We start from the raw sequence: 56,906 nt of genomic DNA, 5'->3' as shown, positions 1-56,906 counted from the left end.
CACATTGCTTTCATGTCCGACCCTTGGGATGAAGCCCTGTTTGCTCAGAGAACAATAATTACATTTGTTTCTATTCAGCCTGAGCAAGCAGAATACATGAGGAAAAGGTCATTTCCCAAATGATGCTGTCCTTTTAAGCTAGCATTACTCAGTTTCCCTTTATATAAAGTACCTGCTGCATTCCAGATTTTCATTTTAAGCACTTAGATCATATGAACAGAATAGGAAACTACATCAAAGCTATTTTATGTCTGTAATAAGTCTTCATAGTTATTTCTGCCATTCATCAGCTGACCACCCTGCTCCTGGCACAGAGCTGACATGAGTTTCTGCTGTGACTCTGCACCCAGTCTGTCAGATTCGCCTTTCTGCGACTAAAGCTTTATTAAAGGGATACTGACACATTTTTTCAACAATAATGGGGTGTTGTGTTGTATGGTTGGCCCTACAGTAGAGGCCTGCTGTACTTGAAGATTAGTATAAGTCTGCTGTATTTGAGAATGGGTATATCATATATGTCTGTAGTACCTAAGGCTAAGTCTCCCCAAGCAAACACAAATTAATTTGCTGCAACAAATAGGGTGGAGGTATTTTACAAAAGGTTGGCACTGCTTTTATCCAGTCATGTTTCAGGGATAATTATAAATAAAATTGACATTCTAGGTGTCATCTACTTACCCACAAGGTGCAAATGCTGAAGAGCTTAGGGTGCAAGTGTATGCCTCTTAGAGCTCATTTAGGAAGCTGCATCATGGGGTGAGGGCCAGGAAGCTTCAGGAGGCATCTGAATGACATGCAAGTTAGGGGGTATGAGAGGGGGCGACTATGTGCCTTCTGCCTCTCACCAATACAGAGCTAACTAAGGCAGCACAGTCCTGCAGGCATTTTTTAATGCATGATAAAAATGAGAAAAAATGGCTGATACAGCCTTTTTTGTACTTTGCATACTTCATGGTGCATTGCAAATGACCCCATTTATGTGATGCTGCACTATTATGCATGATCTGGCACAACATTTAACTTATGTTTTGGGGCATTATACATTACATTAATATTTTATTTTATTATTTTCTACTACTATGTGTTCTGTTGCATACATTTATTATAATGAAGCTGTATTTAGCCTGCCATGTGTTGGGATGTATGAAATTGGCACCATATTTATCTTGTCATGTGTTCTTGGTTTTTTTTTACATGAACCTGACACTACATTGATTCATAAAGTGTTTGGGAAGTGTTATAAATGAAATTGGCACTAAATTTACCCTGCTGTGTCTTCTGGCATATTAGATGTGGAATTTACCCTGAGATATTATAATGTCACAAAATGTCTTTTGTGTATGAGGCTGGGTATATGGCTGCTGTGCATGGGGGATGCATGTAAGTCTGTTGTACATAGGTAGTTCCCACTAACTAGTGAAAAGCAAATACATGATAGTTCTCAGATAACTCCCTACTTAATTTCCCCACAGATATTGTCATAATGCTTCAGTGCAGAATTCATTCTAGCCCAATAAATGGGGCATTATTAAGACTGGGAATGAAAATAACCTGTCCATTCATAGCCTAGGCCCAAGAGATTCCCAGTGGGTTCCCTATCAGCCATACCACACAAGTGTTTCTATACATGTGTATCCCTCAGGCTTTTATTCTGAGTCTATCCCAGATGCACAAGCCTTTGAAGCAAACATAGGGTGAGCCAGTATTGCATATGAATCCAGACAATTCCCTTTGAGCAGCGTCCAGCACTTTATCCTCACAGCTGCTTTCTTACGGAGCTCCAGACGGCCTGTTAACAAGAAAGTTCTGTTCATGTTCTACTTGCACCGATCTCCCACTCTCAGGGTCAAGTTCCAGCATGAGCAGCGCAGAACATGTGTGTGAGAGAGAGAATAATATGTATAAAACAGCCTGCACTTATTATAGCGCAAGTAGATATTTCATGGTACTGAGCAGCTCATGGTAACCTGAAGGTCTGCCATGGAGTTATAAACACATCTGCAGTATACAGAGCTCTTTGCATTGGCCCAGAGACACACATTCCCAGGTTCCATCATGTGCTCTCTGGACCTGCCACGCACTGATCATTTGGAGCCAGCTCTTCTTAATGTCTATAACAGTCGCTAAAGTGTTCTCCTGCAGTAGGGCCAGCTCAGTAGATCTAAAGGGTATATTTGGTGCAACTATTGTAAATGCTAACCTAACCCCACTGCATGCATGGCCCTCATAATGCCCCTTGGATACCCCCTAGCATCCAGGTCTCTGTGTTCTAAAAAAAAGAGAGTAGAGACCTGCATTTTAAGCATGAGTACAGTGCTGCCTGCATATGGTAGCACTGTATTTATGAGGGGCAGGTGGGGGAAGGCATATAGATGCCCCTTAAACATCCCATTACCTGTGTGTTATTTAGACTATAGTCATACATGGGCCAATCCCCTACACTCAGGGCTGGAACTAGGGGATAGGCAGAAGAGGCACATGCCTAGGGTGCAACAGATGTGGGGTGTGTGTTAGGCATATACTTTTTCTGCCTACCCCTAGTTTGGGGTTCTATAACTAAACCTGCCTCATGCATTGTGCGATGGTGATGAAGGTTTCTGTGTGAGACCGAAATGTAGAGTAATAAACCTTTATATTTTTACATTTTACATTTTGCTTACAATTCTTAAAATCCTAGGAGTGCTGTCCTTGTTCCAGTGCATTTTTTGTTGGTACTAGCACCCAGTTTTGTTGCAACAAATGGTGATGGACTATTTTATATATATATATAGCCAAGCAAAAGTGTTTTTTGAAATTTATTTCCAACGTTTCAGTCCTTACCTAGGAAAGTCCTAGGTAAGGACTGAAACGTTGGAAATAAATTTCACCGCTTGCATTTGAATAAGCCTTTATTGTTTTTTGTGCTTTGATGATCAAATCCTATGAGTGCCGACACTTTTGCTTGGCTAGAAGATTTCCCTGCTCTGGCACCGAGGTTTAGTACAATTATGTGGTGTGCTCCCCATTTTGGATTCTATATATATATATATATATATAATAGAACAGCCTAAGTGCATGCCATCAAAACTGTTTATGGAATCCTATTCTGTATTTTGCAGTTTTGTCACCAGTGCTAAAATTCTGCTATTATGGTTACAACATCTTTCAACATTTTATGAGCATTTGCAGAAAATACTGAGAAAAATGAATTCATCTTGTTACCCAGATTACCGGAATACCATATGTGTAGACGTGTATCATGTGCTTTGGCAGCTATTGGTCCAAAACTGAAAGGTGTGAATTCTGGTTTTCAAACTGGATTTTTCCTTAAACTGCAGCGCTAGGATTTCTCTTATGGTCTGTATAACAAACAGTACAGGCAAGGAGCAGACAATATTATGCATTCTACTTGTCACAGAACTGCAACTCCTAGCAACCCCCTCCAGCCCTATGAGAAGCACAAGTGCAAAGGGCATAACCTCAAAGAGAATGTGACAGAGAAATTTAATAATGAGGGAAAGTTTGCCCAGATCTTGTATCCAACAGCAACCAATTAGAAGGCTTGTTTCCTTGTTCTAATTGCAATTGGCCAGTAGGTGCAAACCACTTCTTTAAATGATACCTTGCCTGTTACTTACCCCAGTGAGTCAAAAAATGTCACCTGATACAAAAATGAATCGTACCAAAATGGTCCAATATTTTTAAAAAGAATAGGTTATATGATGTTTCTATCATATCCAGGAGTGCCTTCCACTTCACTTTTATCATGGGAAACATTCAGAAATATGAAAATAAAGTGACGTAGAAGAGGAAGGGAACATAAAGACAGGTAATTTGAATGAGTTATCTCAATTAGAGGGCTCATACATTAGTGTATGCATCTCATGTTCATAGGTAAAAATACAATTTTGGGTTAATATAGCTAACCATATCAGGTTAATAAGCAGAGCTAGTGGTGGAGATATCTGAGAAGAGCACAAATTAATGCACACAGGTTATAACAGTAAGTTTGGGGACTGGTGACCAAATGAGCATAAAATAGATGTTGATATTTATCCAAATTCTGAACTGAATTTTGGATTTGGCATGCCCCTAAATACCAGTAGTGATGGTATAATCTTATCTGGTAAATTTGCAGAAAAGAGCCAGAACAAACATTCCAGGAAATCAGTTCTAGAATGAATTGGCCCATGAAAGAGTAAGAAAACATAGTAAATCAAGGTGCTATTTCCCATTTCTTAGATCCTTGGTTATCAAAGCCCCTTTGACTGGGAGGCACACTCTGCTCCTTTCTAATAGATATGTGCAGAACTTTCAGATTTCCCATTCTAGATCTTTTCTGGAACACTTTTCTGGGAAACAGTCTACACACTTTGTCTTAGTAGTGAGTCCAACATGAGGTTATACAGCAAATAGCACTAGTGTACAGTGGCTAATGTAGAATAAAAGTAGAATCAATAGCTTCTGCATTTAGTGTCTCATACCCAACGATACTGGTATAAACCTTGTTGTTTACCTTAAAGCCATTCTAGTCCAGCCCCAATATTCAGCCCCATTTGACCAGAGCAAGTGAAACCATTAAGGGTAATAGGTTGCTTGATAGTTTCTAAGATATTTGTTATTGCTCCCTCAACCAAATATCTGGCACTGGAACATGAAGCCAGTAAATTATTATTAGCTCAATGATGGGATGAATTTGGCCATACACTGTCTTTCCAGTTATCTGAGTGGCCTGTGACTTGTTGGATACTATGTGATTTGGCAAAATTTGCCAAAGTGCCATTTTCTGTTCAATCGGACTAATGGCAGTGGAGGGACTGCCATTAGGGGGTACACAGTACACCTGTTGGGGGCCTAATAATTGCTGAAGTCCAGAAAAGTGAAATTTATTGCATTTAGTAAGGCGCATTTGTACATATTTGTATTTTTGAGTGCACGCCCCATCTACCAGTTAAAAGGGACATGAGCAGACACGATTTTCAGTTTGGACAGAGCAACTCAAATAGAATCAGAAGATGCTCTATTGAACTGCCACCCAAGACGTCCAGATGGTGAGGCAGTATAGTCAAAACTGACAAAACCATCATCTGCGCAGGTTTCAATGCAGAAATATGTCAGGTCCAGGTAGCATGAGTAAGTAGATCACACCCAGGATAATATGTTAGGCTAAGGGAGCACAAAAAATTGCAGAAACTGTTGGAAAAAAACTTTATACTATTGTTTAAACCTTAATGCCAACTCCATTACAAACTGTGGGTTGTATTTATTTGTATTTTACTCCTTTTTAAACCCTTTAATGCCAAGGAGATTGCACATGCAATGCCTGAATTGACTTTATGTTAATTACTCAGTTCCCAACAGTGCCCTTTGACAGCCCTTAAGCACTTAGTTTGGTGACCATTAATTCACACAGCCGCTAAATAATTGCCTTTATTGTTAACTTAATAAGGTTATTTACTCTATCCAGTTTTGTCCCATACAAGTCTGTTCATCATTAATGTCCCCCCATGTGCCAAGGTCAAGCAGGAGATGGCTTCTGTGAATGGTCTAGTCTCTCACAGGAATCTCTAGCAGCAGAAAGTTCATTTACATTCTAATAATATTTACACTATAACCAATATATTCTCTCTGTGGGCACAAGGTAGTTAGTTGGAGCCTTTGTTAAAAATTGTTAGTCTCAATGACTGCTCCAGCACTGGCTTTGCGCTTCCGGTTGCTCAGGGGGTTAACAGGCAGCCTACAAATATGAATAAACCTGCACAGATTGTGGCAATGATCATGCTCAGTCTAATCCCCTCATGGTTAGCAGGAAGTTTCTATGAAATGGCAGTGAAAGGGCTAGAACATTCTGTATAAAAGTGTTTCAGTTTTTCCATGCTTGAGCGAGCTGGCAGAATGGTTAGTGAGTAATAGTTATACAGTACATTGGGATACCCTTTCATTAACGTGTTCCACTACTGCCCGCTCTCAAGCGACCCAATGCCCGGACTGACTGGGCTCCACACAGTTACTTAAGGTCTATTGTGTGTGACAGAGAAGTATGTCAATTTGCATATATATATCCTGGGCATTCAACCAACAGCAGAGATGTCAAGCTTATGAACCAATGGTTATTGGGAACTAGGACCCCAGCATCCTATAGGGACATCCCAGTCCTGCAGTGCAGTCAGTCCCCAGCACCGCATACAAGAAGCTGAACTGTTGAATTATTATTGGAAGCAATCTAATCAAAATATTTGTGAACCTGCTTTAGAATATTATGCTAGTGTATATGATAATAGCTTGTAGGGCTGTCTAGTTGGAGGACACAGGCCAGATATGGCCCGTCATCTTATTTTTATGGCCCCAGCATGCCCAAGATTTCCATCAGTTTTTTTATATAACATTGTTTTAATAACAATCAGGCCTTTAAAAGCATGAAATAGTGGCTAATTGGTCCATGGTATAATTGATCTCTGTATCACTGTTCTCTATGACTCCCTAGTATTCTCTCCTGTACCCTGTGGCTATAACATTTTAGATACAGGGCCAAAGTACAATATTATTTTATACTCACAAAAGAATGGGTGTTTCACTCAAAGAAGAACTAAAGCTTAACTAATGAAGTAGGGCAGAAATGTTGTACCTTTGCCCAAGGCAACTACAGCCCAACAGCAGGGAAGATCTGTGCCCCCAAAGATGCCCCCAGTAGCCCCCCATCTTCTTTTCTGCTGATTCCCTGCACATGCTCTGTGCTGCGGGCACTTACCAGGGCTTAGAATATAAAAGTCACAGTACAAGGCTCATTATTAATTAATTCAGGTTCTCATTATATGTCAGCACACAAACCAGTGCATTCAGCATCAGAATGTAATAATCAGCCCTGTAGCATCAGTTATTATGACAGATCAACTTCTTTTCTGCCTGGTAATTTGTGATGACAGCTGCTCAGAGCACACTGAGCATGTTCAATGTCACTGACACTTCTAACAAAATCCAAGATGGTGACCTCCTGTGCACAACTGTGACTGTCTGGATCTGAAGCTTTAGGTTGGTGCAATAAATTAAGCATAAAAATATGGTATTTCTAGCCATATACATTTTTAGGGTTTAGTTCTCCTTTAAAATGATACTGACTCCACTTTTTGTGTAACTTTGTATTATCTCTGTTTATGCTATCCACAAGTTTTAAGCACATTTTCCCTATATGCATAGTTGTTATTTTCTAAAAATGGTTTAATTAATGTCTGGAAGTGTTGCCAGGCATATTCCCATCCATTAACTCCTTGACGGCCATGCTGCACTCTAGTTAAAGGCTATAGAATGGCAATGCTTTGCTGTGTGCCTTTATTACTTTTAAGTCTTTTAAAATGAAAAAGCACACTAGGAAAGAATGTGCCCAGTACACATGAATAATGCTGGCAGAGATGTAGCAGGACTGAAGTTATTTGGATGCAGTTATTTGCTTTTGTACATTCTGGATTTTGTGAATTTTTTTGCTGATTTAATCAGGTTCCGGGTATTAAACCAAATGAAGGAAATCCCTAGCTTTTCGCATACCATTCACGCTTACCAATGCCAGAGCTGAAGTCCATATAGAAGCAGAGCCTGGCAACACCTGCCCTTTATACCCTGTGTGCTGTATGCAAAAAAAGGAGTGTTACCCCTTTAAGATAGGGGCATGTATAAATATAAAAAGGAGTTCAGAATATTGTGCAAGGGAGAGAGGCTTTAGACTTTTTTGCTTATTAGCTGTCGTCCTAGTTGGTATGTGAAAAAGCAGGTCATTGTCCATCTTTGGCAGAGGTTGATAGAGCAATACTCCGCAAACACATTGTTCTCCAACAGACTTTAAATTAGTGGGTGCATCAGTACCTCTCAAATGTCAGTCGCTTCAAGCCCCCTCCCTCTCTTTACCACACAGAAGGTCTATTTCTCCTTTAGAGCCTAGCTTGGGGCACTTCTGGGACCACGTTCAGCCCGGCTAAGCTGCTCATGCGTCCGGCGGCTCCGCACCTTCCTCTTATCCTCTAAGTGCTTCCACTTTTGAGCTTTGGTTTTAATATTGAGGGGTGGCACAGCTGGGAGACTTCGTCCTTGGGAACCTGGAACATGAGGGGCCCCCTGGGGTCCAGGTGGATGTGAGGTTCGGCCCTTGCGGGTCCATATCTCCTCGCACATTTGCTCCACAGAGCCTGGCTGCTGTACTAGACGCATGAAATCCTGGTACCATCGATTGTGCGGAACACGCTGGAGCCCTAAGTGTTCTTCAGTCCTGGAGGAAGGAATAACCTCTAAGTGAAGGCGGAGAAGGGTTTGTGTAAATCCATGTTCTGAAGAGTAACATATGAAGGTGCCTGCATCACGGCGTAATACATTGCGTACAACAATACCACGGTCTGTCTGAAGCACACGCTCATCAAACTGAACCTATTGATAGAGGAAAAGAACCAGAGCTGACACTGAGCAGAGAATGGAAGGAATACATATAAACAACTGAAGTACTTGTTGGGGAGAACCTTTATAACTGGGTAACTGGGTCTGATATTTACCTCTGTTCTTGAAGATTCTGGTGCCTTCTGATATGTCCAAGTGACTTGAGCACGTAGAGATTTTGGAAGACACTCAAGGAATATGCTGCTCCCTTCAACCCCCAACAGACGTTTCTCCTGCACGCTAAATCTCTGCTGCTCTGCAGGGCAAGCAAATATCAGTTGTATTGCATTACAACAAGGCAGTCTAATACTACCTTTGTGATTAGCAGAGATATTAATTCAATTGAGCCTAAGTACAAGTACATCTGTTCTTATCTCATAAACCCATTATTTACAGGCAACTTATGGATAAAGGAAACACTAAGTAAATATGGAATACAAAGTAAACAGAATGGTGTCTCCAACCTAAAGCTGGCCATACACATTTATATCCATTTACTGATCATATGTTTTTATGCAACAATCTAAAACCAACATTCAGATTGAAATTGACAGATTAAAGTGCTAAAAATAACAAATCCGAGCATATTCTGACCATTAATAATTGCCAGACAACAATCATAAGAAAGTTTTGTCCCAGAAGTACATTGTAGATCACCCAAGGATATTGTCAAATACACAGGTATACAAGCACAGGTATTATCGTCTGTCCAACCAAATGACCAATCACTATGGTACAAAAATTGTCGGGACAATAATGCGGAGATCACACACAGTCTGGAAATTGTATGTTTTGTACAATTATATTGGTGCGTGTATGGCCAACTGTAGTAATTAAGATTCCATGATGCTTAAGGACATGTATAGTCATGGGTGTCCGCAGAAAATTTTCCAAGGGGGGGCAAGTAAGCTAGCATCATCCTGCAACAGATAAATATATATATTTTTTTTTTTTTTTTGCAGGATGATACTAGGGGAGGCTAAATATGGCCCATACACAGACTGACCTACAGCTAATGTGACACTTAGTGGATTCACTGCTGACGTAAAAAGTTAACCTCCCAACTACCTCTTGCCGTTCCCACTGACTCCCAGGGATACTGTACAAAAGTGCGGGTGGGGGTGCTTTTTTTTTTTACCCTAAAATGTTTAGTATTAGTAGTAAAAGTATTCATACGCGCACTTCTGTTAGGGGATCTGCAAACATTTGTGTTTGGGATCAGTTAGCTTAAAGGGGTAGTTCGCATTCTAATTCACTTTTATTTTTAATGGTTTTTCAGTTATTTAGCTTTTTGTTCAGCAGCTCTCCATTTGGTATTTCAGCAGCTATCTGGTTGCTAGGGTCTTATTTACCCTAGCAACCAGGTAGTGATTTAAACAAGAGATGGGAATATGAATAGTTAAGGGGCCTACTTGGAAAAATAAGTAATACAAAATTATAATAATAATAAAATTGTAGCCTCGCAGAGCAATATTTTTTGGCCCCCATTTGAAATCTGTATAGAGGCAGAAGAGAAAGGCAAATTATTCAAAAAAATTAATTAGGAAGACCAATTGCAAAGTTGCTAGGAATAGGCCATTTTATAACATACTAAAGGTTAACTTAAAAGTGAACCACCCCTTTAGATGTGTTTAGGTTAGTTTTATAGCAAGAAAGGCAGTGGGTACTGACTCCCCATTATATACAGTGAGATGCAGTCCGTATTTACAAACCCAGCACATTATATACAGTGAGATGCAGTCCGTAGTTACAAACCCAGCACATTATATGCCATGAGGAGCAGTGGGTACTGATGGCAGATATTCAGGCCCTGGCACTATAACACTGGCACTGATACACAACATTGGCCCCACTGTAACTTACTATAAATGAACAAAACAATGACAAAAAAAAAAAAAATAGTAAGTGCAAAAAACAACAACACATATATAAACACACAATGAGCTTTTTCAGAGGGAAAGAGTTAACTTACCCTCCATGTGTTAGGGTAGGGGATAGATTATAAATTAAACAATTTAATGTCAGCTAGTGATTCTTTAGAACTGTATAGTACCTGTGGGATGAAAACTGCAGCAAAAGTTGAGAGTTGGTTCTCAGGTAAAGTTACAGCTGCAGATTCATCTTTTCAGTCTTTATTTCTGTTTCCAGTTTGCAAAATCTCCCGATCCCTGTGTGCATCTGTGCTCTGATTGGTCAATTTTACTGTCTGTCAAGGAAGCTGTGCTCTGATTGGTGAATCCACAAGAAGAAAGATCCAATCGGAGCACAGCAAAAACGGGCTTGAGGGGAAAGTGCAGAAACGGAGTAAGGTTTTTGGTTTTTTTGCTACTTTTCCAGGGGGGGGCAAGTGCCCCCTCTTGCCCCCTTCTGTGGACGCCCATGTGTATAGTAATAGTAGTAAAAATACAGTATATTTAAGGCACACAAGTAGGTGCAACATGATTCTTTGAAGCAAGAGGGCTGATGGCACAGTATAGATACAGGCATACATTTAAATGTCCTTAAATTGCATGCCATTGAGTGGTGCCTAAGGCAGGTGTAAACAACAGGCACATAAGTGTGAAATGTCTTGCGCCTCACGTATGAAAAGAGATATATTGAAAGGACTGACACTCACCTCCTGAACAAAGGGTGTTGGGGTCTCCATTCCTCACATCTTGGCGACGAGATCTCCTTCAAAACATCAATTGGAAAATCATAAGGAAAAGAGTAGTAGTTGGTGGGAAGAAATAGAAGTAGAAATGCTCAGAGACTGTGGTAAATGATGAGTCTTACTCCTGTTTGCTGGTGAAGATAGTTCCTTACCTCTTAGTGTTGGGCAGAAAACGTGTACAGCTGGCACCATCCCAAGCACAATAGGGATCCCTGGCCAAGCAACACTCTGCACATGCCTTGCCATAGATGCCACAGCGGTGCAGGGGCAGCTGGGAGATGCCACTTGCAGATCCCACGTATATCTGTTGCTGTAGGAAAAGTGAAACAGAGGGCAGTCTCACACATACAAGTCCATCCCATTTACCAACATTTTCAAAACATGACGTAAAGACTACGACTTACCCGCTTGGAGGAGATCTGCATGGTAGTTATAGGAGATGCATTCTGCAATGGGAAACCATGATCAGATGGTTAATAGAAGCACAAGAAGCAAAGCAAAAGGTGGGGCAGAAAAGAAAAGACAGATAGGACAAGAGTATATTGAGATTGAGTTAAAACAGTACTTCCTGGGTACTATTAATTATTTATTCATTTATTTTACTGCATTTTAATTGGTAGACTTTTATAATAAAGCCCTCCGCCACGTATTACAATTAACATTCTCAGCTATATTTCACAAGTCTCCCCTTTTTTTACTTCAGAAAGGTTTTTCTTTTCAATTTCCTGTGTTTCTTCCCCCATTCAGTTAGACGCCAAGCCTTGATGTGGGGTGGGGCAGCCTAAAAGCAGTTAGGCACATATTCTCTTCTAGATACTTCTGGATGCTCATCTTGAAGGGTCAATTAAAGCAGGACTTGGGATGAACACATCTTTGATATCTAAGATGCTTGTACTTGAATGACTGATGCAACAATGCTTTCATATGTATGCATTGTTATGAGCTAATGGGGACCCTGGCCACATGCAATTTAAATATTTCTAGTTTAAGAACCTTCAAAGCTTTGAGGAGAAAACATATTTGATACCTTGAAGACTTGTAGCTCCTCCAGTACAACTTGTTCCACGTGATGCCAGCTTTGCTTGGGCACTGATATCACTTTCAGCACTGAACCAACATCTGAAGGCAAAGAGAATGTTGTTTTGATGTTAACAGTGTTTTCAGAATTCTGCACATCCTTTGCCCAATCCCAGCCCAGCCCTGCTATCCTCTACTCTCTGTTAATATGCAATGTAGCAGAAAACTTCTATGCTTGCTATTTCCATTAGCGTTATTTGCTGGGGCTATATAAATAAATGCTGAGGATTCTCTGGCTGTAATATTTCTGTTGTAAGTTATGTGTCTCCCACTGACAATAATGGAAATGATCCTGACAATATTGACAATAATGAACTGCCAAAGTGTAGAATTATACCAGAAGGGTTTGTTTCCTCAGAGGAACAGCATCTTGAAAGGGTTTATCATACTTAAGGCTTTTAGCCATATTGAGGGGATCTATCCCTCTGTAGAGCCTACCAACTCTGCCAAAATTGGAAGGGTGGCACTCTTGCTGATGAGGAAATCCTTCATGTAATATATACCAAGTGTACCAAGTATTATAACAGGAAGTGTAGGAACGCTCTTCTGCCCCTGGACTTGGGAGTCTTTTATACTATTGTTTATTGACCCATTTAAAAGGGGTCAATTTGGCAAAATGACTGGATGGATAGGAAGCAGAATTGTGCAAAAGGTAAAGTAGCTTTGTGAGAGTTACCATTTTAATTCTTCACAATCATTTAAGAGGAAGCTCTAACCAATTCCCAAACTAGTGCTCAGCCTCCAAACCAGTGCCTATACATACAGTTACTTAAATCTACTGCTGTGAGCCTGGACCACAAGGGGGAATCACTTTTAATCCCTGCTTAAAACTTTCATTCATTTATTATACATTTGTGGGACATTTTGGTTTCAAAAGATGATTAATCAGCATCATTTATTTATATAATGCCATCAAATTACGCATTGTCTTAATGTCTTCATGTCATGTGGAAACTTTAATGCTCTTTTGCTGTCGAGTTTATGTTCTTCATAAATCATATACATTTACATAAGCTGTACAACTATCCAATGACTTCATTTACCTGTCCCAATAAACATGACATCATACTCTCCATCAGCAGCAGCCACTCTGTCCACAGCCAGCTGCGTGAAACTGAGGTCTCCATGACTGCGCAAGAAGACAGGCCTGCCCGACCCAGGTACCACAGGGTTGAACATGAGTGGGTGATTCCGAGCAAACTGAAGGACATCATCTGGGAAACTCTTTGTGGACTCAAAGCTTCCAAATGTCTTACTGGGACACTGTAGAGTTTACAAGAAAATCACATGTTATCTGTGTAGGAGGTTATTCAACTCACTTCCTGTATTCCACTATAGCCCTTTTTATTCTTTGGAACTGTACACAGACATGGAATTGGCCACTTCCTCTTTATTAGTCATCATATGTCCGCAATCTCCCCCAGTTCTCATTGTTCATCTATGAAATTCCCCCAGTCAGTTTTTTTATTTATATATATATATATATCTTATTTGTGGTTACTTACCATCCCGGGACGAGGATATGGCACCTTGCCCTGATATGACACCCACTGATAGTTAGGTCCTTCCTTATGAGCAAAGGGTCCCAGGAAAGCTCTACGCACATCATTCATGGTGTAGACACATATGGCAGAGCCACGGAAGACAGAGCTGAAATAGACAGATTGACTTATTGAGAGTGCTACAGTTGTATGATCTTAACAAGAGCATTTTATTTCACTGCATATAAAATGTTTCTTTCCTCCATATACAGACCATGCACTCAGACTCCTAGAATATAGTAATATATAATGAAGGTTAAACTGTAGTCCAATCACAGTTGTATTCTTAAAGCAATATTGCTCAATAAAACTTTTTCCATAAAATGCAAAAAATCCTCCAAATCCTCCAGCTGATCTGTGTGAACCTGGCTCCTTGTCCTTTGTCCCTGCAACTGAACTTGAAAGCAATAAGTACAGTTTCTCAGCACTAAACAAATCTTGGCCTTTATCCCCATGTTTGATTCCAGTGTAATATAAAAAACTGAAACAACTGAAACAAAAAAGAAGCCTGACATGCCTGACATAGTGCTGGGAATCATTGGTGAATACATGTATAAGTAGGCTTTTGGTCAATAGAATTCTCATTGGTGAATTTTATTGCATCTATAATTACATTTTTCAGCAAATTCTAAAAATAACTAAGGGGCGCAGTGCGACAGTGTTATGATTGAGTTTACAAACCCTTTTACCGCAGTATCACAAATACAGACTGAGGCCTTACCTTGATGTGGAAAACAAAGCATAAATGAGAGGATTTCTTCTGTCCCGAGTTTGTAAAAGGAAGACATCCCCTATTAGATGAAAGCGGGAATAAGGTTACTATGTATAATCAACATTAGGGCCACACGAACTCCTACTGTATAATTAAAAAAAAATATATATGTTCCCTCTCTATATTTTATTTCCAGTCACAAACCAGATATTCTGAGCTAACCAACTAAAGGCCCAAATTATTTTATGGCTCTAATAGTCATAGAGCTCATTGTGACATTATCAGATTCAGCCAATTATTCAGATCTAACTTCCAGAGGATTCAGTGTAATTTCTAAAAAATCCAAAACCTAACTGTTCATACCCACATTAAAGTGGGTGTGTAGTGGCAATATGGAAACTTACGGAGCTCATCAAAATGTGTGTCCCCTCCTATTTCATTCCCAGGTACGCTACACACAAGTCGGGCCTTCAGGAAAGTTGTCCATTTGTTCACCAGGCTCCTCTGACCTCCCAAGTCATTCTGTTGAAAAAGGACAACATTATTACCAAGGGATGAATGAGGTATATGGAATTAAATCTGAAGTTCCAGAACATGGTATGTGTAGGAAATGTTACCACAGCCTTCTACATATACATGAATGCTTTGGGCAAGGAGCAGTATTGAGCTTTGAAGCATTGGCAGCATGGACAAGACTGATAGGAGGGTGGGTTTCCTCCTTCCACTAAGAATGGCCATATGCTGGTAAGGTTAACATGTTTTGAAAACTATGGAATATAAGGGATGTAAAAATACTAAATTAATACAATTTTGAGATCCTAGCAGGAAACAAAAGCTATGTAATCTCATTCCCCCAGTCTATGTGAAAATAGCACATGTAAAATCATAGCCCTCTCTTTCCATTATGGTCACTATGACAATTATTTGCTGGGTTTGTTGCCACCAGGCCTGAAGTGGCAATCTGTGGGTTCTGGCAAATGCCAGAGGGGCTGCTGTAAGATCCCATAGACACTCACTATTTATGGGGCTGGTGGGGGGTGTTTGGGTCTTTGTGTAATTTAAATACTAGGGCCTATTTTGAACCCCAGTCTAGTCCTGGTTGCCACTGACTTCCTTTTCCTTCACAACTAAAAATTTATTTCTGAATACAGTCTGATAAATTGTAAGGGATATTTTAAGTAAGAACAGGTAGTGCTATTTGGTTTGTGTCTCATTTACCCTGCAGATTTGCCCAATGCGAGCGTACGACTGCTTCACTCCACCGGCTCCTTCCACTGGTGTCTCCTTGAAGAAGAAGTAGATTTTATCGTCATCTGGATTTTCACTCTCAGGAATCCAGAAAACTTTCACAAACTTGGGTTCTGGGAATAAAAAACAAACTGATTGTTCATGCTTTTCTAGCATTGGTGCGGTGTCAAATAATGTACTTACAGCCTATGAGAAAACCACAATATAATTAATTATAAAGAAAATTAAGTGGAAACCAGAGCACATCTGAACACATTAAGGCCAGTTTCTGATGTAGAGGGCTGAGATTTCAGAAGTCAGAGCAACAGAGAGAAAGATTGAAGCTGGTAGAGTTTTGATAAATGGCTAATGTGGAGATGAGGAGATATCCAGGAACATTTAATGGGATCAGTATTGGAAAAGCAAGAAACTTTAAGGAGCAAAAAAAAATGAAGGAAATATCAGAGGTTCAGATTTTGCAAGGATTTAGCTTTAAAACAAAGCCCCACCCTCAGTGGTCTAAGGTCGCTGTCATACATATTGTGGTACGTTTCATCAAAAGCCATTTAATCTGCCTGTATTTTTTGGGGTATGAGAGGAAGGCAGAGTGCCCAGAGGAAATCCATTCAGATATGTGGAGAACATACCAAGCCCTTGCAGATCGTGCCCAGGGTGGAATACAGCGCAGGAATCCACATCTGCAGGACAGCAATAAGCAGTGGCCCCCCACCCCGCAGGCACACACCTACCTGGCCCTCCCTCCACACACCTACTTGTATTTCCCAGCTGCTCAAGGGAACAGTTGCAGCTGGGGAGGGAGGATTTCTTAAAGCTATAGTGGGAGCCATGGGGTCTACTTCCTGTATAGTTACGCCACTGGCCTGGCTTAAACTCAGGGTTCTAATCCGTCCAACAGGCTGATTTAGCCATCAGGTCATTAGCTTGCCAGTCTAGTTCTTCTACTCCCATCACTGATTCTGTGTCTGTGCTTTGTGCATTACCAGGGGTATATACAGGAGAGGAACTTCCCCAAACTATTGCCACAAATAGGGAGCACAGAATTGCCAAGAATGTTGATGTATGTTGTAGCATTAAGATTTTCTTTCATGGAAACCAGGGGCCCTAGCACAAAGCATGAGGAACAGCCCATCTTAGAATTTAGCGTTATCAGTCTATCAGTAAAATACATTATTATATACTGTTATACCAGGACTGAACTGCCGGCCATGCAGGACCTGTACAGACAGCGCTGTAGGAGGAAGATGCAGCGGATCCTCTCTGACCCCAGCCACCCCAGCCACAGACTTTTCACGCTCCTACCATCAGGCAGGCGGTACAGGAGCATCCCGACCCGCACCAGCAGATACAGAGACAGTTTCTACCCACAAGCCATCAGGCTTCTGAACTGCTGACATTCTGCCCAAACCAACACACACTCCCCATAACTACTGGACTCTTCGCAGTGTCACTTTAAGCAAAGCCACTTTAAATCCTCACTGCACAATGCAAATATTGCATTGCATTTTATTATTGTAAATACTTGTACCTTTATTGCACACTTTTATTATATTTAATATTTGTATTTTTTTTTTTTTTTTGTTTTGTTTGTCTATGTAAAGTTGGGAGAAACACGGGTCAAAAAAAATTTCATTACAGTAATGATGCTTCATTGTTATTTGTATATGACAATAAAACTTGAAACTTGAAACTTATTATAACCTAACAGCAAGTGAATGGAGAGTTGGTACTGACCGTTTAGCCAACGGGAATCATGCTGCTCTGTGCGCAAGGGAGGGCGCCTACCCAGGCTGCGAAATATGGTGAAATCCCGGCCCATAAGGTCCGTTGCAACTCCAGAATATAGTTCATCTCCTAAATGATGGAAAGGAGTTGGTTATTAAATATTATTTTAAATGCCAGATGTACAGTTGGTTGGCTCATTCATGATAAAAACCTTATTTGATTATAAACAGCCTAAAAATAACATAGTGCTGAAGTAATAGATTTCCACATTTCTGGAGGATCTATGTCAAACTGTGCCTTTATCCAATATATGTACTACAAGAGTTATAGGAGCTGTTCCCATAGGTTATCTTTAGGCGTGTTTAAAGTCTGGCAATTCCTAACAAGTTTTCAGTCAGTTTTCTTTATGTTATTGCTTATCATTTTGGAACGGTTTGCCTTGCTATTCTGGCTTTTTCCTATCTTGTTGCTGGTGATACTGACCTTGGCATTTGAAAAACTGAGGCCCTATGAGGCTATATTTCTATTGTTTTTATTATATTTTATTGTTTATCTTTCTGTCAAAGCCTTCTCCTTTCCATCTTCTATTCTGGTTTCTAAACTGCTGCCAGTTACTAATAAAAGTAAGCTTCTAAAACTCAGTATCTGCAGCAAAAGCCGCTAAATAGTCCAAGAAACATCTGTAAAATGTCTTTACATTTTCAATCATGTTAAAAGTTCATTTAAGGGCAAACTACCCCTTTAAACAAGTAAATAAGTGTATAAAAATGAGCTATGGTGAACTGAATGCAATGCATGATAGAAAGTACTGGCTGAGTTCAGAATCTCACCTACTAGTACGGCAGCTGCTATATGTTTGGGGTCATATGGACAGCGCCCCTTCCCGTCCTCCATCCTTCTCAGATCCATTTTAAATACTGTGTCCTGCAAATAGAGTTAAAGTAAGTATTATTCACAGTTCCCTTTCATAGGGGCTCTATCGGTTTTCATGTTGGCAATATCTATTTCCCATACAACAGTTACCCTTTAATAAGCCATGGCACACCTAGTTCCCATATATTTTACTTCTTGGTTCACAGCAACTGCCCTCAGCCCCCTTGTATCTCTTACATCTGTTCGCTGCCCAACATGGACAAATCCACAAGTTGGATGGAAAGCTCCAGTCCCACAGGTGAACAAATGAGTCCGGTTGTACGGCTGCAGGATCTTCACGTAGTTCATACAGTCTATCTGTGGATGCAAAGAATGGAGCAAAGGGTTTGTGAAGTTCTTCTTTATCTCCTACCTCCATTCCTTTGCTCTTTTTCCCCTCTGGTACCTCACATCCCTATTGTGCCCCCACCATAGGACAGATATTTGGCATGGTGCTGTGAGGGGAGCGAGACTCTACAGAATAGCAGCAACTAAGCTGAAAGTGTTGTTTGAGGGGGAGCCACATATTAATGCTGGAATTCACTAACTCGCAAACACCCCCACTCCTGACCCTGAACTTTTAGCTTTGACTGATAACAGTATACACATCTTCACTAGCACTCTCACCCTCAGCCCAGGAATGCAGCAGTCTTAAATACATACTACTCATTACGCTCTAATGAACACGGGGCCCTCTTTACCTCTTATATAGTCAGTACTTGTATAACGTCTATATGTTTAATATGTACAGCACTTTGGAATATGGTGGCCATTTACCAGATCCAAACAAAATAGGCCCTGGTATTTCAAGGCCCTAACAGCCCCCCACTGGCCCAATAAATAGTGACTGTGTATGGCATCTTATTGCAGCCCCTGTGGCATTTGCACTTTACAAATACCTATTAATAACAAAAATTATAATTACTTCCCTAACTCCCAGCTAACTGGGGAGATTAGAGATAGCAGCTAATTAATATATGTACTGTAAGCTCTCTGGCAATAAAAAAAGAGACAGCTGTGATCTGTGCAAACATATGGAAGTATTCTTTTCCTTCTACAGCATAGCACTTGTGTCCGACAGCAGCTGAAGGGATGTGGATTTAGCACACATCTTTGTGACAATGGCCCTATGCAGTCTGATTTGTTGCATTGCAATTACCCCATCTGAATATTTGGATCAGCATCCCTTTATTTATTCCTGTGACTTTGATGGGCACAATCCAACACGGACTGACGGATAAATCCTCTGTTTGTGTTTAATTCACCCATTAACGCCCCACATTTGTCTTATGTATTTATGCATGTGAGTCCAGCATAGACATGAGTCTAGCATATATGTAATGCATGTGATAGATGTAATTTCATATCAGATACTGCTCTGACTGTATAGGCAGTACTTTTTATTTCAGATTGCAAATGTGCAGATGCCATGCGAGCGGCTTGTGTGACATGTAACTGGCACTCTCACTAAAACTACTTAGGGTGCAACTTTAGTGCTGTTGGAATGGAACAGCATTGCAATAGCATTGCACCTGGATTAGAAGCAAGAATGAAGAAGTAAAGGGGCAAAATGAAAGTCACTGATTAAATCAGTTGCCGTTATCAGCAAATGTCCGTATTTTTAAAAACAAACTGAGCTTGTGTGTTGTTCTTTAGGTATACAGCCTCGCACGTGCGTGAAAGAGCAAGTGTAGGTGTGGTGCCATTGCAGGGGAGTTGTGTGCGCTGAAGCAGTGCCGGGTGGCTGGTTTGGTTTCCTAGGGCACACAGCTGGCTTGGCCCGGCTCTGAAAGGCAGAACTTTGTCCCTTCATTGGCTGATGTGACCTAACATGTATGTGTGCCCTTGGTTTGTTTGTGTGCACTGTGAATCATATGATCCCAGAGGGCGGCCTTTATTACTTAAAAAAAGCAATGTTCTACTTAGGAGTACCCAATGGTACTGTGATATCTTTTTATAGAGACCTATGTTGTTCGGGGGTATAATTTTTTGTAAACAGAAGAAAAAAGCTTGCGTGTTCCTCTTTTGGGCAGTTACAATGATTACAATGAGAAGCCGTCCTGGCCAGCTGTAAATGCTTTGATAGCGCCCTGCAAGTTATTAGGTTAGCGTGGCATTACCCTAAGGCTGGGGCTGCGCGGGTGCTTGTCACCCTGATGAAGTTATTTCCAGTAAGGTGACTTGTGATATCCCAGGAGAGCTTACAGTGATAGATTGCAATGTCAAAGTTTATTTTTGGTGCTGGTTTCTTAAGGTCACCAGTCCTTGACATAAAACTCAAACTAGATTCCCTTATTCCAAGCTTAGAGCGGGCCACACCTCTATACACTAATGATACACAAGTGCTGTGGCTAGTTCTGTGCGATATCAAAGCCATATTGTTACCATTCATGCCTCCTACTTAGCTCTGCCCTTCTCCCACTATATCAGCTCATTCCAACTCGTACTTTTCCTTTTCTTGTCTCCGTCTGTTCCCTCTCACACACCCTTGTTTGCATACAGAAAGTTTACGCCCTAAATTATAGTGACCTTTGTCACCAACAGAATGGCTGTCACAGTTACAGCTCAGAAGGAAAACCAGGCTGACAAATGCCATGGAAATACAGTCATGATTAGGGTCATTGGTCACAATGTGCTGGGGGAACGTCACCTCAGGTGACCATGGATATGTGTGAGACACCAGGGCGTCATAGCTAAGGTTGCCACCTTTCATGGAAAAAGAAATACCAGCCTTCCTATATTTGTAACTTTCTTCCCTATTAATAACATTGGCATTAAACATCATTTTTAGCAGTCAAACAGTAAAATACCTACCAGTTGGCAACCCTAGCCATGGCATTAATAACAGGGGATGTGTTAGTTCCAATAATAACTACATCTCCATCTGCCTAGAAGAAGTGGGCCCGATGGCAGACAATTTATTGTATGAAGGGAGAAGAGCTGATAATATGAAAGCAAGAATAGTCATACTCACATTGATATCCTTTCCAGCCCAGTTACACTCTTCTCTCCACTCCACCGGTGCCGGCCAGTGAATCTGAAAAGAAGAATATATATGTTATCCAGGGAAGTGCCATGTTAGGGCATCCGTTAGCTGTAGGACTATGTACTTACTGCCAGTTCTTGTTTGCTGATATTATCCAGGCTGAGAGACATCAGGTAGTTTTTCCCCCCCACAAAGAGACGGCCACGCTCCTCATCTAGGAAGAGTGCGTCATAACAGCAAGAGCGCTCTAGTGTAAATGTCCTGAGTCCATGCAGAGACATCAGATCTGAAAAGGAAAAAAAGGCCCTCAAATAGATGGTGATTTAAAGCATAAGTAAACCTTTAAAATAAGTTGATGTAAAATTGACGAGAGTACTATTCTAAGCATTCATTGTTTATTTTTTTAAATTTCAAGATATTAAAGTTTAAAACACTGTTAATATCAACGAATTTATTACAACAACGCCACCTACTGGTCACTTACTGAACATGAAGTAGTCTAGAACATGGTGGAACTTTGTCAGGAGAGAAAAAGAGGGCTGATCTGATGTTCTTCTGGTTAGGAAAGGCATTAGAAACCTCTGATAACTTTTCTTTCCTAACCAGAAGAACATCCCTCTTTCCCCCTTTCATTCTCTTGACAATGTCCTCGACAAAGTCCTCGACTACTTCACATTCAAAAAATGACCAGGTGGCTCTGTTGTAACCTAATGTATTCATATTAAAAGTACTTTAACCCTTAATATCTTGCAATTATAAAAAGCTCTAATGAGCTTACATCTAATGAGATTACATTTGATGAATACCCTCACTTTTTGATAAATCTGCCCCCTATTGTTGCTACTTTATAAATACTTCATTTTATATATTTTTTTAATGACTGGCCTTCCTATTGGGCCTCTTTCAGAATGGAAGTGAAAATGCTATCTGGTTGTCAGGGTCACAGACCCTGGCAACAAAAACACAACTGAACTGTGAGGCTCCTGTCTTAAGGTCCCCATACACCTTCAGATCTGCTCCCACCTACGGGGGGGCGATATCGGGAGAATCCAGGCTAATTCGGGGCCAAACAATCAAATTATAACGACGGGTATAGGCAAAGTGAGTTCGGGGACTGCATCAACGAGCCGATGCGGTCCCCGATCCGACTAGATTTTCTAACACGCCCGCTAATAGGCCAGATATCGGTCGGGCAGACCCATCGGTAGTGCCCATACACGGGCCGTTTAGCTGCCGAATCGGTCTTAGGGACCGATATCGGCAGCTAGAATCGGCCCATGTATTGGGACCTTAATTGCTATGTTAGTCAGTGACCACATAGATTTTTATCTTTCAAAAAGAATCACAGTTACTCACCCTGATAGGACAATTTCAGCCGGGGCGTGACCTTGTTGCTCCCAATGAGGCCAAAATACAGCAGAAGGCACAGAGAAAGGAGGCTACGCTGGAGTTTCATCTTTACGATACAGTGGAACAGTATTGGCCCCGGTACCACTTGCCCTGCAAGAGAGAGTGAGGCAGTAATGAGAGTGGATAATGTTTGACAGGCTTGGATTGGGATACAAATGTGGCACAACAGCCCCCTATCAGCCCACTAAATACTTACTGTCATTGTATCTATGGGTTGCAGAAGGATGCCATATGGGCTAGCAAGTCACAGATGCAATTTCAAGCAAGAAGACCACTGAAGCCTCATTTGATGAAATGTAACTGGTTCCTCAGTTTAGGGGAGACAATGAGGTAGAAAAATGGTGCTAAGGAAATATATAATGTCTGGAATAGTTATCCGTGTGCTAAGGAGATTGTAGCTATCACTACTTGATTGACCCTTGGACTTTTTATACAGCAACAATAACATTCCTTTTCTCCTAAACATCTTTATCTGCATTATCTTTAGTTATTCCCTGCGGGGCAGCTGTGCCTTTAAAGGGGATATTAACCCAACAATTAAAATGTTCAATATTGCACCATTACAGGTAATAACAAGGGACAAACAAATGCTTTTGCAGCAATTACATTTACAAATAAAGTTAACACCAATGTAAAAATTTTAATGAATGTTGATTGGAAAGTTGTTAAAATTACATTTTCTTTTTAATCAGCAACATTTTTTAATTGGTGTTACATCCTCTTTAATCCACCACTCATTCTACAGTACAGATTATTCTCCATATTTACCTAAAATCATATACATTCCTTTCAAGAAGTAATTCCTAATCCTGCACGGGACTGGGTAGATTCATACTCACAGCACATACTTTTAGTCTTTCGGGATTAATTTCTGGACAGACTCAGCATTCTTCCTCTTATAACACTCTATATAATGAGTGCTTGATGAATATTACAGATATTCCACTTCTGCTACTGGTACATATTGCTGCGCAGATCCCTTTATACAGCAGTGATCAAAATGATAATAATAATATGTGTTGAATTATTTCGAATTCCCTCCTGATAAATGTAACAATAACATACAACATGCAGGAAAGGTAGAATGGAGCCAAACTCCAGAGCAAGTAAACCTTCCCATTTCTTTCTTTCAGCCGTATCCTTTTCATTGGAGCAGGATAGGCTGCAATTTTCTTGTAATTGTGCCAGTCCTTTGACTATTGTGTTTTAGTGCTGTATGCCCTTTGTGTTAATACTGAACATACTTCACAACTAATGGTTTATCATTGGAGAAATTGGTACAGACTTTTCTGCTGTGCCATTAAATCATTGGCTGATTTTATTCTGTCCACATGGTAAGTAGGAGAGATGGCCACTAACTCTATTTAGGGTGTTAAAGAAAGCCCATGTGGAGTGAGCCAGGAACTAGGGAATGACAGGGCCATAATCGAAGTGGAACAGCTTCCGCCCACACTCCCCAGAGCAAAGGGTTAGCAGAGTAGGGGGTGGTATTAGTGTAGAGTCGCAGCGGGTAGAGCTCCACAAAGGGGGGCAAAACAGTGCTAGGGGTATGAAGTATAGGGCATAACAGGGGCTAGGCCTGTTACAGAAGTTACATCTAACTGATTTTAAAATATGTTGGTTGTTATTCATGTCAATTTGTTAATAAAGAAGCTGCGGCCCTTTTCACCCGAAGTTTTTCATGTAGTTTGTTATGTTATATTAATGAAGAGGGGAAGAGCTTGGTGTTGCTGGGAGGGGCCAGTCAAGTTGATGCTGCCCCTGTCATGATCTGATGCAATTTTATTTGATGCTTTTTGACAGTGTAAAGGAATTAGGTTTTTAAAAAATCCTGGACTAGATCATTATTACCCTGCTGATATGGCGTCTCTGGTAAGAAGCTTCATTAGACTTCTCTTTAGATCTGCTTATTTGGGCCACTGGATAAATAAGTAATGCATCAAAGCAAATTTGGTTGCCCAGGGAGGTGGATAAATTGGACTGATTGTTTGAGCAGTGGCTCTGTGTAATAACCCCAGCGTTGGATTGTGTACCCTTTGCACTCATCAAGCATTACAGGGGAAATTTTTTAAAATTAATTAAAGGGTTTGTTCACCTTGAAACTGACTTGTATGATGTAGAGAGTTGTATTCTGAGACAATTTGTAATTGGTCTTCATTTTTTATTGGCTGAGGTTTTTGAATTATTTAGTTATTATTAATCGGCTGTTCGACCTAGGGTTTCCAAACTCTCTTATCCCATTGGCTGCCTACATAACAATGGTTACTTACAGATTTATTTGCCTGTTTTCCAAATCATCAGACCAGAGGTTAAATGGTCAGATATGGTGCAATTTGGGGAACAGCAATAAAAACATTTTGATGGTGGATCCAAGAGAAAGTGAGAGGAATTTGTCTCCCATTTACCCACCCAGGGGCATTGTCTGTTCCAAGTCTATGTGCCAAGCTGCTATCTTGCCCTCTACCTACTGACATTGGTTCTGTCCAGATGCTTCCATTTCAAGATTTTTTTTTCTGCCTTCTGCTGTTGAGAGACTCTCACGTTATTACTATGGGACTTGTCTCTCCATGTTCCATGTTCAGCTGTCTGAGAATTTTTATTGCACAATGTTCCCCTAAGGGCGCTGTTTCTCTGAGTGGCATTTGGTCTCTGTAATGCAGTTGTACATTTTTGTTCATATCACTGTTGTAAAAGAAAGCTGCTAACCATCTTGCTCTGCCTGATCTCTCTACAACCCCCTCTGTGACAAATGCCCCTTCACTCATGATGGGCAAGATTGCTCGGATATGATAGATAAACTGGCAGATGCCCAAATGACTATATTACAGGGGTCCTTACACCTGTACAGCATTACACCCCCTAGAAATGCAGCTGTTATTATCTGACTGCTGAAGCTAATTGCAAAATGACATCTTTCTATATTGCACCCCTCCCCTCACTCAAAATAGAGGTGAACACAGGACATAGGGGAATAGAGAAAGTGACAAATTCACAATAAGAGCAGAACAGAAAGCAGCCATAAGCAAGAACAGAAGAGAGCGGGATAAGAGGGGAGGAAACAGGAGACATAAGCAAATTTTAAACAATGATGAGTTAGTGCAAAAAAAACCAAAACACATAAACATATAACATTAAATAACAAAATCCTAAAGCAGAATAGGGGAATTGGTCTAGTGATGAATGACCCCTTTTCCTCGCCAGGGACGTGCCAGCATGAGGTTCCAGACACAGTGCATCATGATATGCAGTAAATGGTATCAGCGTCACCCTGTTACATTCCATGTGTAGCATGTTGCTTTTAAAGCCTTATATAAAGTGCTATACTTTTTATGCCCTTTGCCCCTATGCCCTTTTGCCTTTGTATGTACACGTGCATTGCTTATGGCGAGTAACTGGCAGTATAGAGCCTATTACTGTGTTGCATTCTCTTTTCCTACAGTTATTTTTATTGCAGTTTAAAAAAGGACAAAAACAAGATTTTTTATAACAACATGAAAATACTACTATACATAAGGACAGAGGGCTTTGTATACACAGGCTTGGTGCCTAAAGCAGGTGTAACCAGACTGGGGCAAGGCCATACTACTTTACCTGGTACTCTGCCTGCATGCACACCTTCCCCACCATTGCTCACATTCCCCCACCACCCACCCCAATAGTGCCCGAGGCACATCTTCCTGCTGCCTACCCATAGTTCTGGCCCCGGGTGTAACTGGCACGCAGGAGCTTTAACTGGGGTGAGGCAAACAAGTGCAAAGCCAGATGTTTTGTGTTCCCCACTGTACCAGTTGGAAAGTTTGGTTAAATGTTGTACCATGATATGAGTGTGGTTGCCAAAATGGCAGCTCAGGAAACTTTGTCTGCAACCTGTATATTGCAACTTCTTTCTTTGTGGTGCCAAAATTCCAATATATGTAATATACAGTACATGGATACATATAGGATGATTATGGATTCAGTTGGGGAATTGGCTGAATCCTTTTATATTTCAAAATGTAGGTTCCTTAGTAGTGATGGGTGAAATGTTTTGCCAGGCATGGATTTGCAGTGAATTTCTGCGTTTCGCCATTGGCGGATTGTTTTGCGAAACGGATGAAAAAGTTTGCAGCTGAAAAATTTGCAGCGCGTCCATAAATTGTGCAAGATTAGTCGCTCGTCCAAAAATTGTCGCAAGAATAGTCGGGGGCGTCAAAAGAATAGTCGCACGTCCAAATTGTCGCAAGAATAGTCTCAAGAATAGTCGCAGGCATCAAAGGAAAAGTCGCACGTCCAAACTGTCGCAAGAATAGTTGCAAGCGTCAAAAGAATAGTCGCACGTCCGAATTGTCGCAAGAATAGTCGTAGGCATCAAAAGAATAGTCGCGGGCGACAATTCTTTTTCCGCGCAACATTTTTGCCATTCCACAAATCTTTTTAAAGATTCACGAATTTATTGGCGAAGCAAAATGGGACAGATTCGCTCATCACTATTCCTTAGTGACTGAACCAAATTCAAACTTTTAATATCATGTGACTTTAGACAACTGAAGGTGACAATTTGTTTTCATATGCTAAAAATTTTATTGCAAATGCAACTCTGGATTTGGCGTTTGGCCAAATCCTAAAATTGTGTAAATCCCTGTAATAAAAAAATAAATTACAACGCTTTTAAAATTCAACCACTGTAACAAAAAAAGCTTTGCTATAATTTACTGTGGCCAAAGGGCATTGAACTGGAGAGCATGTGAAGCGGGAAAGAGAAGGAATGGAAGAGAGAAAAGCAAGAGATAAGTAGGAATGTTCTAGTACCGCAAGTAGAATGTCAGCAAGCAGAACATGGGGATGTGGAGTAGAACAGCAGGGTGAAGAGGATGCTGGGTAATATTACAGATGTTGGCAATAGATGGTAGATACCCTCTAAGGTTGCAGATGTCCAGATGGAGACAAAGGAACCATATAAAGACCAAAGCAATGGGATGAGGTCCAAAGAACATAGCTAAGGAAAGTGATGGGTTAGATCTGTTCTCCTGAGCAATTGGTCTCATACTGTGGAGGAAGTGGGATGGGAAACAGAACAGACCGGATGCTGTGAATACACAAGGCAGGGTACAGCGCCAGTCAGAATAAATACTGTTTATAAACTATCGGGGTTGACAAGGTTTGGCAGGTTACAACTCGGTGGCCATTAAAGTTAGATTGAGGGTATTGTGAGGCCTTTCGGTGGTTCATACTGGGTAAATGTGACAGTAAGTGGCTCTGCAGCAGAAGTATTTGCCTTGGGAGGAATCATTCATGCAAAAGAACAATATCAATACAGGTACCATTGGAAGTATGCAACTCCTTAAAGGGAAGGCTCACCTTTATATTAACTTTCAGTATACTGTACTATGGCCTATTATAAGCAACCTTTCTGTTGGTCTTCATTCTGTATTTTCCTTTTCCTTGTAGAGTGTAAGCACTTTTGGGCAGGGTTCTCTTTACCTCTTGTATCGGCTGTGTTTCTGTATGTAATCTGTATGCTCAGTATATGTTGCAGCTTATCAATACGTGTTATACATATTTAATTTGGTTAATTATTAGCCTTCCTAGTCTGTCTCTTTCCAGGCTGCAGTTAAAATTGCTGTCTGGTTGTTAGAATCACTGACTGCAGCGACCAAACATCAAAACTGATTGCAAGCCTTCAATATCATTGTTATTCTTCTAATAATTGTTTCCTTTTAGACTTTCTCCTGTTCTGAATTCAGAACGGCTGCCCAGTTGCTAGGGTAGATAAGTGCTAGTTACCAGATAAAGGCAATTCATTCAAAAAGCACAAAAACACTTTGGAATGTGTCTAAGAATACTGCTGTATAGATCAACAATTAGTTTAATTTTTAACAAAGATGAAACTGAAAGTACTTTATGGAAGGAGGTCCAACACCCAAGGATGCCCGGGCATCATCATTTAATTATTAGGGAAATATACTCCTGTGTTTGACATGAGGCTAAATAATAGGCCTTACTCATTTGGCACAGGGGTAAAAATTGGGATCACAAGGGAAGAGTGAAAGAATTAAATGGCATGTTAATTCTCAATCTCAATTCCCAATCTACATATAATTACACATAGTATGATGTAGAGAGTGATATTCTGAGGCAGTTTGCAATTGGTCTTCATTTTTTTTATTTTTGTTTTTTTTTTATTTATCTTTATGTTCAACAGCTCTCCAGTTTGGAATTTTAGCAGCTATCTGGTTGCTAGGGCCCAAATAACCTTAGCAACAAGACAGTTGTTTTGCATAAAAAAAACTGGTATATTAATATGAGGGCCTGAATAGACAAATAAGTAATAAAAAGTAACAGCAATAATAAAATTGTAGACGCACACAAGAAATAGCTTTTTTTTTCCGGCTGCTGGGGTCAGTGACCCCAGTTTAAAAGCTGGAAAAAGGCAGAAGAAGAAGGGAAATAATTCAAAAACTATAAAAAAATATATATATAATGAAGACCAGTTGAAAAGTTGCTTAGAGTTAGCTATTCTATAACATACTAAAAGTTAACTTAAAGGTGAACTACCCATTTAAAGGGAGGGGACATACATAGGGAATAATAGACCCCCTATTATAAAATAATGATATTACAAATCAGGGGCTACATTATTTCTTATACTAGACATGAGCCATGTTACACAAATTACATCACTAAGCACAAATTATAACTGTTCCCAATTTACAGATAATAGAGGTCATAAATGGCCAGTCAAAAAGGGCCATAGTTAATAGGATACTGCCCCAGATTATAGGGGAAATCTACAATCCATATCCAATAAAGTATCCCAAACTCACTGCAAAATCTTTACTTAAAAATCATGTTTTTATTCAATTTGCCATAGTAAAAATATACAGACCCTTACACGTTTCGTACCCTTCGTACAAATTATAACTGATGACATCATTAAGCATTCATTCTAAGGATAAGTTAGAGATATTCATGACTTTTGTGTATTAAAATGCAATATGTTGAGTGGTGCAGAGGAAAGCATACAGCAATAGCTGTAGAAGACTTTATGCAATCATTATGTGGAACAGTAAATTTAAATGGAACTAGTGCAAAAATATGTCAACAGCTACAGAGAACGGTGGATTTATGGTGGGAGCAATAGTGGCCAATGCAGGAGGGTGCCAAACCATTATAAAAAACAATACAGACCGACTCACAATACACACAGCAGTTGGAGGAGCTATAAGGTACATTAAAGGAGATACACAGATTTCATCCAGTAAAATAATCTTAGACCTTAGATCGTAAGCTCCACTGGGGCAGGGACTGATGCGTATGATGTGTAATCTCTACATAAATGTGTCAGCGCCGTATATATAACAGGTAATAAATAAATCAAGTTCTAAGCAGCAACATCAAGTCCTCGGTATGGAAATGCATTTGGCCCGGGGGGGCTCCACTGACTCAGAACGCACCTGAAGCCAGGCACACCTGAACTTTCAGCGAGTCTCGCAGGCAGAGGTTAGAGGTTAAATGAGAAAAAGGACAGTGAAGGGAATTCAATAGGACATAAATCTGCAGAAAGCTTTGGGTGACAAGTACATTCCTAAAACCAGGTGGCAGAGACCTGCTTAATAGCATTACCCCCCCCCCCCACACAGGTGAGCTAGTGCATAGGTAGGGGGTGGGGGTGACAAATACACTCCGGTATATACACTCTATATATATATATATATATATATATAGCACTTAAAAAAGAATACAGCAATTAAAACAAAACATAAGCACTAATGTGCTGATAAATTAATCCTGTATATCAATCTGACCTACATAAATACCTGTACAATCTATAAGAGACTTTACAATATATATATATGTGGAAGACAAATAAAAAAAAGCGCACTGTTCACATTGAGTTGCATAGTATTCCCCTCCCAACTTTTGCTTTTGCGCAGAGATGCTGAAAAACGACTATACTGCTACACTCACAAATGTGTGATACACACACGCACAAATATTCATGCAATGCTTTCAGTATATCAAAGATCCTGCTGGCTGGGTATTGGACCATTTGCGTATATCTCACTATGGCACACATAAATACCACGCAGTATTACCTTCATTTACAGTGGATGTTTCATATACTTCATATACAGTGGAACTCCCATTTTACATTTTTTCAGGGGACCAGAAAAAAATGGTGTAAAATCTGGGAAAATGTAAAATCAGAAAAATGCATAATGCATTATATGTTGGTGGGAAAACAGAAAAAAAGTGTAAAATGCAGGAAAACTTAAAACCAGAGTATGTAAAATTGAGGTTTGACTGTAATTAAATAGAGCACCTTGCTAGGTATATAAACAACATTCACCATACACAGAATTTATCACATATAACTATGTAGAATATAGGCATAGTATGGTAATGGTATTTCAATGTTCATTTCAATTGCTTCTTTGTACGTTCAGTTCTGCATTGTATTCATGCACAAGCCCTTCTATATGCACAACTAACTTTATAGTAAAATGCATAAGGGACCTAAGAAGCGCCACTGCCTATGATTTAGATACAGAAAATAATTGATTTATACACCTTTTCAACATCACCTGCTATACTTGTACTTGTATACTCATACCTTGTATTGTACACAGCCCCTGCTATAGAAAAGTAGTACATCCCTAGCAAGGGATTAGGAGAGTGGAAAGTGACACACACAAACACTACAACACACACAGTTACACAGTAAGCACTACACACAGACACACACAAGGAATTACATCACCTTGTGTGGCCAAGTCACCTGTAAGCCGCTGGTCTCTGCTGCCCCAGGTACCCAGCACCGTTCATGTTCAGCCCTGGGCTCAAGCTGTGCCCAAGCTCTTACAGTCACTGTGTGACTCGCTAATATGTGGCACATTCTACACTGGCAGTAGGAATGGCAAGTACATCCCCTCAGAACACAACTGACCTGTTAATATATTCCACTCAGGAGGGCAAAGTGTCCACAGCTGGGGGGTGAGGAATGATACATGTCCCCTGGTATGAAAGGCAGTTTAGCTTCCCTGCTATGTGCCAGAGAGGTGAGCGCTTTCTCCCTGCTCTGAGTATTTCTCTCCCCTCCCACTTGCACTCACAGCACTGGGAGCAGAGGGAGGAGATGTGGGTGTGTGGAGAGGTTCCACCACACAACGTAATATTGTGATGCAACCTTTCTCTGGACTTCTAGGGAAACCTTCTGTCCCATTCCCGTATTCTCCTCTGTCACCATGACATTCTGCCATCTCCGCCTTAAGTATTGTGGAACCCATTAACCTCTGTCTCCAAATAAAGACTAATGATAATAACATATTAATAACATACTATAGTGCTTATCTGCTCTTCTGTATATCTTCAGCAGCACCCCTAACATGCAACTCTTCCTGAATTCAAACCCGTTTATTGTTATCATCATTATTATTGGTCTTTATTTATATTGTGCACTCACAAAGTTCAGCAACAGAATGGGGTGCTCCAATGAACCACCGGTACGTAGTATTAGTTAAATAATGATCTTCATTCCTTTCCTCTCTAATCAAAGGACACATTTACACAGTGCTGTACAGAAATTACCCAACAGTCCCTGCCTCAGAGGAGCTTACAATCTATGGCCCCTATCACATTTAAAAAACAAGCAAGGATCAGTTTTATCGCTGCCTGTGTGTTTGTGTTATTTTCCCTCAGAAAACTTATATTGGACCACTGGCTGAACTATATGGAAGGACAGGGGTGTGGCTACACCAGTGACCACCCTTCCAATGGGGTTCACTAGGGTTAGGACAGTCTTAATGGTGTGGTGATGTTGTGACCTGGAAAGCACACCAAAAACATCAATATAAGTAAGGTAGCTGAGGTGTGGTGCAGATAGAGTAAGGTGCTTTGTATTGGGACCCATAGTGTCACCCATTACTGTTCTTCCTGCCATATTGCCTTCAAGATGTTTTAAAAATTTTCTTATTTTCCAATGCAATTCTATTCAGCACTACGACCTTAAATTCCCTCACATATAACATACTCTTTCCTCTGTTATCAGATAGGCTGGTACAGGTATTCTGTTATCCATAATGCTCTGGACCTGGATCTCATTTTGTTGCCTCCAATATGGATTCATGCAGCTTAAGGTCCCCATACACGGGCCGATTCTAGCTGCCGATATCGGTCCCTTAGATCGATTTGGCAGCTAATCGGCCCGTGTATGGGCACTACCGACGGGACTGCCCGACCGATATCTGGCCTGAAATCGGGCAGATATCGATTGGGCAGGTTAAAAAAATCTAGTCAGATCGGGGACCGCATCGGCTTGTTGATGTGGTCCCCGAACTGACTTTGCCTATACCTGTCGTTATAATTCGATTTTTTGGCCCCAGGGCCTGGATTCTCCCTATATCGCCCACTCGTAGGTGGGGTATATCGGGAGAAGATCAGAGGTGTATGGGCACCAAGTATGTAGTCGGGATCAAGTACAAACTACTGTTTTATTATTACAGAGAAAAGGCAAATTATTTTCTAAAATTTGAATTATTTGTTGAAATCTATAGAAGGTGGCCATTTTGTGATTTGGAGCTTTCTGGATGGTATTCTGAATAACAGGTTCATAACTTTAATTCTAGGCTCTGCCAGTTTTGCAAATTATTCTCTTATTATTACAAATACCTCTTTCCTGTGTTATATGGTAGAATTAATGCATACACGTGAGCCATACAAGAGATACATACATAATTAAATAGTAAATATTGGCCTTTATAATAAAAGAAGCACAATGTATATAGTCACACTTTCGGGCAGTTGTGTAGATCAAGTGACTGAGTTGAAGTCTGTGTCAGCAGTCGCACCGGACAGAAAAGAAACATACATTCCACAGAGTGACAAGCATGGGCCTCATTCAACAGCAACACAAAGGGAAGAGAAAGCACAAGGGGGGTTAGAGTGGCGAGAAGGGAAAGAAGGGGGGCTGTTGTTAAGAGGAGACAAAAAGAATGAAAGTGCACAAAGTTATATGGCTGCACAGAGTGGGAGGGAGGAAGAGATGCAGAAAAGAAAGGGAACAAGAAGGCGGAAAGGTTGGCTGAGCAGAGGGCACACAGGGCACACAAGAGAATACCCAGCAGGTGCATCATTCTGGGTGTGGTGGGGCACTGAGCAATTCAGCACTAAGGTAAAACTGTCATTGTATTCCTGGGAGCCTGGAAACAACACAGCCATTGGGACACAAGAGATATATATTATATTTCTTTCCTATGTCACAGGTCAGCGGCACCACAATTAACGCATTGTCACCTAAATGACCCGTAGCACTCAATGGAAGGGGAAGATGCCCTGCTCAGTGACCCTGCTCTCCCTTGATCCTTAGGGAATGCAGTAAGTGCTAGAGTCAGGCTGAAAGGTGTGCTGTGAGGACATGGTGGATTCATCAGGGACTTTATTATTTTCATTATTATATTCAATAGGGGCGTTAAGCTATTAAGGCAACGGCTTTATTGTCACATTGTGACTGTGTTCTCATTGTGACTTCACCTTATTGCCCCCCTCATATATTCTTTCAATAACATTTTTTTTACTTTGAGCCCCCTCCTTTTTTCCTTAATTCCCCAATATCTGCTGCACTCGCTCCCACCCTCGCTCCAGCTGTCTCACACATGCCTGGCCCTCCCCCAGCTTCTTACAAATAACATTCTTATGATGCCTTGGATTTTCCAGCCTCTGATTCTTAAGTGGCGACTGTCCCCCCCCAACTAGCACAGCAAGTGCAATCCACCAAAACCCTTTCCCCCCTTTTTCACCAGGCAAGGGACTTATTTCTAATATTGCCAACACCTGCCCATGCAGTGACATCAGCGCCATGCCCCTTTTAAGTGAAATCCAACACTCTTTATATAATTGTCTCATTGTTCTTCTAGCGCCCGGCTTATAAGGGCAAAGTTCAAAGTCAGGGACAGTCAGTAGTCATAATGCTTATAATGCACAAGGATGGTAAATACTGATGTCACCCACACTGAGTCAGTGACCTTGATATGGGTGCAAGAAATAGAATATGTTTCATGCGTTTGTCATTGATGGAATAGCAAGGCCAGCGCTGAAGTAAGAGAGTAGTTTCCCCCTGCAGCAATGGGTCTATAACACTGTCCGTAGCGCAATGATATAAAGGGGAAGTAACCCCAAAACTAAAAAAAAGTAATTCCTTTAAATTAATTTTGAATATGTTGAAGACATTGATATTCTGAGATAGTTAGCAATTGGTCTTCATTTTTTGTTTTTGATGGTTTTTCAGTTATTTTAGTTTTACATTTCCTTAAATATGAAATAAGATACTGAGTATCATTAAGTATCATTTTTTCAAAAGAAATGGCTTTACATAGTTACATTGGGTTAAAAAAAAAAGACCAGACTCCATCAAGTTTAACCCTTCCAAGTAAATCCAGCACATACTGACCTATCTATCCACTCACATACAGACCCATACTGACCTATCTATCCACTCACATACAGACCCATACTGACCTATCTATCCACTCACATACAGACCCATACTGACCTATCTATCCACTCACATACAGACCCATACTGACCTATCTATCCACTCACATACAGACCCATACTGACCTATCTATCCACTCACATACAGACCCATACTGACCTATCTATCCACTCACATACAGACCCATACTGACCTATCTATCCACTCACATACAGACCCATACTGACCTATCTATACACTCACATACAGACCCATACTGACCTATCTATCCACTCACATACAGACCCACACTGACCTATCTATCCACTCACATACAGACCCATACTGACCTATCTATCCACTCACATACAGACCCACACTGACCTATCTATCCACTCACATACAGACCCATACTGACCTATCTATCCACTCACATACAGACCCATACTGACCTATCTATCTACTCACATACAGACCCATACTGACCTATCTATCTACTCACATACAGACCAATACTGACCTATCTATACACTCACATACAGACCCATACTGACCTATCTATCCACTCACATACAGACCCACACTGACCTATCTATACACTCACATACAGACCCACACTGACCTATCTATCCACTCACATACAGACCCATACTGACCTATCTATCCACTCATATACAGACCCATACTGACCTATCTATACACTCACATACAGACCCATACTGACCTATCTATCCACTCACATACAGACCCATACTGACCTATCTATCCACTCACATACAGACCCACACTGACCTATCTATACACTCACATACAGACCCATACTGACCTATCTATCCACTCACATACAGACCCATACTGACCTATCTATACACTCACATACAGACCCATACTGACCTATCTATACACTCACATACAGACCCACACTGACCTATCTATACACTCACATACAGACCCACACTGACCTATCTATACACTCACATACAGACCCACACTGACCTATCTATACACTCACATACAGACCCACACTGACCTATCTATACACTCACATACAGACCCACACTGACCTATCTATACACTCACATACATAAACCATATATACCAATATCAACACTAACTGTAGATTTTAGTATCACAATAGCCTAGGAAAAGGGCTTTTAATAATTAATAAGGCACAGAGGATGCTGGGATATTACCCCAGTGGAAAGGGTCAGAGCCACACAAAGCACTCATTTTTGCATGGTTGCCTTAAGCAAAGCAATCAGTGTGCCTTGTTACCCACAAACATCTCTGCTGTCCTTGCTACGCACTATCACACATACTAGAACTGTGAGTGCTTCTAAGCCTGTTACAGCCATTGTGCAACTGGATATAAATCTGAATATGTAGCACACTACTGTATCCTATGTGTTACCAAATCTGTAGTCATGGGTATAAATCCCTGCAATACGGATATCCACAAGCCACATGTAGTTGCCTATATGCCATAAGCAGAAAACACTTGCCCCGTACACTTGTCACTCACTTAAGTTAGGGGCAGGTAGGGGGCGGGTAAGGAGATGTCTATGTGCCCCCCCTGCCCACCTTTCTTGGCAGCCAAGGCCTGTGGCAATTTGCAGATGGCTTCTCAAATGTGGCCTATTGACATTTTTCATCTATAGTAAATAAGACCCCATCAAGACACCCATTCCAACCAAGGCAAAGTGGCAGGATGGCACCAGTGTGAGATACATTATGTATAATAAAATGTGCATTCACAAACAGTGGATCTCTGATGCCACCTGACCCTAAACCCATTGTCTCCCATATCTTTGGCCTAATATGGAAAAAAATGAAACAAATAAAATATATATATATAATTTGTTATACATTATGCAGTTTCCACTTCAGAAAAACATTTAAAAGCTACGTAGACCCAATAAAATAGTTTTGCCGCCAATATGGATTCATGCAGCTTAGTTACAATCAAGTTCAAGGTGTTGTTTTATTGTAGTTATTCTTAGGCTGCCAGAGCGGATGCCACATAAAAGGCCAGTAGTGCCAGCCTGAAGGATCTTGCGGTTCGGTCGGTTCAGGTTGGGCTGAAGGTCGCAGTGAAGCAGACAAAGCCAGGACAGAAGCCCAAATAACTTCCAGGGCCACCCGAGCTGCCAGACACACTTTGTATTCTGCTTCATTCATGCACAGATGTACCGTATGGTTTGTACGATAAAGACCTACTCAGAGTTAGAAGCAAATTAATAGCACTGTATAAGGAATTATTTGGGGATTTTTTTCTACTAACATGGAAAACTGTTACCTCTATTTATAGACTTGTGTTAATTGCTTCACTGTAAATCATTTTTTCTTACTAAAAATCAGTAATTACTGCCGCAATGTCGGGCAGGTTTGGTTTTCCCGACGGATTGAGGACTGCATCAGCTCATTGAGAAAGTCCTTGCCCCAACGGCTCGTATCCCCTTCACTGTAATGTGGTTGTTTGGCCCTGGGGTCAAATAATTGCATTTGCCCAATTCTTATCAATTTTTCAGTTGGTCTTTATTTTGTATAGTTTTTTTAATTTGCCTTTCTCTTCTGACTCTTTCCAGGTGTCAAATGGGGGTTACTGACCCCGGCAAGCAAAAACCATTGCTGTGTGAGACAACAATTCTATTGTTATTGTTATTTCTTATTACTTATCTTTCTATTTAAGCCCTTCTTTATTCATATTCCCGTCTCTCTTTCAAATCACTGTCTGATTGCTAGGTTAAAGTGGACCTTAGCAACCAGCTAGCTGCCGAAATTTCAAAATAAAAAATTAGGACCAATTGCAACTTGTTTTAGAATAGCATTCTCTACAACATACTAAAAGTTAATTTGAAAGTGAACAACCCCTTTAAGAGCATAGAGGGACCAGTAAACTGATGACTGATGCACATTTTCCATATATTTTCATGTATATAAACAATTGTTATTTATGTTTTTGGGGCACCTATAACATTTTGTTGTGGGACCCAGTAATTTATTCAGTAAATACACCATACAAGATATACAAACACAAGATTCCTTAGTTAATCTTGGGAAAATGTTGGCTGTGATGTGGGTACTAGTGGGCACCAGCTGAGGGTTGCATTGGGAGCCTGAATGGGGCTATGCGCAATTTTAATTGCCACTTTGAATCGCTAATCAGTCTCTGTGAACACATTCTTGTAAGAGCTGACCTTATTAAAAAGAGCTTTCATGTGTCAGCGCTGTCAATAACCCAAATCTGAGCTGTTAGGGGCTTAACCATTTGCGTTCCTTATATAGAATTAAGTGGCCATGTTCTGCTCCAATCTGTGTAGCTCCCAAGGCTGCTTTAGGCAATCGAGTTCTGAAATGCAGCCAAAAAGCTCTGTTGAAAAAACATCACGCACGCTGGTGTAGAAATTTTGTAAACTGAAATTAGTTTGAAAAGGGTTGTGTCCCTTTAAGGATAGGGTTCACTGGGGACCAATTTATGAATGAGTTCAGAGGGCTGTGTTCCTTTTTCGCTTTTGCTCAGCATGCTTATTGGTTTACTCTGCACACCAGGGAACTGTGGCACCCTGTGCAACTGAGAACTTTTCCAACAGGTCTGGACCTCCCAGGGCCCACCCCACAGTGATCCCCAACCAGTGGCTCGGGGGCAATATGTTTCTCACCAACCTCTTGGATGTTGCTCCCAGTGGCCTCAAACCAGCTAGTTATTTTTCAATTCCTGACTTGAAGGCAAGTTTTAGTTGCATAAAAACCAGGTGTACTGACAAACAGAGCCCCCTGTAGGCTGCCAGGCCACATACGGCTACCAAATAGCCAATCACAGCCCTTATTTGGCATCCCAGGAACATTTTTCATGCTTGTGTTGCTCCCTACCTCCTTCCTACTTTTGAATGTGGCTCACAGGTAAAAAAGGTTTGACATCCCCAGTGTAGGGTATACACTGTGTCAGTAAAATACTAGCTAAGGTACCAGCATGGATTTGCTACAAAATTCTGCATTTTGTCATTGGATCTGAAAATTCACTGCAACAAAAATCCAGAAACTGAGAAAACTTGTGGTTGCATCAAAAAAAGTTGTGATTGCGTCAAAAGAACGTCATGGTCACATCAAAAAAAGTCACGGGCACGTCAATAAAGATGTGGTCACATAAAAAAAAACTTGCGTGGTAGTTGCGTTTTGCAAATTTTTCGCAAAGCCAAACGGGAGGGATTCGCTAATCACTACTTGCAGTCCAAGGTCCCCACATGCACTATGGTCAAGTTTATCAGGAGCCAATTAACCTGCCTGTATGTTTATGGAGCGTGGGAGAATGCTGGAGCGCCCAGAGGAAAGACGCAAGCACGGGAACGATAAACAAACTCCTTGCATATTGCACTTGCCCGGGAGGCCATCGGATAAGCGCACGGATGAGAGTTTTAGGTGTTCGCGAGAGAGAAAGTAGCGGATGTTTGCAATATTACAACAGGGATAGCAACAGATGTTGACACTGGGATTAATGGGATGAATGGGATTATGTAAAGAAAGAGAAGAATCTAAGAAAAATTAGTTACGGCATTTTTGCGCATTGGAAAGTTACTGGCCCCCACTGCGAAGGGCCCCCGTGTTCCCCAGACTGCTCTCATTCCTACTACGCAGTTCTGACCATAAGCACCATGCTAATATTATTAAGGGCAGTGTCTCTCTATAACACAAGTCATTTAGGGCTCTGGCACACGGGGAGATTAGTCGCCCGCGGCAAAACTCCCTGTTCGCGGGTGACTAATCTCCCCGAGTTGCCTTCTCCTGCCATCCCACCGGCGAACATGTTAGTCGCCGGCGGGATGGCACACGAGGCGGCATGATTTCGCGCAAATCGCCGAAAAAGACTCGCGAAATCGCCCCGCCGCGTGTGCCATCCCGCCGGCGACTTACATGTTGCCGGTGGGATGGCGGGTCATGGCAACTCGGGGAGATTAGTCGCCCGTGACAAGGGAGATTTGTCGCGGGCAACTAATCTCCCTGTGTGCCAGAGCCCTTATGGAGTTAATTCCCTATCTAATAATATGCAAACACACTTATCTCTATGCAATGTTTGACAGTTTCATTATAATGACAGAAATGCTACTGACTAAGCTGCTCTCTATCTATTGGGGATGAAGAAAGTGTAAACATTGTATATACCAGGCATGGGAGTTTTATATTTAGGGACTTTAACACCTCTGATCCAATCAGCTGAGGATGCTGGGACATTTTAAACCACTCACCCTGATGTTCAAAGCTGCCCTGTCTTATATCTCTGAGGCCATCTTCAGGTTTGCACCAAACTGCTCATTATGTTCTTCTAATGATCAACCACTCAACTCCTCACTCATTACCTCTTCACATTCCCACATTCAAGGCTTCCCTAGAGCTGCGCCCCTTCTCTGGAATTCCCTTCCACGTTCCATCCGACTTTCTCCCAATCTCTTAAAGCTCCTTTCTTTAGAGAAGCTTACCCTCATCTAGCCTAGCATTCCTCCATGATACATTATAAGCCACTGCCGCTGCCACCTGCTAAATGCAATGCCGGGTCCCTCTGACTCCCGCTGACTCCTGGTCTTGCCCATTGCCACACGCTGTGTCCTTGGGTCCCTTCTCTTTTTAGATTGTAAGCTCTTATGAGCAGGGAGCCCTTTACCTTCTTTGATGTACCCTTCAGTTTGTACAGCGCTGCAGAATATGTTGCCACTATACACTTACTTGTTAATAAGAAATGTGCAGTATTCCATGGTTTCATGCTAAAGCCCTTGTTGCATTTATTAGGACACATGCTGAAAGTAATGATGGTCTGTAGGAAGAGAGACAAAGTGGGCGGCTAGGCTCATATCTGCCAGCAGCTCCCATGTTTTCGTTTCATTTCATTGCCTCCCACCCCGTGCAGTGTTATCCTTGGCTTGAGCTGCTGAATGCATTGGTTACACATTAATAAAATTAACAGCATGTAAATTGCTCTTTCAAGAGCTGTGATTAATTATGGCTTTGGCTTTTTTTCGTACATGACCGGAGACCAAAATCCTTGCCATGTGACAGAATGACAATGACGCCTTCCTGTTTTACGGCTTTTGACATCTAAATGTCACACAGGCCCATTGTGTTCACGCCAGCTTGTGCTGAAAGTGCTTCAGTGACACAGCTTGCTCTTGTTATTAGAGAGCATTTTGTCATATTCACATACTTGCTAATACTAATCCCATAAGCCTGATGAAAGAAGCAGGGCTAGCCATCACAACAATCCTTATGGGGCATGAGTGATAGCGAGAAAGGTGTGCAGGGCAATTGTATAATGCATGTCCCTATTTACTTCTTCTCCAAACACCAAAAGATCACTGTAACACAATTGGCTAATTGTGCCGACTAGAGTTGGGGCAGATTGGAACACTTGATAATAAATGACCAAAGGGGTATTTGCCCAGGGAACAACAGGACATTGGTTCCCTACCCATTTGTCCACTTTGTGCAGCAGACAAGCAAGATGACTGAGGGACGTTGGGAGCTACAACATGGAGCTGGTTGTTGCTTCTGTAAAGATTACAGCAAAAGGGAAAGTTCTGGTCACAGCTCAACAATTTCAAACCATTAGGCAGGGGTGCAATGTGGGTGTAATGGAGTGGAGAGCACAACTTTCCCTTTTTCTATAGTTCATACGGCAGCAGTGGCCGGCTCCATGTTGGCGCTTCCATAATTCTCAGATGATCCCAGTGGTACATAGAATGTAAAGATAAAAACAAAGAAAAAGTTGAAATCAGTTACAAAGTAGAACTGATATTGAGTCCAACTTTCACAGACAACAGATGTTTCAAAATCAACACTGATTACAATTTTAGCACACATATATTTAATGTCTGGAAAAGGTAACGTGGAAAGTTCCCTTTGGGACTCAAGTTTAACCTCTGTCTGTATCTACTCAGTCACATGATCCTGCCTCTCTCTTTCTATATAAACATATTTTAATCAAACAACTGATCAGAGCTCAACACTCATTTATTTCTACAGGACTCTCTATTACATTAGGTAAAAGTATCCTTTTGTTTATCAATACAAATGTATAAAGTATGGATATGTGTCCAAATCAGGTCTTTGTGATCCATCAAATCATGGATTAGTTAGTAGGAACTGAGTGATCGCTCATCTAGCGATTTTTCATCCAACTGATCTGTCAGGTTTAAAAATTTTCGTTGTTAACAATGAAATGTGCCCATTGTTCAATTGTTTGTAGGACCAAACAGGTAGTTTCCCAGCTTCAGCTAGATGATGTTGCTTGAAATGGTCGTTTTCGTTGATAGACAAATCGATATAAGATAAGCTTGGTCCTACAATAACATAATGATCTTTTAAATATCCTAACGTGTATGGCCAGCTATAGGGTGAGAGACTGTTGCCTGTACCAATGTCTCTCAGGAGAAGATAAGCCCTTTATTTACTTTTAGCCTCATATAAAAGAGCCCTGTGCAGGCTTAGAAGTTATGAAAAGTGACTCTGAACATATACAAGGTTAAAATATTTCATCATTGTCAAATGATAACATATATTCTATGGGCAAAAATCTAACTACAGAATTTGGTAGGAAATATTCTTAGGGCCGTGGCAGTCGGGGAGATTAGTCTCCGTTGTTGCGGGCGACCAAACCCCCCCCAATATGCCATTCCACCGGCTTAAATGTAAGTCGCTGGTGGGATGGCATATGCAGCGCCGCGATTTCCTGAAATCGTTGAAGTTGCCTTGAGAGGAAAGACCTGATTTGGACACATATCCACACTCTATACATAAGTATTGATAAACAAAATGATACTTATGCCTAATGAAATAGAGAGTCCTAAAGAATTAAATGTGTGTTGTTATATCTGAGGCCTGATCAGTTGTTTAATTAAAATATGTTTATATAGAAATAGAGAAGCAGGATCATGTGCAGAGATCATGTGTGAGTAGATACAGAGGTTAAATTTGTGTCTCCACGTAAAAAAGGTAAAAAGTGAGCAGTGTTGATTCTGAAACATCCATTGTCTGTAAGGGCTCTGGCACACAGGGAGATTAGTTGCCTGCGACAAATCTCCCTGTTCGCGGGCGACTAATCTCCCCGAATTGCCATCCCACTGGTGACAATGTAAGTCGTCAGTGGGATGGCACACGCTGCGCAGGCGATTTTGGCAAATCGCGAGGCATTTTCGGCGATTTGCCGAAATCACGCCACCGCATGTGCCATCCCACCGGCGACTTACATTGTCACCGGTGGGATGGCAACTGATGGCAACTCGGGAAGATCAGTTGCCCGCGAACAGGGAGATTTGTCGCGGGCGACTAATCTCCCCGTGTGCCAGAGCCCTAAAAGTTGTCCTAGTTTTTCATCATAATCTTAGGGACAAGATTGAGCCCTGATGCATCAACTACAGCAGTGCTGTCCAACTGGCAGCCCGCGACCCCCCTCTGTGTGGCCCCCCACCTGTCTGGCTGCTTTGATGGCTTACTCTTGTGTAAACTTTAAATGGTATCAGTACTGTGATTAACTGCCCCCTGCATGGTTTTCACCTCAGATTCAGGCTGTAATCAGGCTGTATTGTTTAAATATGTAATCCCCTGTGTTGTTCACACCTTTTAATCTCTGCATTGTTCACCCCCTGCAGTGTTCACACCTCAGGCTCAGGCTGTAATCACCCCCATTGTTCCCCTGTTCACACCTCAGGAGCAGTAGAAACCCACAAATAATCCCTGCATACTACAAAAAGAACATATATACTGAGGTGGTACTGCAATTAAAAAGTTTTTTAATATATAGTTATTGTGCAGACTGTAGGAGCAGTGCCAGCATTGTGTCACTATAGGCTGCCTGTGTGTGCCATACACACAGGCAGCATAGGGCAAGCAGAGTATGGACACACAGGCAGGGTAGGGAAGGCAGAGTATGGCACACACAGGCAGGGTAGGGCAGGCAGAGTATTGCACACACAGGCCAAGTATGGCACAAACCAGCCAAGAATGGCACACACAGTGAAAGTATGGCACGCAGGCAGGGTAGGGCAGGCAGAGTATGGCACACACAGGCAGGGTAGGGAAGGCAGAGTATGGCACACACAAAGGCAGGGTAGGGCAGGCAGAGTATGGCACACACACAGGCAGGGTAGGGCAGGCAGAGTATGGGAGGTTTTTGCTGTACTACAACCATTAATATGGGTATGGTCATGTGATAACATGGGTGTGGTTTCAAGTGGGTGCGGTTTCAAAAAGGGGAGTGGTCAAAACTGGCTTCCATTATCGGCCCTCCACCACGTAGGTCGGTAAAATTCCGGCCCTCGGTACAACAGAAGTTGGACAGCACTGAACTACAGAAATGATATGACTGATGTTTCTATGTTCATTTGAACCCAGTGGAGCCAATAAAAAGGGAAACGATTTGGGAGTTTAAACCTTGGAAAGTGAGTGTAGGACTGGCCAGAAGGGATGACTTTGACGTAGTTGGCCAACTTAAATCTATTTCAATATTTGGACAAACAATCCCTGTTTTTAGTAGCTTAATGTACAAAATGTTTTAATGTCCTTCATATATTGATAAAGGGTGAATACAGAGCATTTCTTGTCTTTCTTTCTGCCCAGTCTGGCCACTCATGCTCTGGCCAATTAGGCTCATCTAATCATTGGCCTGGGGACAATGATCTAATGATACTGCAGGGATGTTGGGTGAGGATGGCACCAACTTGCCAACAGGATTTTCAAATTGCCCAATAGATATTGGACTAAATTTAGGCTATAAATCAATTGGGAGGTTGTTGGGAGGCCCCTATACATGGGCCATTAAGCAGGCTATGTTGTTTTTGATTAACCAAAATAATAAATTATTGTTAAAGCTGACCATATATGCCCAAATGTGGTTGGGCTATTTAGCAATTTTGACCATAATGCCCAAACATCTGGGCATGAACTGTTCAGACCAATAATCTTGCAATCACGCTGGATTGAGTATTATTGGTCTTGCCAGAAAATTTCCATTGGTTGACCAAAAGGAAGTTAAGAGAAGCTAAAACACTTCACTTCCTGCTGTTCTAATTGGGTTGTGCACATATTGTGTTATCTGTGCATTTGGCCCTTAGGCTGATTGGTTAATAGAGCCCATGATTGGCCACTTTAAGATGGAAGAAGCCATATATCCACAGATGCTAGTGCATTATTGCTGCATGTGGTTCAGAATTCGGCAGATTCTGAGTCTTTTTTAGCAGGATTTAGATTCGGCTGTATCCAAGAGCCTGGAAAAAACAGATTCCAAACCCTTCTCTGCACCGGCAATTTCTAGTGGTGCAAAGGGTTTGGATTCAGTTTGGTATTTACCCAAATCCCTTGGGGAGGATTTGGCTGAATACCAAATCGAAGGGTTCAGTGCATCCCTAATTACAGCTGCACAACATGGTGAATGAGTAAATATAAAGTTGCTTCTACACTCTGCTACATAGGGGATGTTTGGTGTGCCAACTACTGGTTGTGCATGGAATCACTAACACCAGAAACTGTGGCTGACGACATGGGGCCCTGTCAGTTTCCAGTGATAAAGATATTACCCAACCTGTAATATCTTTGCCCAACCTGCATCAAATTCATTCATTCGTAAACAGGGGAACAGGCATTGATACAGATAACAAAGGGTCTGAAATAATGAAAAATAAGTGCAATGTCACTTCCTTGTATTCCAGCCTTGCCTGTACTTTCCCAAATAGTCAATAGCCCAGATTAAAACAAGGGGGAAAGTCTTGTAGTTTTTGAAAGCTGATCCTAATACTCTGTGTGATTCACTGTATTACACCTCCCTGTAGTGTTTGCACTGTAGGTTCCTTTCTCATGTGGTTGCCCCATACTGTAACCAAAGTGCAATGTGCAATGGCAAGAGAGGAGCTGCTACAAATAAAATGGGAGATTATCGTTGGCTCGGGAAGTAGCCATGGGAAGTAGCAGATAGACATTGGGTGTGCCCATTGCTCTCTCATACACCTGCCTTGCACTCATACATTCAGCGTGACGCAGGGAAGGTGCTGCTGCTAATTACTCAGTAGCTGCTTTTGTCTCTTGCAGCTGAATGTTGGCATAAGGAGGGAAGGGAAGCACTTTGTTTCGGTTGCAACATTTTGGTTATGATGGAAACTAGACGCCCACTGGGGAAATCATAAGTGAACTGTGTTTGCATTGCGTGGTCACGCTAAAACGCATGCATTTGTTGAGAATGTTGATGCCATTTATTAAAGGTACAGGATTGGTTATCCAAAAAGCTCTTAATTATGGGAAAGTCATCTCCCATAGATTCCATTTTAATCAAATAATTTAGACTTTTAAAACTGATTGTTTTTCTCAGTAATAATAAACAGTACCTTGTACTTGATCTCAACTTTGATGTAATTAATCAAATTATGGCAAAACAATCCTATTGGGTTTAATTAATGGTTTAATGATCTTTTAGTGGACTCATGGTAGTATGGAGATCCCAGTTATGTAAAGACCCCTAATCTGGAAAACCTCAGGTTCTGGGCATTCTGGATTACAGGTCCCATACCTGTAGTTGCATCCAAATGCCATTGCATCAGTGCTGCCTTTCCTGCTGAGCTGTGTGCCAGTGCTACTGAATATCTGGTTCTTTATTATTGAGATGATTCAGATTAAAGTCAGACCATACATTCATATGAATAGGTGATAAGGAGCTTTATTTACAGCACTAGCATACTTGTATTTATTATATGAATGCAAGCAGTATGGTTGCTCCAACATGGAAATTTTATCTAAAAACTTGAATGAAACAGAGCTGAGTGGTCTCCAGGGCAGATTATCTCTCAGATGTGGCAGGACCCCTATCTTACCCAGCAAGATAATAAAACTCTACAGTACTTGTATCTAAACCTATAACTGGCCAGTGCAATATTCTTTTGACTTGTCTTGTCTAGCTCCTTCCCATCCTGCTGTCCTTATCTATTGTAGATGCCTCCTTCTAGTGCCCCCTCCCAGCTGAGGTTACAGGGTGGACAGGTAGGTTCTGGCTGGGACAAACTGGTTCTGTATGGCCTGGAGGGAAAGGTTTGACCCATGGGCCATTGTGCAATAGGGTGACATGTCTGGGTCCTGTTGCTGTTGGCCGCTTAGCTCCCCATGTTAGTGTACTCTTACCCACAGTTAAACTACAACCATTAGTTCTGATGATAAGCCAAACAAAATAACAGCTAGAAAACTAGAATGTTAGTGGGGATTTTGGGATTATTGTCCATTACATAAATAGTTGTGCAGTACATATCTGTGTGTGCAGTAGCAGTTTATTACTGGTTGGTGAGACCTTGAAAGGGTTAAAGAACACCAGTCCCAAGGCCTCTCTGCTAAAGGCATAACAAAAAGTGCTTGGGAGACACAAGGTCACGAGAAATGATGACAAAGGTACAATGTAAAATAGAGAAAAATCATATAAACAAGAGAAAAGGGAGGGAAAAGGAAGGAATGGAAAAAGCATGAGCGAGAGGCAGCCAGAGGTCTGTGCTTGGTTGGACTCTGGCACTGGGCGCTCGGAGACCTGAGGGTGTGATGAGTGTAGCAGATTTTCTGAGAATCCCCCTCCAACTCACTCCTCTGCTGCCATTCATCCCTCTCTTGCTCTCCTTTCACCCGCTCCCCTCTTCACCTATTATCTCCTCTCTCCATGCTGAAATCGCTCACAATATTTGAATATTTGACACATGCTGAAAACACATCACTTGTGTGTTCATGACATCAGTATATAAGTATGCTTGTGCCCCACTGAGCATCACTGCTGTAACCCTTTCCATGTGCAAACATGTCAATTACAGGCAAATCCACTGTGTCTCTATCTTACAGACAGTTGTCAGCAGCAGCAGCAGCAGCAGTGCTAATGGTATAATCTGAATAGGGAGATACTCCCAGCTGAAGTGTGCTCTGTACCCAGTATTCACTAGATCTGGTGTAATGCCAACTGGTCACTGCTGGGCAACCCCAATTTCCACTGATTTTTCCCAATGGAACTAAAGAAGACAGTTTAATGCAGCCGCAGTGCACATTATACAGGGCTGGCACAGCGTATATTATGTATATAGCTCATGCCCCTTGGCAGAGATAACAGTGGCAACACCCTGCTCTCTTATAGGCAGAGATAAGCAAATTTGTCTTGGTTCAGACTGACTGAGATCTCTTAAATACAGTGGGGTATGGGGTGCTTTTATCATTACTGCCATCTGGCTCAATAAGCATTTTGGTGCCAAGGTCTGCCAATCACGATCATGGGACTTTCTGTTTTATAACATCTGGGGCAGTTACAGTATAAGTGGGCAGGGGTGATTTGTCTGTTGCAGCCATGCAGTGGAAAACCAAATTGCCATAAGCCTAAGGGTAATTCTCAAGTACTCATTTTGTGGCTAGAATCGACCCTCCCTGCGGAATGACAGGTGGAACCCATTTATACAGACCCAGACTGGCAATCTGTGGGTTTTGGCAAATGCCAGAGGGGCTGCTGTAAGATGCCATAGACAGTCACTATTTATTGGGCTGCTGGGGGGCTGTATGGGCCTCTGTGTACTTGGAATGCCAGGGCCTATGTTGAACCCCAGTACAGCTCTGCCTTTGTGCCTGTTATTATATACACGTGACATGGGGCAGGATCAGAAACATCTCTGATGGCATTTTTCCAACTGCAGTGAAAACGCACTGTGTGACATTGGCATAAAACTGTGCAAACTGAACATTCACACTTCACTTTCTATCATGAACTCGCTTATTTGGGTTGATTTTCAGATTCCAAAGAATGCGCCACTTGATATGGCGGAACCAGTGTCACTGTTTGTGTTGCCGAGACACATGTTCTTGCTTGGAAGTCTTGCACTTAAGCTGCATTATTTTTCCTGTAAAGGGGAACTTCCAGCTAGGTATAACTTCTGATTATTCCAAATATGTCACTATGACATAGCCTGCAGATTGTTGGGTTAGATCATATGGAATCGTACACATTCCAGAGCCCGGGGGAAGCTCATTTGTTCTTTGCTGGACCAGTTTCGTCTTGTAGAGCAGGACGAATATAGGGTGAAAAGTGCATTTATATAGCACAACCTGCAGGGCTAGAATTCCTGCAAATGAGTTATCAATCAGCTTAATGACACTGGCCAATCACAGCGCTGCATTTCCAGATAACTGCGGCTGTATGTCTGCCAGCCTATCTACCTTTCTGTATCTATATATAGGCATCCATTTTTTCCATTCCTTTGCAAGTATACCATACGATGGCCTCCCAATAATACTTGCTCACAGCAGTGCATTAATCCTATTTATTCAGTTATATAAATGGCTGGATTAACTGCAACCACAGGGATTTAACTACTTCAGTACCCAGGGTAGAATCCCTCTATTCCGTGCAGGTACATTTGTGTGTCTTATTATATAAGATAAAACAACTAACATTGGTGCATTGGGTTAAAAGTGAATAAAATGATACTTTTCAAAGAAGTGAAAGTAAATTGAATGGTTATGACCCTGCTGGATGATGACACATGGGAAAAGCCTATGTAATTTCTACCAGAGGCAGAATGCATAACCACTGTAAAGGCGTTGGAAGATCTAGTGAGGTATTAGGCCACACCATTGGGTTCTTCATATGATTTGTAAATTCTGCCTTTGGAGTGATATTAAGACCTGTCTAGGCAACTATTCCGACCTGGTAAAATATCACCTTGGGCTAGGGGATGATAAAGTACCCCTAAACTAAACTGGAATTGAATAATTCCATTAATAGATACTGATAATCATCAAATGGGTTCCATCCCCCTTACTATATCCCAGTGGACTGGTTTAATAGATACAACCTTTCTACAAATTAAGTAACCTTGGCCGGAGTATCGCCCGGTAGCTGGACAATATGGCTTCCCTGGCTGGAGGCCAATCCCGAGGCAGTTTTTCTTCATTCCCCGAGGCTGACACAAGAGTGACCAGTACTCTGCTCATTGGTAACAATTAGTACTTTTGTTATAGAAGGATTCAACATAGTAGGTACTTTTTGGCATGTGAAAGCTGCAGTTCTTACAGGCAAAGTGTTTCTACTGTTAATCAGTTACAAACACATGAAATAAAAACAAAAATCAAAGCATTGTAAGCCCCATTATTTTATTGAGCTATAAAATCTCTCAGATAAGCCATTTTACAATGAAACAGTATAGTGGCCCATTGGCCGGATATGATTATTTATTACGATGGCAGCAATGCTGAACTGGAGGGGAAATACAAACTCATCTATACAAAGGCCATATGGCAGGGGGGAGCCTGTTCTTGAGTATAAAGTGCCTTTTGTTTGTTTCATGGTCAGAAGCCTAATTTGTGTGACAGGATTGCTGCTAGATAAGTAGCCTTGTATTGCAGGCTGTGCCAGTAAGGGCTGAAAGTGGCAGGGTTTCCTTGGAGCGTTTCCAATTGGCACCTTTCAGTGGGTTCACTTGAGTTCATATTTGCAGATACCCTTGGTGCCTGTTGAGAACCTACTCCCCTCGCTGTTAACTGGGGCTCCCCCTGAGGCACCGCGGGCACCAAACAGACAGTGCCCCTCCTTCCTTCTTTAGCAGCCAGACCTCTCATTAATCACTTAAAATAAGACTGTGTAGGGTGTTAAGAAGGAGGGGGGATTCCTATACCCCCCTTCACATCTCTATGGCACCACATCCCATTGCACTGAACAGCAGCTCTCCTCCGACCAATCATCAGCTGGGACATGAACATGCGAGAAGTTCGGGGAGCTGAGAGGGGACACAGCAATGAATAGGGCTCCCGGGACACTCCCACACCTGCACAACACTGCACTGTTACCATCTCGCCCATCATATTGGGAGAATGCGTGGGCGTTTCACCCAAATCCTGTAGAACATCCAAGCCGGCACCCATCTCTAACCTCGAATGATAATTATTGTAATAAACATTGGGCTTTGAGCTTCAGAGCTGCAGATTTGCTTTGCTCAGTTTCCCATTTTATTTGCACTTCTTTATCATTAGTAAAGCTGGTTACACTGACTGTCAGCAACCCCAAAATATAATAATAGCACCCCATTAGGGGAGTATAGCATATAGGTCCAAAGGCAGCCCATAAGCTTACTGAGCTCAGGGGAGTGGGACTACTAACACCATTCACTGCCTTACTGACTAGCACTGATGCTGCAGAGCCTCCTGGCTGACAAGGAGAACTTTATGTATAGCCAACAGATCTTACCAGATGTGAGCATTTTCCTTAATTACTTTATAAACTCAATTAGCAGACACCCATTAAAGGAGAAGGAAAGGTAAAAACTAAGTAAGCTTCATCAGAAAGGACTATGTAAATACAGCCATAAGCACTCACAGAAACACTGCACTGACCTCTCTGTCAAAAGATTTCTTATGTCTGTAATTCCTGTGCCAGAGACACACAGCTCTCTGCTCTCTCCTGCTCCCCCCTCCCTCAAGAATGCTAAGAACTCCCTCCTCCCCCTTAGGAATGTGGATCTGAGCCAATCAGCAGGAAGCTGATTCCTAGTCTAACTAACTGAGCATGAACACTTGGTCTCGGTGCAGGAGTGAGGCATTATGGGAACTTTCTTTACACAGCTCAGCGTTTTTTCTTCCTGTCTGGCTTCTGATCATCTGAACGGGAGAAATATGGGGAGACTTAAGGGCACTATTGAAACAATGGAAGGTATGCCTGCAGCTTGAGATTAACTCTTTAATAGCCTTTCCTTCTTTAACTGACCCATAAAACCTTACAGAACATCCCACAAAAATATAAGTAAGCCATTAAAATTAGTTGATGTAAAATTGATGATGCTATTCTAATCAGTTTTGCAATTAACATTCTATTATTATTATTTTTTTTAATTCCAAGATATTAAGTGTTGAAGTACTGTTAATATGAATGGATCTTGTTACAACAGCGCCACCTGCTGGTCACTTTCTGAACATGAAGTTGTCGAGGAAGTTGTCGCGGGAAAGAAAGAGAGATGTTCGTCTGGTTAGAAACCCTACATTACTTTTCTCTCATCTGTCCCAATCAGAAAGACAGATGTGGGTGGCCATCAGGAAAACAGGTCAAATTGGGACTTTGCCAAAGCTGATCGATCAGTGTATGGCCAGTGTAAGGGTGATGGCACATGGTAGGCACCGTTACTGTGGTGACAAATCTTCCAAAAATGCTTTCCCACCGGCAATAATGTAAATTGCCAGTGGGAAAACACACAAGTTGCTGTATGCCTTGATGGGAATCTAATAAAGGTGCAAAATGGAAACAGATCTAATAACCCAAAGCAACTAATTAATAGCATGTGGTTATTTATTTGTGAGCTATTGGCAGAGGATACTGGACCTGGGCAAATACTGCACCTTTTATTACATTATATCAGCGGCAAAAATGTGGCGTAGAATAGATACATATTCAAAGGCATGTTTTCATTAATATCCTGTCTCTCTATATAAATATATGAGCATGTTTGGCTGTATAATTGATAGTTAATTGCAGTGTGTACATGTTAGAGATAATCAGAATACTGGGATACAAAAGATTAATTAACCTTCTCCCTGGCCACCCGCATATAATTGTTCCTCTAATAAGCAGTAAATGCCTGAGTCACGGTTCCATATCGCCAGAGGGGTATTGTATGGAGCAGGGGAAGATGGAGAATGATATACACGAACAAAAGAGGAGCAATGACCCAGGAAAAGAGGCGCTTTTCACTCACTGACCCCTCAGTCTGCCCCATACAGTGGAAAGAAAGAGGGAACGGACAGTACCGGGGCTGTGGTTTGTGGGTGGCAAAGAAAGAGAAAAACTCAGAGAGGGAAGGGGGGAGCACTGGAAACACTTTAGCTGAAAAGAACAGACAGACTTCAGATAAAAGATGCCCCTGCATCCTCAGGCTTCATAGGCAGAGCCAATCTGACTGCCGGAATGGCGCTGGGGGCAGAGGGGGGCATATTTGTCTGTTTCTCTATTCGCATAGGGTACACTGGAGCCATGAACAACAACATGAATAACATGGTACTTGTTTAGAAGTCCTTTAGGGCAAGACTTTTTGTGCCTGGGTACAAAGAACCACACAGTTGTTTTGCTGCAATGTTTTGATTTATGCCACACGGAGGGCTGCTCCTGGTTTGCAGCAATGCCATCGGTGAGTGTTTACTAGAAGGCAGCAGCTACATATGGGTCCGGGTGTGGGTAGAATGGAAGGAAAGGTGAGCAGTGTATTTCTGTGCTGTGCGAGCAGATGGTAACTGGGATGCAGGAATGTGACCTATTTGTTCCCCTCCCTCAGTGGCCAACTGAGATTTCTTAGCTTTCCCTTTATAAACCCCTAACAGAGAGGCTTATGTAACAGGTGGTTGTGATGCAACCTTGATGCTTTCGCTCCCACAAACAGCCCTTCTGATCTTTCCATGTCCAGGCGGATTTGCTTCATTTACTCCCTTTTGTCATTATGAGGGGGTGCCAGGCAGTCTTCTTTTAAATGTAAAGCACACCAAGAGTTATTCTACAGAGGCGTTAATAGTTAAGCTAAGCTGCTCAGCATGCAGTGGTATGTAACATCATTTCTCCCCCCCCCAGCCTCACTGCGCTGCCCATTCATACGCTTCCTGCAGTGATTCCCAACCTGTGGGGCTGGCACCTCAGAGGAGGTTGAAGCAGTTGCAGAAGGGGTCCAGCCTGAAGGCCAGTTAGGGTGAGAATTGGAGGGAATGGCCATTTACCCTCCTAGATAAACCTGACAGCCCTACTTAAACATCGTTTGGGGCAGGGTCGGACTGGGCCCTGGCTCTAGTGGGCCCTGGTGGCCCTTGCGGCACTCCCCCTGCCCGACCGCTACTGCCCCGACGCATTAAATGTACGCACTCGGGGAAGGACGTCGGGTGCAGGCCCCTGCAAGGGGGGTTAGGGGGGGAGGCTATGGGCACGGGCCATATGGGCGGGCTATGTATGTAAGACCGATACACTGATATTTTTTTTGACCTGTGTTTCCTCTTGATGCTGGACTCTATTGGACAGAATGGCAATATGTATTTGTATTTACTGCAATTTATATTGTATATATGGGGTCCATTATCTGGAAACCCGTTATCCAAAAAGCTCTGCATTACGGGAAGGCCATCTCCCATTGACTCCATTTTTATGAAATAATTAAAATTTTTAAAACTGATTTTATTTTTCTCTGTAATAATAATAAAACAGTACCTTGTACGTGTTCCAAATGAGAAAATAATTAATTCTTATTGAAGGCAAAACAATTATAATGGGTTTAATTAATGTTTAAATTATTTTTTTAGTAGACTTAACATATGGTGATCCAAATTATGGAAAGACCCCTTATCTGAAGCACCTCAGGTCCAGAGCATTCCGTATAATACATCCCATGCCTGTACAAACAGTACCCATTGCCTGACTCTGGGCTGCCTTTTCCTGGAACCTTAATAATATTCAGTGGGACTCTTGAGCTTATTTTGGTTCGGAAGCCGGAGTTCCGCTTTAAGAACTCCTATTGGTTAGACTGGCACATTGCCTTTGGTACATAGGTCACATCCTATTTATAAAGCATCACAGCAGTAATATTTACAACTTCAAAACACATTGACAAGTAAACCGCCGAAGGTGGAATTGCCTATTTATAAATCTTCGGAACTTTTCAAGGAAGTCGGAGGGAGAGTGGCATAGAGGATGTAGGCATGGAAATCGAGCCAAAGTCGTAAAACATTAATGCAGAGCCATTCAGCGAGAGGGAAGCAGCAATTCTTTGTAAGCAGGGGAAATAAAACTGTGCTGAAAATATTTCCAAGCAAATGTAGGTTTTACACAGGAGAACTAGAAAATTATAATTCTAAATTATATAAATATAAGCTGCTTCAGTGGCTTCTAAACTGGGTGCTAAGTGGCCACCCCATAGCCAGAGGTCGAACAGTATAAAGTAAAAGTTAAAAAAAAACTGAATACTTCTATTTCTGTTATTTTTATCAAAATGGGAATAACACAATAGGAGGAGAATGGGAGTTATGAACAAGAGAAGCCTGTAACTTTGGTGCCTTATTAAAGATTCTGCAAGAGGCGTCTGCCTTCAGACATGCAAGGGAACAAAAAAAAATAGAAAAAGTTTATTTATTATTACTATTAATTTAGTTTTTAATGTCTGCTTTGTGCAGAGAACAGACCCTGCTGGTGTCCCATTCTGGGCTCCTTGTGATTGGTTACTTGGCAAGCAGCCACTGGTTTATACGGCAATCTGCCTCGCGTGCCAATGGCCAACAAAACTAAAGGCTAAGCTGCCATCCTGTGCTGTTGACCTTTGGATTCATTAACAGATGTTGCCACTCGTGAATGTTTTGCCCCCGTCATACCACCTGCCAGCGGGGTAACTGTAATACAGTGCACCCCGGATCATAGGTCTGCTGTATTGTAGTCCTTTCTCTCATACATTAAACTTCACTGCCCTCCTCAAACTAATGGTGGTGGCCAAGTGGGCTGGAAATGAGGGGTGCCCTTACCAGGCACTGTGCATGACGTGCTACTGCAAAGCATTTTGGGGTGGGGGAGAACGAAGGTTTCTAGTTACGCCACTGCCACCCCCAAATAGCAAATGAGGTCCTACATATTGTTTTTACCCACAAGTACAAATTTAATTCTTGATGACAGAAGGGGGCATTTATAACTTGCATATGTGAGTGATGACCCTCCCAGCCTCTCATGAATGCAGTGCTGGCCTATGCAGACAGTTCTGTATTCATGAGAGGGAACACAGTTTCAGAGCAAAGAGAAGAAAATGAAGTGGGGGTCATGCACATGGTGCAGTCCATCATGTCTCTTGAACAAATCAGGGTGAGTGGAGACGTGCAGTATAAAGAGCAAGCCTGGGGGGGGGCACTCAAGCAGGAGAGTTGAATCCATGGGGAAACAAGATCTCCTATAGATGAACAAGAAGCAGTAACAGAATATTGCCTTAAATCAGCACCGGGGGGAGACAGCATTATAGGTGGGAGCTGTAAATAAAGGGCAAATGTTTATTTTTGTGCCACTTTAATGACATAAATCAGAGAGGCCATTAATTAAACTATCATTATGAGAATAGAGTACACTGTTGGGCCATCGTCTTTGCAGTGCAGGGGGCACATTGAGACTGTGTATCAGTTACAAACACAGATCCAGTCTGGTTATCATATTTGTGGAACGGATGACAATAAAGCTATCACGCACAGGGAGTTCCATGCATTCCCCTCAGTCTCCGTCCTGGGTGCCCCATGTCTCATATCCTTGGGAGTGTATATGTGTGGGGAGAGTGACAATAGGTTCTTTTGTTCTTTTCAGGTGGCTCTGTTCCAAGAGGCAGAGAATAACCCCTGCCCAACTCTAGGGACAGAGCTGCCCATTGTCACCCTGGGCATGTGACTTTGTACTGCCCTCCCCCACTAGCCTCTTGTCTGAAGGGTAGGTCAAACAACTCCGATAGCTATCAGCACGGTGCCCATGTACATCACTGGGAAAGTTAAATCCTGCCCGTTGCCATCAAAGATAGCCGGACATACGGCAGCATTGCTAGGATATCTACTTTGATCTCCACACTGACATATAACATAACAGGAATAACTGGTAAATGCTGAAACTGACCAGCTGTACAAAGCAAACGCTACTGGTATTCAGAGTATAGAGCCAGAACCTGTGCATCTCAGCTGTTGCCGAGCTCCTCTCATCCCTTATAGCAGAGCCCTCTTTAGGGGTGGCAAGTATGGCGGCTCCCCTGGGTCCCATCCCTTATAGCAGAGCCCTCTTTAGGGGTGGCAAGTAGTGG

General features: G+C 41.7%; 1 protein-coding gene across 3 annotated transcripts; it reads right to left on the bottom strand.

Annotated features, from left to right (window-relative positions):
• Positions 1 to 5,173: 5,173 nt before the first annotated feature.
• Positions 5,174 to 31,672, bottom strand: sema3b (semaphorin 3B). 3 transcript variants are annotated; one of them, XM_012964329.3, is made up of 18 exons: positions 31,414 to 31,503; positions 22,602 to 22,745; positions 21,374 to 21,531; positions 21,234 to 21,296; positions 18,458 to 18,577; positions 18,178 to 18,271; positions 17,357 to 17,476; positions 15,596 to 15,738; positions 14,782 to 14,899; positions 14,387 to 14,456; positions 13,630 to 13,774; positions 13,168 to 13,387; positions 12,075 to 12,166; positions 11,452 to 11,493; positions 11,200 to 11,357; positions 11,012 to 11,067; positions 8,511 to 8,650; positions 5,174 to 8,388 (listed from the first exon to the last, which is right to left on the bottom strand). In XM_012964329.3, exons 2-18 carry the CDS (start codon positions 22,699 to 22,701, stop codon positions 7,906 to 7,908), a joined length of 2,322 nt encoding a protein of 773 aa, XP_012819783.1. In that variant the 5' UTR covers positions 22,702 to 22,745; positions 31,414 to 31,503; the 3' UTR covers positions 5,174 to 7,905.
• Positions 31,673 to 56,906: the final 25,234 nt, after the last annotated feature.

Source organism: Xenopus tropicalis, chromosome 4 (genome assembly GCF_000004195.4).
Source record: "Xenopus tropicalis strain Nigerian chromosome 4, UCB_Xtro_10.0, whole genome shotgun sequence".
NCBI lineage: Eukaryota > Metazoa > Chordata > Amphibia > Anura > Pipidae > Xenopus > Xenopus tropicalis.
This window is presented reverse-complemented; position numbering and strand designations above follow the sequence as displayed.

What these genes read in the sequence shown, in the direction of transcription:
- sema3b (XM_012964329.3), bottom strand. Translation starts at nt 22,701, where the DNA reads ATGAAACTCCAGCGTAGCCTCCTTTCTCTGTGCCTTCTGCTGTATTTT. An exon ending in TCAGCAAACAAGAACTGGCA is followed by an intron (nt 21,297 to 21,373) that starts GTAAGTACATAG and finishes TCTTCTTTTCAG; the next exon opens with ATTCACTGGCCGGCACCGGT. An exon ending in CATATCCTCGTCCCGGGATG is followed by an intron (nt 13,388 to 13,629) that starts GTAAGTAACCAC and finishes TAAACTCTACAG; the next exon opens with TGTCCCAGTAAGACATTTGG.